This window comes from Centroberyx affinis, unplaced genomic scaffold (genome assembly GCF_046629955.1).
Source record: "Centroberyx affinis isolate AG114_WGS23_722 - 3 ecotype Tasmania unplaced genomic scaffold, CSIRO-AGI_Caff_v1 ptg001233l_1, whole genome shotgun sequence".
In the NCBI taxonomy this organism is placed as follows: Eukaryota; Metazoa; Chordata; class Actinopteri; order Beryciformes; family Berycidae; genus Centroberyx; species Centroberyx affinis.
Genome location: NW_027279746.1, coordinates 397335 through 469423, shown reverse-complemented (window position 1 = coordinate 469423; position 72089 = coordinate 397335). Strand labels below are relative to the sequence as shown.

General features: G+C 42.8%; 2 protein-coding genes across 2 annotated transcripts; both read right to left on the bottom strand.

Annotated features, from left to right (window-relative positions):
- Nucleotides 1–25900: 25900 nt before the first annotated feature.
- arhgef28a (Rho guanine nucleotide exchange factor (GEF) 28a) lies at nucleotides 25901–48179 on the bottom strand. The gene is made up of 26 exons (XM_071524793.1): nucleotides 48069–48179; nucleotides 45186–45310; nucleotides 44751–45052; nucleotides 44457–44640; nucleotides 44247–44358; nucleotides 42590–42632; nucleotides 40360–40483; nucleotides 39462–39597; nucleotides 39252–39307; nucleotides 39068–39128; nucleotides 38800–38938; nucleotides 38577–38689; nucleotides 38251–38391; nucleotides 37899–38149; nucleotides 37684–37809; nucleotides 37474–37591; nucleotides 37054–37308; nucleotides 36863–36939; nucleotides 36530–36708; nucleotides 36060–36151; nucleotides 35745–35930; nucleotides 35093–35328; nucleotides 34248–34295; nucleotides 33006–33524; nucleotides 31114–31396; nucleotides 25901–27961 (listed from the first exon to the last, which is right to left on the bottom strand). The coding sequence occupies exons 2-26, from the start codon at nucleotides 45234–45236 to the stop codon at nucleotides 27786–27788; spliced, it is 4008 nt and encodes a 1335-aa protein (XP_071380894.1). The 5' UTR covers nucleotides 45237–45310; nucleotides 48069–48179; the 3' UTR covers nucleotides 25901–27785.
- Nucleotides 48131–64504, bottom strand: LOC139648637 (rho guanine nucleotide exchange factor 28-like). Its single transcript, XM_071524818.1, has 9 exons — nucleotides 64438–64504; nucleotides 61199–61254; nucleotides 55102–55252; nucleotides 54626–55009; nucleotides 52060–52249; nucleotides 50689–50878; nucleotides 49964–50033; nucleotides 48369–48440; nucleotides 48131–48138 (listed from the first exon to the last, which is right to left on the bottom strand). The coding sequence occupies exons 2-9, from the start codon at nucleotides 61241–61243 to the stop codon at nucleotides 48131–48133; spliced, it is 1110 nt and encodes a 369-aa protein (XP_071380919.1). The 5' UTR covers nucleotides 61244–61254; nucleotides 64438–64504.
- Between the last annotated feature and the right edge of the window lie 7585 nt (nucleotides 64505–72089).

Below are 72089 nucleotides of genomic sequence, written 5' to 3'. Positions count from 1 at the left end.
ACAGGGAAGTACTTTTCAAAGTCAATTTAGCGCAAATTTCCTTAATTGAAAACTTAACATCCTGACGTGGCAAATTCCAACCAAAACGTATTATTATATAGGTAATATTTGACCAATAGGACAGCTCAAAAAACGTTGTCCCTGCTGTTAACTGTCTGTATGTGAAGGAGCTCTTCTGAGGAAGACAGGCTGCCTCAGCTGTCCAAATGGAAAAGGGGTGGGGGGAGCTTGAAGCAGATAGTTTGAAAGTAAGGAAGAGGTGTCAAACCCCAGAGGTCCGAGACATTCCTACGCGTGAGTGCCAATATCTGTGAGTGTAGGCGTGTGTGTAGGCGTGTGTGTGTGTGTGTTTATACTCTTCTTGCGAGTGTCTTTGGCTATATTCATCTGTGTGTCTTTTGTTGTGTTTACCTGGGTCTTGTGGTTGTGTTTGTGTGCTTGTTTGTGTGTGTGTGTTTTACAGCCATAGAGAGAGAAAGAGAGAGAGTGAATGTCTTAGGCTGTGTTTGTGTGTTTTTGTCCCTATGTGTGTGTGTGTGTGTGAGTGTCTTTGGCCTGTGTTTGTATACGTTTGACGGAGGTGTCAAACCACCCAGGGCTGAGACGTTACACAGCTGCGTCAGTCTAGACAAACACCTCTCAGGGTTTCTCGGGATGGATTACGACCGAGGATGGAGGGAGACGTTTGGGTGGGGAGAACAACAGACCGACTCCAAAGCTTCCAAATCATCACTGGAGCAGATGGTCTGGAAGGAGCGAAGACTGGCATGGAGATACTCCTGGCTTCTTTGGCATTTTTGCGAAACCTGCTGGCTTCGTGTTCGCTTCGGCTCGTTCGTGTGTGTGCGAGCGCGTTCCCGTCTGTGTTAGTGTATCGATAAGATGCTCCGGCTCATTATCGTGTGGCTCTAACTCGTTTCAGGATGAAGTTAAGGAATTCAGAGCCTCGGTGTGATATTTCTCCAAGCCGCGTTAGTACCGGCACAAAGCGCTTCCCTTTACAGCCGTTGAGAGGTGGCTGTGTTTTGTGTGCCAATGCGAGGGTGTCTTTGAACTTTGAGCGGAATTTGGTGAAATGGGCATGATGTCAGGAAAAATGCAAATACGTGCTCTGTGCACAAAAAGTGAGAGGAGTATGTTTTCCCACCACAAAAGAGAATATGTGAGGCACGACTAGAAACAGGAGGTAGTCTGACAGTAGAGTGGTGGAAAGTAAGTGTGTTGTGGTTGTGGTGGTGGATGGGTGTGTATATCTGCTGATGACCAGGGTTCAATTCCCAACTCATACCAAGACGTTTTGCACTGCAGTGAAGTGACGTTTACTTAACCATAATCACCTTTACTTGCCCAAACTTGCCGTTAGCTGACCTTTTCATGTGACGAGCGGGTGAAAATGTCGTGTCCGATTTATGCTATTGTCCCATAATCCAATTTGTGGTGGAGGAATGTAATCTTCACATAATTCTCACCCACAGCACGTCGTCTGCATTTCATGCTCATTTCATCAAATTTCATGAGCGTGTGTCGCTTTAAACTTTCATGTTTTCAGTGCCCAAAGCAGGTTATGCTCTGAGAGACAAATTCACAACTTACATCAGGTGTTACAAACCCTCAGTCATACTGAGCCAGCAGATTCCTATCTAAAAACAAAACAAGACAACAGTGTGAAACTGAATGAAACAGTGTGCATTGACATGTGACTGTCTCTACTGTGCATATATGCGTACGTGTGCATGTATGTGTGTGTGTGTGTGTGTGTGTGTGAGTGTGTGTGTGTGTCACCTTTAGTGCCAGTTTAGGGAGGCGATTGCAAATAATCGGATAGCATTCTTTCCCCAACCCGAAATTAACATAAACGCTGCTTGAAGTTTATTATTATTATACCATTACCACATCAAGGGAACATATACCCACAGGTATGCTTGTGGGAGATTAATACTAGATTAGTGTGTGTGTGTGTGTGTGTGTGTGCGGGTATGTATGTGAGTGAGTGAGAGAGAGAGAGAGAGAGAGAGAGCGAGAGAGAGGGAGAGGTGGGGTCCTCAGGGTCTTAAGATGTAATTCCAAAAGTTCTACTGCTTAATAGAGCTGGGGATTGGTTTCGTATAGTGAAACCCACTCCCACTCTCATTTTTCATAATTCATTTAGTTTTCATTTTGTCCAATTAAATAACTGATTGATATAAGAACAATTACCACTGCCCAGGCCGGCTCCCAAACAGCCACTGTGCTGTGGGCTCCGCTAATGAATGTAATTTAAGTGTTATAGAGGATGGGGTTTCATATTGGTGATGGATGGTGGTGTTGGGAGGCCTATTTTGTGTTGTGGTGGAGGTGTATTAATCATTATTAAAGACGGCTTAAATGCTTTCCCTATACGCCAAGGTGATTTAGACTCTTGGGTGGACAGTGTGTATAACACTGTGGGACCTGCCGCTGCTGTTTTCCATAATGAAGCACTTACTCAACGTGCTGCCAAGAGACTGCAGGGTTACGATAAGCTGTTATACTCAGGGTGAAGCAGTTTACTGGCACACTCAAGGGCACACACACACACACACACATAGAGACATTAGAGAACACTGCAATACAGCAATGTATACACAATATTAAATCAGATATTTTAAAATACAGTTCTTGACAGCACCTATAGATTATGCCCGACAGATTGTGGTTGTTTTGACACATTGAGCTTGCTTTTGACATGAAGATTACAGAGAATAAGCATGTAGCCAAGCATGCACTAAAGCCTCCCTGTTCTTCATATAGGTTCTAATATTTGCACACACATACAGTACACACTATCTCTCTCTCATACACAGAGAGAGAGAGAGAGAGAGCAAGTGAGAGAATAGCATCATAATAAGGAGATAGTGGAGTCTTCAAAGTACACATTCATACAGTATGTCAGTTTATTGGCTTCGCTAAAGTCAATGAGACGCAGGATTTTATGCATATACAGACACAAACACACAAGCAAGTGTGAGCTCAAAAACAGCTAGAAACATCATGAAAGTCAGTTTGACTCGAACCCAATCAACAGACGCATCAGTGATTTCCACCGTCTACTTATGCTTTCGCGAGAGGATGGTTTGTTTGTGGAGAAATGTAATTACCTCGACTTGAAAGCCACCATCAATCTGTTCTCTTTACAAGGAAGCCAGCAGCAGGGGTTGGGTTTGAAATGCCAATACCGCTGCAGAGTCTTTCCAAAATATCTTTAATTTTTTACATCACAAAATAAATACATAATAGAAAGAAAGAGGAAAAGACACGGGGGATCTTCTGATCCATAGCTGGGCATCCTATTTACAGCCAGCGGAGCAGTGGCGGTGGGGTAGAGTCAATATTTAATGAGCTTGGAGAAGACTTCCCACCCGAGACAAACGGCTCAACAGTAAACATCCCCGAAGTCCAGTCTGAAGAGGGTCACATGCCAGGGGTTCAGGGGTCAGGGGTCAGGAAACAGTTAGAAAAGGTCCTGCATTGGAGCCTCTATTATAATTGGCAAACAGAAAAATTGCACTAACCGCTAGTGTGATGATAACAAAAATTTTAAATGTCATTGTGTTGACGAGAAAAAGGATTCATAGTAGTAGTCTCAATTTTCTACAAAATTAATTTGAGAATGATATTTTGAGGTTAATATTCCACATGTAGGGGCTTTAAATAAGATAAATGTTTGGTAAAAAATTCAAACTTCACTCATAGAGAACTTATTGGCTTGAGTTGAGAATTTAACCTGGGTAAATGTTTTCGCCCATCCACCACCTGACCACACCTGTACTTTCCACCACTCTGGTTCACTGTCAGATTTCTTCCTGTCTCCTTCATGTAATCCTGTTGTGGTGGGAAAACATATTTCTGTCAATTTTTGTGCACTGAGTACATATTTGCATTTCAACACATTGTGCTCATTTCACAAACTGCCGGGGGATCAGGTTCACACGGTAACAGCATTCAGCCAAGTGAACACAGTGAGTTTAGTCGATGCTTCCCTCTCTTGTAAACATTGTGTAAGGGTGGACCAGCAGAGCTGAACAGCTAATTTCTAGTTTCACACAGTTCTATTGATTTGATGTTCCTCTTGGGCAGCTTCATAAGTTCAATACCAAAGATATGAAATACTCTGTTTTTTCAAAGGTTTATCCTCTCAAAAATAGCATCTTACATACTTACATCTCATGCTTTAAAACTGTAAAAACAGATTATGCTAAAATGATGATGATAATGATGGTGATAGTAATAATTATAATAATATTTTCTCCATTGCTTATTGTACATTGCTTGCTTAACATTGTGAGTGTGTTAGCAGTTAGTTAATTTTAGCATATAGAGCCGGTGGAATATCATAAACAAAAGAAAAAGAGACATTTATTGCATGTGGAGGAGGACTGGGGTTTGTCCAGTGAGGGATAATTATTAGTAACATGTCAGCATGAGACCTATGAGGTTCATCTGTGACATCAAGCCAAAGTTAGCCAGTTGTTTCCTGAATACCCAGGCAGCCGCCCTGTCACCGCCCCCCCTGGCCCTCCATCCATCATGCCCAGTGTGCTCCCTCTCCCTGCCCTCCTCCTCCACACAATGTATCACCTCCTGACGCCTGAAATGATTTACATTTCTTGATAAACAAAGATTCCCAACTCGGAGGGTGGAAACGGTCCATAGCAACCGGGGTGAGAGGGTAGACTGATAAATGGGTGTTGCACGCACCTCCACGTCTCGGTGGCCCCGCAGGTCAGGAGGGTGAGACCCTATAACGCTGACTGTATTTGGAAATGTAACACTCTGGTGTGCCTTCCTCCTCTGCTTAAATGGAAGGAAATGGATGCTGAGAGCTGATGAAAATGGGAATATAAATGAGATACATACAGTAGAGACTAACAGCATTAAGCTCTGTGACTGTGGCTCATGTTAAGTGTTTTTCAGAAACACAACATGAACACCTTTTTATTCATAAAATCTGAATAAGAGCTACATAACATCTGCATGGCAAATTCACAGCTATTTTCCAAACATTGTTTTTGTTATAAACACCACCCTGCTGTGTTAACCACTTTTCCATGTGATCATGAAAGTCATGAGCACACCCCAAGGGATGTCTTTACAGTAAAAATATGGCACAGGCCAGATGGACTTTTATTTTGAAATTTGCAATAAAACCAATAAAATCCTACACTTTTCCACTGCTCAAAGTGATCTAACTAGAAGAACAGCACATAATGAAATTAGACATGGATTGACTTGGTATCCATGAATGTGCCATGTTGCCGTTATGAAGCTTCTTACACTGATCTTTCAAGTTAGAACAGAATTATTTTTTTTTATGTTTCAGTAATAGCATACTGTATAAATACTAGCATTAATATAAGCTATTACTGTGAATCTGTAATCAATTCAGCAAATTGAAATTATTCCAACAGTCATTCCTAGGTTTGTGCAGTGACATATTGTCGTTTGAGAGTAAGAATGGCTCCTGGTCCTCCAAGCCTCTTCTCCACAAACCCTTGGAGTTTGAGTGGAAAGGTTTCCCCAGCGCAGGTGTTTATTAATCTTACCTGTCAAACAGAGAGGGATAGCAAGGTGACCGGGGCTTTTCCTCTAATTGAACCAACCTTGCGTGGTCTAGAAGAATGGGCACTACCTTGAAACCACAGAGAGTAGGAGATAAAGAGAGATAAGTAAAGTACAGCACAGCTAGAAGGTCACTCCAAACCCTGGGTAACTCCTCCACCCCCCTCTGGACATCAGCTCCGGAAAAAAGGTCATCCTCTCACTCTATCAGACCGTCTAAAGCTCTGTTATCTGGGGGTCTCACTCCTACCCCCCCCCCTCTCAGCCCAGAGAGCAGTCTGAATGACAATCCATCATAATCCTCTCTGTGGTCTTATCATAACCAGTTTAACCCTTGACACCTGGATTTTACAAGTTCCCCCGACACCAAAGGCAGCTGCCACTGAGCGGGAAGGTGCTCTCATCCATCAATATTTCATGAAATTTCTGAGAAGTGAAACTATGAGATAACCTCCAAGTATGATTCATTTACCGATGCGAATCAGACTGCAGGACTTCAGTGAGTCACCTCACGAGCGCTGACTCACCGCACAGACTCTCCCAACCAACCAGCCCCTGCTACGATGACATCATGAGCTGACCTGTCATTTCTAACTCTATTTGCTTTGCTCTCTTTTACAAGTGTGGCAGTCTCATTGGTCATGGTTGATGGTGCATTGTTAATAATTCAGCAGAAAATAAAAACCATATTGCAGCAAATTACCTCACTGCAACATCCACCCTTATTTCTGGAATCCTGATAATGATGTCATGGGTTAGATTAGTTTTAAAGGGCATGACTGTAAAAAAAAAACATTACATCATCAATAAAAGTCTTGCGGTTTTGATTATACACGTTTTTCATATAAAGGTTTTCGACTGGCTTCTGGCTTAGAGTAAACACAACACCCCACAACAAACATCTCACATCAAAGTTGAGCTTTTTAATGTGACTGCAAACTGAATATCGAAAAACAACTCGAAGCATGAAGGCTGGGCTTGTGTTTTTTTTCAAATCTCTTAAAGCTATAATGGCAGCGGCTGGCAGAATTTATATTGTTATTACAGTAGAACTTAATTCGGGCTGTTTCATAGTGCTCATTTTGAAATCCATTCCCTGTTGGAATTGCACAAGCTTTTTATGAGCGGCCCACAGTGACAACCATGATAAATAAAAGGAACCACACTGCAGCCCGTTGCATGTGGAGCGGCCGTCAGAACAAGATGAGAGGATCATTTCATGTGCCTTCGAAGACCTCTGGCCAGATGGCAGAATATAGTTGTCAGCAGCTAATACAAAAGTAGAATTAAAGAGATAAATCTCTCATTTCTGCCATTAGAGTCCAAGACGTTCCAAGCTTTATCTTGGAGGTCGATAATAGCTTCGACTACACCTCTATTTGAGAGTAAAGGGCCAGTAGTGTTTGTCCTTTCCCAGAAAGTCACAGCTGTTTTTTGAAGGCGGTCTGCTGCATATGACTGCTGTGATGTTTGTGAGCGCTTCATCTTGTGCATTTAACCTTCTGCTCATTAACAAAACCTCACACATATAAGCTAATTCACATTAGATTCTTGTGGTCTGTTCTCCCTCTTAGAAGCATTTATTACCCAACGATAAAAAATCACAAATACCCAAAACAAACACAAATCCATGTTCTCTCTCTCTCTGCCACTCCCTCTCTCTCTCTCTCCATCTCTCTCTGTCCGTCCTTGTGCTCACACAGACATGTGTGGGTGGTTATTGTTGTTTGATGTAGCTAATTTGAATACGCTGCTGCTGTTTGTGCTTTTGGAATCGTGCTATTTCCCCAAACAATAACAGTGGCATTTGTTTATGTCTGAGCCAGACTGACTTTGAGCAATCATATTGAGAGGCAACTGCTTTTCTTTCACAGCGGATAATGAGCATGCCAAGCCCTGGCTACTGACAATAACAAAACATTTTATACTGAACACTCACTAATTATCTGCTCTACCTTCCTTTTATAAACCCGCGTTTCTTTGGTACGGCAAATTAGAGGTTATAGAATAGTTACACATGAGTCACCCATGTGACATTACATAACAAGAAAGTACTGTATATTAGTAATGAGAAATAATAAACAGACTGCTGCTCTGATGACTTCTAATGGCGGTTATGTAAACGTAACATTTCACCTTGATTTCAACTGTAATTTGATTCTAAAGAATCAAGCTTCTCCATCCCATGCCCAGATGGGTAAACGTGTGTCATGTTACCATTATTGTGCTTTCTCCCCATGAGAAGAGATCAAAGCCATGGACCGTGGATTTGGTCTTACAGTGTTCATGTGCTGCGATATCACTGAAGCATCTGTAAGTAGTTTCAGGCTTTTCTTACCTGTTGGGAGTGACAACACCGCAGTACAAGCCCTATTACACATGAAGAAGATCATAATCTGAGAAGCAAGGCAAGAAATATCAATACAGTCAATCTAACATCAGTTCTGCCCTGAACCTTGTCATAACAGTGTTTTCAATAGTTCTGCGATGTGAGGAAATATGCCGCTTTTGGCAGATGTGTTGGATGTCGTCAATAGATATCAGCGTTAGGCCATTGTATTGGAGGTATTCAGTTACAATTCACTTGGTTAAACATTGGGGCATACACACCTCCGGGCTGCAGTCACGGTCTGTGTGCCAGCCCAGCAGGTTTGACTTTTCTCTCAGCCTTTGTGAACGTGGGAAGCAGTGCGGAGTTTAACTGAGAAACTCAACACACAATCCAGTCTCTAGTAGGACTTCTCCTGAGAGCCATTTGCCTGCTGAAGGCTTATTAAGAAAGTGCTATATATTTTTTTTCAATAGTTTGGTGTATTGTTACAAACTTTAAGAGGGAAAAAGAGCATTATAGTAAACCAATGAGAGCTGTTTTGCCATATGATATAGAGTAAAGCCCTAACATTTACTCTCCTCTTAAGGACTGGGTTTGTATGATCAGTGGGGCTCTGGAGTGCTTAGTGAGCCACAGAGGTGCTGTTATACAGCTTCCTGTGTACTGACTCTTGACCTAAGACTTTTATTAGCGGGACTTTGGGTACAGCCTGTGTATTCTATACTGAGTTTGTGTTTTGATGCTGCCGTTGTTTATGTGCAGCCAGGATCTGTGTTTCCTCAAACACATTTCAGTTTCACAAGAAACAAAGGCTTCCTTTGTAACATAAGACCAACACGCATATATTACCCAATGTTGTTTACAATTGAGTCTGAATGTGTGTGCGTGTGTGTGTGTGTGTGTGTGTGTGTGTGTGTGTGTGTGTGAGTGTGTGAGTGTGTGTGTGTTTGTTTGCCTGTGAGTGTGTGGGTGAGTGTGTGTGTGTTTGTTTGCCTGTGAGTGTGTGGGTGAGTGTGTGCATGAATTTGCATATGTGTGTCAGCAATGTGTGTTCGTCTGAAAGTGAATATGCAGCTGTGCATGATCAGAGTGCATGATCAAGCCATTTCATTGACCTTTGACCTGTAGCACCCAGTGTGTGTTGCTGTTAATTAATGTCAACTTAAATACATGGCTGGGGAAGAGCCTCTCACTGATGAGACAGTCTCTCAATTATTTAAGGTTAGAATGAGCATGAAGGTGTAATTTCATGAAACCAATAAAGCTTCAGATTATTGAATACACTGTTCAAGAATTCAGCGTATAAACATCAGAGACAAAGACACTCAGGCACAAATCCTCATGAACAACCACAACCACACACACACACACACACACACACACACACACACACACATACAGTGAAGGTTAGCCAAGGACTGGAAGCTATCTGATTCTGTGCTGCGATTTCTCTCACCTCCTTGTTGATTTACAGCAGCTGAAGTGGGCACAAACACCGCGGCATGGAGCAGGGTGATAAACTTATGACCATATCTCATCCTAATGCCAGGCTCAGCAAATGAAATGGATTTATCTCTAAATCAGTGACTTATACATCTAACTACAGACACATCATCATATCAAGCTGAGGCAAAGTATCTCCATCTCATCCCTCATACATTTATGCAACCTCTCCAGAAGGGCAACGCTGTGGGAGAAAAGCTACACAGAATGACAACACTGATGCAGGATTAGTCTATTCTTTTTCAACTCTTTGAAAGGGTCTTCAAGGGCTTAATTGACAAAGATAAGGTATAATGAAAAGTATATTTCAAATCATTCATTAGACATTTTCATAAAAACAAAGCAGGACAGTTGGTGGCCAAACTGCCCTTTAACTGAGAAAGTTTAAGACCTCCATCAGTTTGCTCTGCAACACTTTCACCATAAAAAAAAAACAGACAAAATTGAGGAGCAGCATGAACAAAAAACAATAAATTCCAAAATATGAAACCATTTGTCTCTGTCCACAATAATCGGTCCAGAGATTATTTTTTATCTTGCTAAAGCTGTGACAGAAGCCTTTTTCAAACAATAAAACACACAAGAAGCCTCGCTTCTTGTGTGCAACATTTGTGCAGTTTTTATACAACTGCAATCAACACCAAAGTTAAAAATAATAATAAAAAAAAAAAATCCATCAAAAAAACCCTCCTCATTTCAGTATACAGCAGGTTTCTAGCAACTATTGCCGGAGCTGAATTGTCTCCTTGCCCTGATGAAGATAAGACAACAGCAGATGGAAGGAGATGAGGGGGGAGGGGAAGGGGAGGAGAAAAAAAAAGTAAAAAAAAAAGAAGAGAGGTCTTTTCTATGTGAGTGCATGCGTGTGACAGTTCTAACCCCTGGTGCTGAAGGGACAGGTTTGTTTCTGCAGGACTAAATTGGCTGTCACAGCTGCCGCTGACGGCCCCTCACACAGGCAGCCCTATCATATTTCTCCTGTAATACGAACTGGGGGGGGGGGGGATGCAATTACCGCTCCCTTTTCGTATGTCATCTCTGTCATGTATGAAGGTGAAAACACAGAGCGGCTCTTGTTGTAATGACTCCCCCAAAACTCATTTTCCACCTCCACTACAAGAGACATGGGGGTGTGCAGGATCCTATTACCTGAACCGCACAAGATTGTCAAAACTGCTCTACATTACATGCTATTACCCGCTATTCTACCAGTTTTAATAAAAGCTCTTCAATATACTGACGCCCCTGGGTCCATACAGCCTGAATTACAGCACATCCTCATTCCCATAGGTCAATACATTTTTGTTTTTTTTTCTCTCAACACTAACACTAATCTTTTGATCTGCTTTAAAAGGGGCCTATTCAAACACCCACCACCTGACGTCCTCATTTAAATAATTAAGACCAATTTGGATTGACAAAAGCACATTTTATAAACACAAATGGGACATGGCTGGTAGAAAATTACACTTCTTTTCGATGGAAAGCAGCCTTCACCATAATATGAGCTATTACACCATAGCTCCATTTCCCTTACACTGCTCATCATCACCACAATGGCTGAACAGCATATAGTATTGATGTGCTGCAAGGTAATTCACTGGTAATCAGCCCTAATCATATGACTGCATGACATGGTAACTAATCCATCAGCGTGGCGTGCACACCCAGCCGCAGTCACCTTGGTAATAGCCCACAGCTCTTTTTTCCATTTGATGTCTCGTTGCGGAGGTGTATGCTTCGTCTCGTAATGGCATTGTGTGTCTCTGCTTTGATTGACAGCCGCCCAGAGTAAGAGACTGCTGTCTCCGCCCCTTGTCTGCCCAGATTTCCTCATTAAGGCAGCGCTGTGACACGGCAGTGGTGATCGATCGCGCCGGTCTCTCATCCTCATGCGCTCCTGACATGATTTATCATGTTGTGGACCCCCAGCCCCCACCCCCATCTCCCCGTCGCCACACACACCTCTTCCATCTCATCTGTGTGGGAATCTTTTTCTCTCTCTGTATTGTTGCTGTGTAGAAATCAGGTGAGGAGGACTATAAAAAAAAAGCTTGAGGCAAACCTACAGTATCTAAAACTTTTGGGGTCTTTGGAGTATGGATGACAGAGGATATTCCCAGACATGACACCTCCACGGTGAGTCGTCCTCCGGTTGTTCCTGAGCTCCATCTGAGGTTCTGACTCCTCTCTCAGAGAGATGACATGTCCACCAGCTGGACAGATCACACACTCCGCTCTCACCCACAAATTAAATAGGAGTGTCTTTCTTCTTCTATTCCTCTTTCTCCCCCCACACAAGAGGAGGGGATTCAGGAACTCAAGGGACGTGAGGTTGGGGGCTGGGGGTTGGATGATGACATGTATGACGCATGAACTTCTCATACTCGCATTACCCATGATCTATCATCAGCACCCGGCCGGCCTCTTCTCCTGGGCCGCCCTGTCGTCCCTTGGCTGATGAGTGACCGTCTGATGAATCACAATTAAACACCTCTCCCCTCTCCGGTGTCCCTCGCGCAGCAGCTAAGCCATATCACTCTGAGGTTATCAGTGCGAGACGGCCCGGCGTGTAAATTAAATGGAGTTAGAGACGGGCGCTGTCAGTCACCCTGTCCAGACCGAGTGTGTCCATCTGTGTGTTATTCCGACATCCAGCCGTGGAGACACCATGCAGGAACAGCCGCCATTCAACACCACCTCTTTCTTTCTCAACAGTTTGATTATGATGTTCCTCACGAATGCATCTGCTTATCAGTGCGCCAGGTTGCAGCGTACTGCTGGGTAAAAAAAAAAAAAAAAAAAGCAAGTTAATAGGGACACAGGAATGCAGGACACACATCGAGAACATGTGCTTTTCCACACTGGCAAAACAACAGTCTGTTTGCTTTTTTCCTTAACAAGCACAAACAGCAGTAACATGTACACTGTGCCAGGTGTTTACGTGCATGTACACACACAAGCACACACACACACACACACACCCTCTCAAGCACAGACAAAGACCCACTGCTATTGGATTACCATACCTCTTTTTTTTTCATAATGAAGGGCAGATGCTCTTTTGTGCTCCAGACAACACACCTCATCCCTGCTTTCTCAGCTTCCCCAGCTTCCCAATCACAGGATAACCGTGTAGCTACAGTGGGGCCGATGCATAACAATCTGCTGTGTGGAAATTTGAGAAGAGCTTGTTATTTGAAAGATTTTATCAACATTGACAGTCAGCACAAAATAGAAGTAAGCCTCTACTTGTGCCTGGTGAAATTCGTGATTCTGTAACACACATTTATTCATCTTAGCATATTCTTTTGCATTTAAAAGGAAGCCTAAACAGCCACACCACAAAACAAATGGAGCAAGTCACCCATGACCAAGTGGGAGTCCGTTGGTTATTAAATGGGAATCCTCATATAGCTAAGGAAACTTTTAACAGCCTGCAACCCGTACATCAAAGTTTCTTTTATGGTATTTTAAGGGGATCCAGTGAGTGTTAAATGGTTTTCCCTCATTAAATGTAACTAAGTTGTATACATGAGTCATGCTGGGTAGATTTCCACTGTGTGGGAGCTAAAGCATTTTAGGCCTTTTCATGGTAAACATGTATTTAGAGTCTTAGCTCACCGCCTTTAAAATTCATCACGATTTCTAACTCCTGGTGAAAACTATCTGGATATAGATTTTCAAACAAAGAAATTATCCAAAGTGAGTCAATTACAAGTCCTGTCAACTTTGTCATACGCCTCTTGTTAGCAAAAAACGTCCTTTAACAAGACTCTTACACAGCGCTTCCCTCAGCTAATTAGGCCCCTGCGACTGGGTCGTCGCTAGCCCGGTAATTGCTGCATTGTCTCTGAATTTGCACTTCACTGCTTCACCCTGTCTGTAATTAAAATTCATAAGGGGCTCAGGGGGTAGTGGTGTGTCATGTGTCAAAGTGTGTGTGTGTTTGCAGGGTGGGGTGGGCAGGTGGGTGGTGGGGCAGATAGTAGCTTGTGGCTTTCTCTCACTGTCCCCTTTTACACTTGTATGTGGTGGCAGCAGAGCATTCATGCTCCTTCTGAGATAATGACATTCTGGTGTATGCTCACAGGAAGTGACGAATCAAAACTTAAGAGTGAAATACAAAACTGTCTAATACAAAATACAAAGCGCTCCAAAATACAAACTATTTCTTCCGAAAAACAAGAAACACAAAGCGCTCCGACAGAGAAAGATGGATTCACCAACGTTAGATCTTTTGCCTATCAGGCAAGGGATGATCCTTTGATATAATTTGGTATGAAGTGATCGCAGACTGGCCGGGCTGCTAAACATTTTTGGCTGGACCGCAACAGCGGGGCCAGCCCTACAAAAGTGAATGTCTGTACTGACTGACTGACTGACTGACTGACTGACTGAGAGATCAAGTTACACCATTGGTTGGCCGTGGCACGTGGCACATCATAGGATCACAGAGCACAGAGCCAGAAATTTAAGTTTCGTTTTCTCCGCCAACTTGTATCTCCGCTGCCTGAGATCAGGAGCCTGTTTCTCCCACACAGTAAGCAGGCTGACCAATATCATGCATGTAAGCTGAAGCTAAAGTAGAATCTATACAATTATATCATATCACCGTTTATTTCGATGAGTATGCGCGAGCTCAGTCCACTTGAAGCCCTCTGTTCTGTCGGGGGAGAGAGAGACACAGACAAGCATGGAGGTTTCATCACGCCGAGGGCTTATTTCCGACCTTCCCGAAGTTTCCAAGGGCCACGGTTCCGGCTAGAGCCGATAGATGGGCGCCAATTTGTTCCCGGTGATCTGGCCGAGATTTCAGCGGGGGTCCCGACGACGATGCGTCACCGGGTGTCCGGCGAACGGCGTTTTCGGCACCAATGGGTACGAGAGCGCCTGGCGCTTGGATCGGAAGAATCAATGCGGGCCGTGGGCGCGGTGGAGACGGGATGCGCTGGAACGATCAGTATGGATGTATGGACTATTATTCTGTATTAGCAGTCTACAGCGGAGTTAGTTACACCATTGGTCGGCCATGGCACGTGGCACACTCATACACGGTCCAGCCATATACTAGGTTTTGACCTAGTCTTGTTTAAAATAATTTTGCCTGTGAATTTTGCCACATGAAAGTAAAGATAGACAGGAATGATGGGGGAGATGATGGGGAGAGAAGGGGATGACAAAGTTTGTGGGGCGGATTCGAACAGAACATCACATTCACACATCCAGGACATCCGTGAGAGGATGCGCTTCATGAGTTGGCCTCTAGAGGGCATCTTTGACTGCAAGATGCAGTGTTTCCCATACAGAGGCACAAAATCAAAAGTTGGTCAATGTATAGAAATTGATCTAATGCTCCTGATGTGCGCATCACGTCAGGTTTGTAATTTGGAGATGCACAGACCAGCAGCATTGTACGCAATCCAACAGTCTGTGAAAACAAAAGTGAAACTTAACATTCCACACTCCAAACTAACCTGTGTTAGTAACCGAATTTGTAAACAGCAACACGTCTTCTGCTGCCCTACAAACTTTAACGGTAGGTAACGTTATTACCTTGTGGTATTTAAGTAATGTTAGTGGAATGTGGTAATTTAACCGATAACCGTGTCACAGTGCATCACTGCATAGAATTGAATTGAATTGAACACACCGCGCCGTGGGTCTGTACAGGATCTGTGCTTATCTTTTAAAGAGAAAAAATTACCACTTCATGGAGGTGATTATGGATGATGGTGTAGAGGAGTGAAAATAACACAATTATCTCACAATGAAATAGCAATATTGAAATCAATATCTTGAGTACTATACCACCCCACAATGTTCCTCATTTACCTCACCCATATTTTGGAATTGATTTTGAATTAATTCAAAAACACAGCAAGTAAACACTGTTAAAATATCGAACCTGCAGAAGCTTAGCTGTCCCGACAGGCTCAGGCTGCTCTGACAAGGAGACCTTTTTGTTCCAAATGACTTCACATTGATTCAACATTGTCAACTTGCTGGCAGGTAGTGGTTACTCTCTCTCTTTTAGGTTTTGTTGACACTGCTGACAACCAACCACTGGCTAATTTCCCTGAGAGACACTTACATCAGCAAGGAGCCTGGGAAGGATTCTCACAGTTCTCGAGTCACTGAGGTATCCCTCAGATCCTGTTAGCCTTTCATCCCCTTCTGTAGCCAAACACTTTGGCCAACTGTTTATTCTGGCATCCCACTTGTTGGGAAACAAAGCAAGGCATTGTAATTTTCACTTTGTCCCTCATTCACTTTCTTTCTTCTCTTGTCTCTCTTTGTCCTTTTCACCCTCTTTTGCAGGAGAGTATTTGCTCTTCCAGTGTCTGATTCGCAGCACTATAACAAAACATTTTGTTTTGATTAAAGAGTAGGATTTCGATCAAATTGCTGTGTAGGTGTGTGCAAAATTGGTCTTGTACACGGGAATGGAAATGGAGCATTGTCTGCTTCTGTGTCTTTCAAACGGGTACAAAGCCAAATTCACCAAATTAAAAGGCAAATTTTGTGGAATAACAAATGAAATCAGATTGCACTGGAAGAAGTAGTGAGAAATTATTTTACTCCAGGTAAATATGCAGTTTGGAAAGGATTGTGTAAATATTATTCCCTAGCTAACACAATGTGTGTTCACCCCGAAGTCATTTGAAAAAAATCATGCAGTACCCCCCCACCCCTCTCTCTCTCTCTCTCTCTCTCTCTCTCTCTCTCTCTCTCTCTCTCTCTCTCTCTCTCTTTCTCTCTCTCTCACTGTCTGTAACATCTGCATTGATCTCCATGGTTGACTAACACTAATACAGCCATGATTCTGTCTACCCCTGAAAATAAATTAAAATAATATTTATTACATTGATTTTCCAGAAAAATGCAGTAACACAGTACAACTGTAGTTTATTTGTTTTGCAGAGCATGTCTAAAACATCTGGAAATCATGTTATTATTATATATACTTATCATTGCGTAATAACCTAGTGTTCAGAATCAGAACATGTCAATGAATTAAAATCCATACAGATACACTCATGTGTGTAAGAACACATGGGAGAATGTATTTCTAATCACTGATTTGCTTTGCAGTGCTTTTCTTTTTATAAGGTTAATCATAATTTATAAGTTTAATCATTATTGTTAAGTGCATCTGAACAACCAGACCTTTGGCTAAATTAAATGTGATTGCATACATTTGTTTTTCTATTGCTGAGAGTTTTCACCTTGTGGAATTGTGAAACAACATATTAGAAAAAGACATGGAAAGAGGGTCAATTGGGGTTCATTTGCACAAATGTGAAGCAGAAAAAAGGTTGACCTGTTACAGTGTTAAGGAAGCCCTGAAAGTTGTTTATTCATGAGACAACACCTATTGAGAGTTAACATTTGATTAGTGCCTCACAGGGCACACCAACATCAATCATAAGTAACAGTGTGAAGAACAAACAACCGGCAGTTACAGTTCAATCAAGGGGAAGGCAAGACTAATACAGAACGAGGCTGTGATGTTAAAGCAATTGTTCTGTGATTGAAGCGCTCCTCTCCCTCCCCCGAGGCAATCAAATAAAATCTCTGTATCCTTCTCAAATCTTTTAATGAGGCCAAATCCTTTTAACTCATGCCGTAACTGCTGGAGTTATGAATATAACCGTGTATGTGTGTGTTTGTCGGTGTGTGTGTGTGTGTGTGTGTGTGTGTGTGTGTGTGTGTGTGTGTGTGAGTGTCTACAGGGCAAAGCTCAGAGGGGTTCGCCTCTTGTGTTGAGGTGGGAAGGGAAGCTGAGAGCAGCAGTTTCCTCTGGAGGAGAAATCACATCAAAGACATCAAAAGACAGAAAACGTGGGGCATCAATATCAGCGTGTATGAATATAATTTCACAAGGAGACCCACCAAAGCCTGTGGAACATAACTAGCATAATCAAAAACTCACAGATGATCCTGAAGCTGAACTGTAGCTGAACTGTAACTGATAAATTGTGCTTGACAAACTATGAAGATACTCTGCTACAGTCTGACAAGCTCTATTGTACAACTATGACCACACTATGACCAGGACACACACATCTTTTAAATTAGATATGATGGAACAACATCACTGTATTTCAATCACTCTAATTCCAGGCCAGCAAGCTTCATTAAAGCCAGGCAAATGCGTTTCACTCCAATGCTAAATTAAGTTCCAACGAGTAAAAACCATTTATAGAGTCCTTAGAGGAGATGCCCGAAATTATTTAATAGGCATCGGTCAGCTTTAACATTCACACACACACACACACACTCACACACACACGCACACACACACACACACACACACACACACACACATAGGAAGAGAATCAGGTTGAGAATACTGGCGCACTAGTGGAAGTCTGTTTTCATGCAAGTTAATACGGGAGAGATGAAGCTGTGAAATCTGTTTTACTTACATTGAGAGTTATTGAAGTTGTTCTTACTGCCAATATCAGTCTTAAGTGTCCTTTGTTCCCTTCTTATATCCATCGGGGTCGACTTTGACAGTGATAACATTCATCATTCACAGGCAAAGCCAATGCAAACACACATGCCGAGGAACAACACTGTACAGTAGTATCAGTCCCAGGGAATCTTTCCAAACAGGACTTTCTGGTAATTAATATAGTACAGTGTTGTCTTTCCCACGGTGCAAGACATCAGGAGCCAAATTCAGGTCAGTCAGTCAGTCATCACACACTTTATCCCTATATACCAGTGCATTGTCAAATTAATTTGCAATATTAAATAGCTGTATATATTTTGTTTTTCTTTGGTTTATTGAGTAGTATGTAAAATAAAAAGTAAGAGTTCATGTGATGAGTCATCAATCTTTAACCAGTTTAATAGTGTGATCGGCCAATTACAATCTGATCACCAATTGAAGTGATGCATGTTAAGGGTTACAGTACCTCCTCACTGCTATTTGGTGGCATTTGACAGTAAGCAGTTGTCTAGTTGTCCATCTATAGTTTGTTCCAAAGTAACGCCAAACTGCGCTCTCCCACCTTTTATTGAATAATGCTCGCTCGCTCACTCGGTGTTACGCCTACTACACTGCATGCATAACATTTGCATATATGAAGGTCCACTCTTGTTCCATCTGCAGTCTGCTGGTTGTGTTTCGCTTATCTATATTTTACCTATGGGATAAGTGAACACAATTATCTAGTTTTCCTTATTTTTCCAAAAGCAAGTCAAGTTGTACCATAAAGAACATTAAGTTTGCGCAATCTAACAAAACATTTTGGCTACTATGATACCGGGTAGTTGTATAGCAGAGTGGATCTATTCTCTTTGACAATGATGTGGTTATCCTGGTTATCCTAACTCTTCACTGTGTTCTAGGCGATATGATTGGCTGTGAGATACATATGATACATACAGTACAGTGACATTTAAGATATACATATGTCATCCACATACATTTACATTTACATACTCTCAGCAGCGTCAAGCCGAAGACCTTTCTTCTGCCTCTGACAAGTGGGTCAATGGATATGCACAATGACCCACTTAAACCACGGGTTTCTAACCTGTTTAATCTGCCATGGTCTAAATAGCTGGTGTACAGAGCATCACTAACCCCGGCCTTCTCCATTGATCACAAGGCAGAGGCTGGGCCACTGCGCCGTGACTAACAGCAAATGACCCCTGAAAGCTGTAATTGTCAGTTCCTTTTTGTGCACAGGCGGATGGAGGTGTGGTCTGACCTTGTTTTCACCTATTTTAATGGCTGCGTATTCATCTAGGCGGGCCGGCATGTTATCTGTTAACTGTTGCCATCTGTGATGTTGGGAAGGACAGTATCAAAGGAAAAGCATAGTGCAGGATTGGGCTCCAGTGGAAGGGAGAGGAGACTCTGTTAGACGCAGGTAAAACTGTATGTACGCTTATGCACTCACAAGAGCCAAACTAACATATACCTGGACAAGTAGCGGTTCTAGCCATACTTCAAATATAGCTAGAACCCACACACATGTTATTTAATCTGACCAAAAGCATGTAGATACAAGCACACACTAACAAGAACACCCTAACTATCTTATTTCCCAACACCCAATACGCTGCTGCCTCTCTTTCACACACAAACACATGCACACATCGCAGCGCTCTATAATTTAGAAGGACAAAGACACAAAATGAGGGTCCTACTGAAACGCAGGTGGGTGGGTTGAACTAATGAGTGAGTCTATTGTTGTGGATTACCCCTCTGTCACGGTGCGGGATCACAGTGAACAGCACATCCCCACACCCCTCTCTCACGAACGCTGTCACATGCATGTCACACAGCCCTCATGTGCTGACAGGTACGCTTTTAGCATCTATCAATATGCCTGGAAGGCCTCTCACCTCCCCCTATGCAAAGCCACCAAGAGAGCAGTTAGAAAAGGCTTTCAGAAAAAGGCCCTTCTGTGCCAATTCTCTATTAGGTACACATCCTCTCTCTCTGTCTCTCTCTCTCTCTTTCTCTCTCTCTCTCTCTCTCTGATATCTCGCTCTCTCAGATCCTGTTCTCCCTTTGTGAGTTATTTGAAAGCACTGTGAGCTGGAGACAGCTGATGCTCTAATGTTAATGTGCCATCATGACCAAACCACACATGATCAAATACTTTTTCCCTGTGCACACACACACACACACACACATACACACACACACAGACATACTGCTCCTGTGATGTTGTTGGAACACACAGCGTTGATGACAGAAACAATGGGACACTGCTGACAAGACGGCAGGCGGTGAACACACTTCACGACAAAAGATACTCCATTCATGGGAAGCAAAACACCCTGTAACAGGTGGCATGAAACAGATGCTGTACGCATGAATATTCTGTGTCAGTTACTCAAACTAATTTCCTCTGTCCCCTGGTACACAGGAATTGAAACACAACCTCAAAATGTAACACCGACTTTTTGGCCCATTGGTCACCTTGCCCAATATCTGATGAGAGGATTGGCACCAAAATCATCTCTGTGTCTCGTTAGCATACAGTATGTTATAGACCTAGTGCAATGATTTCAACTCAGTCAGGAAAAGTTTGATGTTGATTGATAATTTTTTTCAGATTTGATGGTCAGATGGTACAGTTTCTAGGACTGAATGAGAGCCGAACCTTCTTTATGATTGTTTCATCCACTGCAGGCCAATATTTCTATCTCTTCCTAGTTCTATCTCTTTGGGGAATAAATATCCACTGCTGGAACTTCAGCACCCAGCAATAGTGCTTACTGTCAACCAATCAGAGCATTCATTAAAGCCTTGGTGTAAGCGACATCATTCACACCAGGAAGTAGATTGGAATTCTAAATCTGTTTGATTCTGTTGGGTTCACTAACGGCATGAGTCAAATTTCCACAGTGCTGACAGTTACAATTTGGGTAACTTTACATAGATAGGTCCTTTGTTAAATCATACCATGGGATTGAGAAATGCAATTCTCATTGCACTGGACTTTTAATAAAGATAAGTTTATTTTAGTACACTGTTAATATACTTATTTAAAACAAAACAAAAAAGCGAGATTATACTTTTATTTTACTTTTATTGTACTTGCAAAAGGTACACTTGAGAATAGTATACTTTACAGTAGGCTTGTAGTAGTAAATGAATAGTTTACCAAAGTTAGTACCCTTTAAGTATAGTTTAAAAAATACACTTCAAGTTTACTACTTTTGTAAAGGATCGTAGGCAATTATCATTATCCAAAGTATGAAGATAAACCTTTAATAATCCAAAATTGGTATTGGTTTTTATTTTATGACCTGTAGATTCCTAACTTCTGAAAACAAAACCTCAATTTTCATCATTGGAGAAGTCCATTACAAATCAACAGTGCAAAAACTGGCTAACTTTGCTCACTGCAAATGTAAACAAAAGTTATGCTCAAAGCCTGGAGATCTTGTGGTACTGAAAGTAGTTCCAAATAATGCATTGTTTTTTGTCTATTTTACTAATCCCATAAACAAGCCTGACAGGTTTAGACACATTAAAGTTAACTAATCACCCAGGCGACCAATGGGCCAAACTCCCAAAAGGTCGGTGTAGTCCTTCAACATTTATACCACCCAAGGAATCAATTTGGCTTTTGTTTTTGAGCCCTTGCCTGTATACAGCTAACCCTCCTAAATCTTTGTCAGCCATCCATACAAATTACCTGGAGCTGTTGCTGGACCTGAGGCGGCCTACAGCCTTACTGAGGGCCATGATGAGGCCGTGGAGGATCAGAGAGAGGGAGGGTCTGGAAACCTCAGAGCATCGAGTGCAGAGGAGTAAAGAGAGAGGAAGATGGATGTACAGTAAGGAACATGAGGTGGAGAATTGAGGCGGGAGAAGGTAATGGAGGGAAGACAGAAATAAGGCTTTCACATGGATGTATCACTTTTGTATTGATTCATGCTCACCCTCCGGTGGTCTTAGGTGTTTAAAAGCTATTTGAAGTCCAAGGATTATCGGTGGTTTTCAATCCTTTTTGGCATCCTAACCAATAAGATGAATTAAAAACATTTCTTCCATTCACCTGGGGCAAAAAGGAGAATTATTTTGCTCATTATCGTGTTTTGAAGGTTAATCTCTCACAGTGAGGGAGAATATGTGTTTGTGCTTGTGTTTTGGGCCACTGCATGTGCATCTTAGCACATGACATACAGGCATGTCTCAGGTCTTTCACATCACACAGGTATGAAGTCAAGCCATGTGCCATATCAGGTTACCTTCTTTCAACTTAGCTGTGGTGACAGCTCCCACATCAATCACCCTGTCTACCATGTCGACTTTAATGTCACACTGAGGGGAAACTGGGCGTCGTCCCTCGGGTTAGAGTTGGACGGGTCATCTTACCTGAAAAGGATAATTAAAGATGCAAGAGAAAGAAGAAGGGTGATCTTATTGCCATGTTGTGCTCCTACATATCTCGAATTTTCAAGATACTGCTCGTCCTGCAAACATCACCCTAACTAAACTGCCCCCTAGATGCCAGACCAAAACACTGATGAGATATACAAGGTGTGGACAGCTTTGAATACAGTCAGTGGGACCGAAATAAGATAATAATGAGTGAGTCCCTGTTCGATGTGCCTTCTGGGGATTCTAATATCTCTACTACTAAATTTATCCAAGTGCAAAACCAGAATGTATCTTCAAATGTCACAATGAGCGACTACATTCGTCAAGGTGTTATCCTAAGAGGTCTCTGGTGGCAAAAAGAACCTTCTTTGGGTCAACATGCAGATGAATTCTGAGCACTAGATGACATTGCTGGTTGAACAGTTAAGCAAAGACATGACAGTGAAGAGGCACTAACTGAAAAACACAGAGCCCTCCAGAAAGCAATGAATGATACAAGTAAATTCAATGCACTTTTGAAAGCCAACCAAACACACACAGCTCTGACTACACAGCAGAATGCTACAGACAACTTTTTGATTCTACCTTCTATGAGAAGCTTCCTGGTGACCCAACTATTGAGTTTAAAACGACTATTGCCAAATGTTTCAGTATGTTCTTAGATACTGGAGATATTAGCAAGAAGGAATATGATTTTTTTGGTTAACCAGGACCCTAAAATCCCTGTGTTTTTATACTCCAGCCAAAATACACAAGAACCCCACCAAACCTCCAGGTCATTCGTTCTAGAATGTGTAAAAAACCTGTTGATTTCAATTATAACTTGATGGAAATGCAAACTAAATCTGAGTTGTTTCAGAGCCAATAAAGAATAAACAACACTCTGTTACATTCACCACTCGATATTCAAAACGTGCTGAACAGTTTAAGAATGCTATTAACACACACTCCCAAGGCAGACTGGCGCCACTTGCTGATGGTAATTATAAATGTAATGTTTGTGCACAATGCAACAGCTCCTATAAATGCCATCACTTTAAACACCCTAAACACACTTTAGATACCCATTAAAGGAATCATTTCATGTTCCACTAAGGGTGTCATCTGTTTGATTACATGTCCCTGTGGCAAAGCTTGTGTATAGCTGAACATCGCAGCACTTAACAGATGGAAGAATATAGCCTATACTGTTGCTGCTCACTTAACTGAAGCCAATCATCCTGTTTCTTCTCTGCCTCTCTATTGTTTTTATTGTGGTTACTTTGGATGGTATCTGTGTGTTCTATTTCTATCTGTCTAGTACTCTAGTTAAGTCTAGTGTAGTACTCTACTAATTAGACTATGAGTACTAGCACTTGTGTTCTAATGAGTATTGATGCCTGTCTTGTATTTAAAGGAGTCGACAGTGACATTTTGCTTCATACCCTGATGAAGACAGTGTTGCTGTCGAAATGTTGTTTTTTTTTAGACAGTAAATAATTCTGCATCGGAGCTATGGGAGTGTGGCTACAATCTTTTACTTTGTGCTCCTACATATAACATTGTGGTACATGCCACTGCTTTGGGGCTTTTGCGCTTTGTGACATCTAAGCGGTCTAATGTGTGTATAATTAGCCTTTATTTTGGGGTAAATAGCTTTGCTCTTGGCCTTGACACAGCTGCAGGAGATGGTCTGCTTTTAAAGGGACATGATGAGTGAGACCACTTAAAGCCAGGGTCAAAAGTAAAGATCAGAGGATGTGTCACTTCAAATGTCACTTCAGAAATAATATTACACTCTTTGCAATGAGTGCAAACTCTACGCATTCAGAACCCTACAGATACTAGAAGGTATATTTATCATGAGGATCGTTCGGTTCTCTACTGAAATATTTAGTTCCCAAACAGAGAAAAAATAAGGAGTCTAAAGGTTATATGGGCCTCTGGATTAACTACTGCATACACTGGAGCAGAGATGCATCTATTGGCCTTTCGATTTCCTGACCTTTATATACCAGTCAGAAATGTTCTCATTCCACCAAAGAAGACGCAAAGAAGAAGACTAACACCACAGAAAGAAAAAAAAACGAATGCAAAAACCTTGAAAGTAGCAAAAACAAACAGCAAAAGTTGTTGAGGTGATCATAGATTTCCCCCTCTAGTTGCAGTCGTGCCAAACAGTCCGTAGATATACTGAGTCTAGCCTGTCATTATATTTCAGCCTAAGAGAAATCCAATAACTTGTATATATGCTGTATATTGTTCAGGTTTCTCATAAACCTCACTGGGATGTGCTTTAATGGCTGTTATTTATATTTGGGCTGGGCAGGTTTATTCTGTACGCCCCCAGAAATCATTACAGTTCCCCTTGGGAAGGGCTGCAGCAACGTTCATGTTCCTCCCTGGCAGATGACTCAGCGATAATATTTTCTCCCTTTATCAGTTTTTCCTTCGCTGTATTGGTAACCTTCCACAGGGGTCATTAAAAACAACTAGGGGAGACAGAGAGAGGCCACATACCTGGGTGTCTTTACCGCTTAATGAGGGAGGAACAACGTCTTCATTATGGAGTCCATGGAGAGAGCAAAGCAGAGGAGTTGAAGCACTAAAGAGCTATTAAGTATTTAAATATTATACCAGTTGGAATATATGGGGCGTATGGTATACTGGACCTCATACTGAAGATGAAGCCATGTAACTTGTGCAATCAGTGAAACAAACAAGACACAGTTGAAATGTCTTTAAAAACACTAGGGGGTACACACCTGTCGAATCGCATTAAAACCACAGATTTATACAGTATGCAATCAATGAACCACAGCTGTTTTGGATATTTTATAGACTGTCATGATGCATGACTGCAAAGAGGTAAAATAATGTTGGCACACTGTCAAACACACAGCACACATGTATACACAGACACATCTTCATGACATAAATACAAACATCTTTTCCACTCTCTGTCACGATCTTTCTCTCTCCCTCTCTCTCACACACGCACACACACTCTCTCTCTCTCTCTCTCTCTCTCTCTCTCACACACACACACACACACACACACACACACAAACATTCCCTCCTCAAACAGCTGTTCAGTGTCTTTGGCAGACCCCGGCAGGTTTCCTTAGAAACAAGAAGCCGTCTTCGAATGCAGAGGAGTCACACAGAAATACAGGAACATTTTTGATTATATGCAACAATGTTTCTGTTCTGTACAACACAGAAACAGCACAGAAACATGGCAAAGGCCGCTGCAGACGGAATGTATACGCAGCGTTTCAAATCCAATTAGGCAGGGTTTGCCACCAGAGGCTCAAAAGCACTGATGGAGCAGAGGGCGATCTCGACTTTAACAGCAAGGGCTAATTTGGGGAAATAAGAATAATGGAAACCTTAAAGGGCTAACAGAAGTACAAAGAGGATCAAACAGAGGTCTCTCCCGCCCAATCAAGGTCTGACTACAGGCCTTCTCTACTTATATTGGATAGTGGTGATTCTGAGGTTTATCTCCATATTATATTCATAAAACTACAGGCACAAAATATTTTTTCAAATATTGGATGGTCCATCAATCTGGCAATAAGGCTGTTTATTGCCCTTCAAAACTTGAGGACTTTCATCCGATAGCGTTGTGGTTGTGTGAGTGCAATTCAGAGCTGCATCGTGCCACAGCTTTAGTCAGATAGGAAATCATTGACTTTCATGCACCTGGTCCACCACCTGTCACTCCTGGCAACTGAACGGCAGCTCATTCAGACATCTGCTTCCACTGTCCCAGATGCATAGTCATTACATTTTAGACCAGCACTTTGAAACTGAAGTTATATCCGTGCTCAAGTCGAACACTGCATGACTGTTTCAGCCGATTTGTAGCTTTATTGTATCACACGCCCTTCTAGCGCCCTCACCCTGTTTTATAGCCACAAGAAAGGCGGAGCAATATTCCAAGCTCAATCAAAGTCATTTCATCGTTACGCACAAAACACATGAGCACACAAGAAAATACAGTTGTTTGTCTATTTATACAGATACTACTTACAATACAACCCATCACAAAGCACTGTAAAACATTAAAACTGGTTTGTAATAAATAAAGGCACGGAAATATACACATGGTTCTACAATCACATATTGACACCAAAATCCTGACGCTGCTTTGATGTTGCAGAAAACAATGTTCCTCTAACAATGTTCACTATGATTCAGCGTTTATGGTGTCTGTAAAAAAAGCAACTAGAGACAACTAAAGCATTGGCATAAGGACCTCTTTACAAAAACAATGCCCATGAGAGACGATACGTAAATGTACTACATGAATATTCAAGTGTAATATTTTAGCGTTAAGCACAACAGTATCAACCAGGCCACTTTGTTCTGAGTGCTTGCAAGGATAATTACAGCTTTAGTTATTGTGAAAGACCTAGTATGACTGGGCACAAACAAAAGAAATAAACAAAATGTCCTCTGAAATATGTGCTGGGAATAATTGTAAAGACAAAGCTAATCGAACAGCAAGCTGGTTGTATTTGGTTTGATCCACAATTACTTCCTAATAATAAGCTTCCTATACCACAGAATTTTCCATTACAGGCTGGAGGATAGTTGTGGTTGAAGGATGTTTTGGTCTGACCACTGGAACCTATGTGGTTCAATCTACATGCTTTGATAAAACCATACAGCCGCAACATCAACAACGTCTCCACTTTCCTCTCTAAACAACAAAAAAAAGTCCTTCAACAACAAAAAAAAAACAAATGAAAGTTACAGGCAGATAGTCTGAAAAACCTCGGACCGAATCCCTTCTGATCACGGTGTCTCACCTCATCCTTCAATTCTAATGTGCTTTGCTTCACGTCACGCTCGCCTTGTAAACAAACAGAGCTTGTCTGATGAATGAAGGAGGACCAGTTTGTTCCCTGGCCAGACAATCGCCCGCCGGAGAGAGGCAGCCTGATGTTTCAGTGATATGGGGTCCGTTCTCCCTCTGTGGTCATTTTAATAAATACGGAGCTCGACTGACAAGAAATGTGGAACGGGACAAAGAGAGAGGCGGGCAGTGACGGACACAAAGAGGCAGATTGACGGAGAGGGGGAAAGGTGTGGCAGCAACCGGGCACCTGATATACTCTACACACACACACACACACACACACACACACACACACACACGCACACACAACAAATGAAAAGAGACATTGGACACCCTGTGTTGCCTCAAGCTAAGGTGCATGACAAATAGTACTTGTGACACTGTAACCTGTGACCTGTGTCGCATGTCTGTCATTCTCTCTCTCTCTCTCTCTCCCTCCAGTAAATCTCCACTTTATGTTGTCCAACAAAGAAGAAATGCCGTGAAAAGAATCTTTCAAATACAAAAAAATTACAAGGCAAAAGACTGTAAAAGCGCACTGTTTAAACGGAGAAATGCTTCCTCAAGCCGCCCTGGGTTCACCCTGGTCCTGATCCTTCATGAACCTCTCCCCTCTCCAAGTGCCGGGTTGGGGTTCAGAGTCTGAAGTCTTTCCACTTTCAGAGGTACACAATGTTCTCCTCCCTGCCCTCCTCGCCCCCACTGTCTGTTTCCAAGGAAACCAGCACATTGAGGTCAAGTTGAGGGTCACCGGGATGGGGGAGCACCGGATACTGGTCTGCTCCCGTTGCTGTTGACGACCAGGCCTCCCTGATGTAGCTGTTGCTGTTTAGATCTGAGTGGACACACAATAGCAGAAACATATTGTTTTAACACTGTAAACACAGAGAATACAGCAAGTGCTGTTGCTACAGACATTGATAAATTAATATATTATCACCTAATTAATTGTAATGAGAAAAATAAAAAAAACGAGTGAAGATTAATGGAATGGGAGGCAGTTAAATGGTACAGTAGAGTGTGCATTCAGGCAGAAAAAAACCCCTCAACAGATTATAACTGAAGAGACAACATCATTTGGTAACCACTGATAAATAATCACCAGGATGGGATGTCTAGCCACTTGTTTAATGAGCTCAGTCTAATTGTTTAGCCCATTCATCTAATCACTAACTGCGTATAGATCAACTGCAGCAGCTGCAGGCACAGTCTGCTCCTGTATCTGAGTTAATACTCCGATACAGAGTGAGAATGAAAAAAAAACCAAATGCATTCTCTAGTCGTCCATCATTTCCCCTCCACTTAGATGAGTCACTCTTATCATTATCATTGTCAACGTCATCATCATCATTAGGATTCGATGACACCTGCCTCCCCAGACTTGACGAGGGGGGGGGGGGGTTTGAGTTCCCAACGAGGATCAAGTATAACATTACATAAGAGGAGATCTGTTTTTTTTTTAATTTGGGGTGTTTATAGTATGTTGTGCATGGGAATGTGTATGTGTGTGTTTTTGCATTCTTACATCTGTGTGCATGTGCCCATGGTGGGTGTCTAGCTTTAGGGCAGGTGTGCTGTCGTGGTTTGCGGTAACAGATGGCGTGAACTATAAATTGCCTCTTTGTGTCCCTGTAGGAATGTGTCTCTCTGTGATTAATTACAGAAGTCCTTGTTGGAGTAGCACTGTTAGCCATGATATAGGCGCTGGCTCGGCCTCTGATAGATGAGACAGTAGTGTAGGGCCAGACGAAAAAGACTCACTCACTCTACAGCTCTCTCTCTCGCACTTTGGGCAGGTGTTCGGTCACTTTTGGCCATGAAGTAATAGATAACATTTCAGAGGCATAAATGTTTTATGTGGTAATACAAATAAGAGGTGGTGTGCTATTCAAAGAAAGTAAAAAAAAAAAACGGAATAGTGCTTCATTAAAAAGCCAGTGAGCATCTTTAGTTTCTACAATATAGTGCTTTGTGCTGCTGTACATCACACAAGGTGCAAATTAATCTACATAGAGCATACTAGTTTGATCTCTCTTTTCTTCCTCAGCCTACTCACAATGCTCTCACCCTTTGTGTAAAGAGGCGAGCAACAAAAACCTGATTCATCAGATCAAAAGTAATTTCAGAAATTCCATCCAACTGGTTTTCCAAGATTACACTGTGCAGAAACACATTATGGAGATCCACTAAATGAAAAAAGGGTGTGTGTGTGAATATGCATGTGTGTGTGAGAGACATTCCTCACATGCTCAGGTGAGGATGAGAAGCAAAATCATATTTGATCCATGTGACTGGAGCACAATGGAGAATTTGCATTTGAAAGAGATTCCTTTCCGTTTCGCGAAGATATACTCCTCCACGAATCTGTCGGCGCTTGATCCAGCGGCGGCTACATAGGAGCTTTTAAACCGAGAACGTACATGAAATGAGCAAATGATTCCCTACAGTTGTTGGAATCTAATGGGGAATGAGTGGAAGATTGGGGAGTTGCATTCAGGGTGAATGATATCGGCGTAATAGAAAGTTAACCCCATAAGGGAAACAACTGTGAATGCTGCAGCACACACGTCAGATGAAATATATCTCAGACTGGACAAGAGAATTGCATTGTGGGCCCTCATGAGGCCCAAGAGGAAAGGCTTTGTGGGTGGATGTCAGGTGGAATGAGCCCTCCGTTGTAGATGGCGGCTAAGTATGCACCCCCCGTCTTGTTAACAAGTGACTCAGGTTTCACTGGGGCTCGAGTGTGGTCAATAACTAGGAAAGGTTAATAAGCTGATCAATGAGGAAGAGATTGTGCTGCCTGCTATAGTGGGTAAACAATACCAGCAACCCTGTATCACTTGCAGTTAACAGTGACCCCATTTTTACAAGGATGGGGAATAAGTCACATGTAACCCGTCATCTTCTTTTGCCTCACATGAATATTAGGAGGAGTGGAGACATGAATGGATCAGGAATGAGGGCTGAAAAAGTGCGAGATGCTTGAATGTAGCTGACACCTTGCGAGTGAAATACAGATTAATACGTGTCTGCATCTCTCATTCCGCGTCCCCTCCTCTCACCTCCCCCTTTTCCTGATGTGATGACAAGTCATGCTGTAATGAGTTTTGTAAAGATTTTTTAGATCGATGTTCCAATCAGTCAGCCATCGCCTGTGAACTGTGATTCACACGCTGTTGTCTGCCCTGCCAGTCGATAGATAGAGAAGCCATTGATTTTCCTTTCCTTGGCAAGCAGGGCCCCGGCTAGCTGCTGGTGGAGGTGGGGGGTTGTTTCTTTGTCAGGAGACACTGATTAACTGAGAGGAAGGACAGGCAAGGCCTCACTGGGGAAACAGCCATAGCCTTGAGTCACAGTGTGCACATGGGAAACAGCAGTGTACAGGGGGTTTGTTTACATTCTCACAGGTAGCAGATCTCTCTTTGTGTTGTATTTTTAGAGCTGGAGAGACATTATAATAACATGACTGGGACTATTGCACTAATGTCTAATGTCCAATATATGAGGCACTTGAGCTGTCTAATGTCCCACCATAAGCACCACGATATATTGAACATAGCCAGCTATGCTAATGAGGTCATAAATTAAGCTCATTAATGCATTAATTACCAAATATTTCTGTCAACATACTTGTCTTCACATAAGACATTGGTGGTATTAATATGAACTCTTGAAGCACTAAATCAGTTTTTTTTGCAGCATGTGCTCCAGAATCTAATCAGATCATCTCCTCTATAGGGGGAACCTGTGGTGTTAGGGTTAGTATGATGTTGCTATCATGTATTGTTCTTGAGTTATTGTGTTTATAAGAATGTTGTCTAAACACAAACAGGCAGACACAGGCGTTGCCATGACAACATAATGTCCTGCATGCCATGTGCCATGGTGGTGGGACATAATAAAAAGCTGTGAAAATATGAATCCTCAACCTAAATTCCACCTCTACAGCAGATGATACAACATTTGTTTGGTTGGTGTTCTCACCGTTGGGTGTGTGCTCCAGCCCCAGCCTTCCTGTGGGGGTGAAGAGGCACCCCGTCCCCCCTCCCCACCCCTGGGAGTCTGAGTGTGGGTGGGGAGTCTTAGGGATGGGCGACTGTCTGTGGCTGGATCTAGCCAGCAGGGTGTTGAGACAATTGTGGGCGCTGGGGTCGTTTCCCTTGTGGTGGACGTGGCGGTTGTTGACAGTGCCGCTGGTGAACGCGGCCTCGTTCACAAACACTGAGCCGTTATCCGCAAGATCCCTGGACCGACCTGGAACCGAGTCCTGCGGGAGCAAACAAATGGCAAGGTCACATTCAGCAATAGTGTAGAGCGATGAAGATCAACACAATAAGAGCATAAACATAGAGGAAGGCTATGTTCTTGCCAGGATGAGAGCTTATGAAGAGAGTGTGTGCATAATGGACGGTTTATACACAAATGAATCCACTCAACAATGCGACTGGGATATGCATTTATGTACTTGCTGAAGGATCAGGAAGTAATTTTCATAACCTAGAGGACAAAATCTATGAAGGACATTGTTTACTGATCCCTTTTCTCTTCAAATTTAAAATAACAAGAATTTACTGTTATGTGTTGACAGCTGTTGTTGAGCATTGACGAGCGGGTTCAGCTCTGCTTCTTTACCCTAAATGAACTTCAAGTGTAATGTGTCATTGTTGCACCTTGGCCAGCGTTCCTCCTATTCTCTCTCCATATCCACCTCCTCCTGGTGTATTTTTCCACCTCCCCCTCCTCCTTTTCAAACTCCTATCCCCTCTTCACATCCACATGCCCCTTCCTCTCCTGAGCTGAGGTAGCGCAGCTAATTAGAGAGGACCTGAGAGAGTGTCTGCGTACGTCATTCGATCCGTCTCTGACCCTCTGACCTGGTGCCTCTGGCTAAACATTAGCAGGGAACACTAGGACTCTCATTGCCTTTCCGCTCTGCCTTTGTCAGACCGCTGCTAATTCAGCCTCCACAGTGACTAAAATAGATGAATGGAAATAAATAAACCTGCAATAAAGGCAGCAGAGCTTCACCATGTCTAGCCTGGAAAAGCCCAGGGACAAATGTAAATGAACGAGTGGGAGAGAGAATATTGTAATGTGAGTCTGCTCGTTTGTCTGTCCAGTCCTCTGCCCGGTCTTTTGAACAGCCACACCTGCTGAACTGAACGGCACAAAGCCACACCCTATGGAGGCCGACAAGGATAGATGCACTATATTAATTTCACCAGTGATGCCTTTACCCTAGCCTTTCCATGTGAGGTTCATTGAGATTTAAAGGGCAAGGAGAACAGTGTTCTCTTTATCCTCTCCCTCCATGCCTTCCAGCTGCGGGGGATATTTCACTGTGCCGCTTTTCAAACAAAGTGTCGATATGAATAATTTAAGTCCTTTTGGACACGATTGATTAGTTTCTGGGGCTGCATGCCTCTGGTTTTAATTATTTTGTCGGAGCTTTTATTTGCAGCGGTTTAATTATCATCAATCATTAAGTTGTTTATTGGTGAGTGGAGCTGCACAGCACTAAGACGAATGATGCTGAAATTGCTCTCATTATCGCAGGTCGTATATCAAGAGGGGATTGAGCTGTTCTGCGTAAATGAGTGGGCCAACGTAACTCAGGCTGCTAGCTGTCCGAGAAAGGCTTCTCATTAATGACTTTAGCCGTGGTATAGTGTGCCCATGGTCCACATACACAGTATATCTCACTGATTGCGCTCTTATTCATGTAAGGGTCGACAGCTTGATGTAGGAGCCTTGCATTGAACCTCAGGTGTCATTTCATATATAGAAGAAACAGGTCACACAAACTTCAAGCTATACAAACTCAGACCTCAGCCAACCAGACAATGAAGACACCTCCAGCTCCTTGACAAACACACCTGCTGCCCGTCCAGAGGGATGACCATGGGAGGAATCACAGTGGTCAGGCTCCTCTGCCGGCTGTGCCTCCAGCTCTGGAGCAGCTTCTGCTGGGTATCCAGCCTCTCGCGCTCCCTCTCCACACTCCTCTGGCCCTCCCGAAGCCGCTCCAGGCTCTGCTGGTACTCCTCCAGCTGTTCCTCCAGCTCTTCCCTGTCTCGCCTCAGTCTCTCGGCCTCCAGGTGGCACTGCCTCTCCCTCTCCTCCAGCCTGCTCTCCTGCTCCCCCTGCTGGTTCTCCCTGGCCTGGCACTCCTTCTCCCAGCGCTGCCTCTCCTGGCGCAGTCGTCCCTGGAGTCGCTGGGCCGCCGCCACCTCCTCCCTCCGCTTCTCCAGGTTACGTTGCTTCTCCTGTTCCTGCAGGGTGTTGCCCCGGACGCTGGGAGGGTGCGGTCGCTGGACGCGTGGGGAGGGGCGCGCACTGTTGCAGAGGAGGAGCCTCTGGACCTCATAGCAGCTGTCCTGTATGGTCACTGCGGCCTTGGACAGAGAAGAAAGGACAGAGAGACTGGGGTTCATGCAAATGTACTGAGGCTCAACTGTCGCATTGGCCGCAGGTAGGAGAAGTAGGAGAAAGTGATTTGAATAGCAAAATGTGAAAGAGATTATGATCAATCTCTGGCTTTTTATGTATTGGGATCAAATTATCCAGTCACCATTGCGAAAACTGTGGTTTTAAGGTTCACGTTATAGAAAGAATATAGGATTTTGAATATGAAAATGGGTTACGATCACAATTGCAAATCGTGTGCGAACACACACACACACGCACACGCACACACACACACATACACTTTAATTTTGCATTCTATCTGAAACAACAGCGTATGCAAATCACAAAGAAGGGCCTCCTGGGTCTCTTGCTAAAAACAAGATAAGCAGGTCCTGTCTCCCGCAGCTTGCTACCTATGGCTTCAGACAACAGAGCTGATTGTTGGATCTCTGTTTACTGAAGCTGTGCAGGCACAATAAGCCTTCATCCTGAGCAGCCTGAGTATGACACTAACACAGGATGTATTTGTTATGAATGAGAACAGAGAAAGTCTGTTTGTTAGGGATTTCACTGATTCGCTGAGTGGATGTCAATGGAGATAAGGTGTGTACGGGGAGTGGAGGGGGTGGAGGGGGGTGGGGGTGAGCAGGGCAGAACAGCCGGTGTTTAATTGTGTTGTGTGGGAATTCACCAGACTATAATGCGCTCACCTGCAAACTGTAGAGTAACTGGGTCAAGCTTTGGACACTTTGAGCAACCTATTAACAAAAAAAATCACATGAGAAATGCAGATTAGCCGGGGCGGTCAAGTTTTTCATGCATGGTTTCCAAGATTTCATGTAGATTTCACATATTTTTCAGTTAAATAATGGACAATACACTTCACGGTCCACTCATGGGGATTTGAAAACGTTTTCTTCTCCTGGCAGGATAAAGCAGAGCCCAAATTTGGAGTCTTTGTGATCATGCAACATTTGTGCCACCTTGAGGTCGGATAGAGCCTAACCACGCCGTTGACTGAATTATCACACAGCAGCCGATAAGAAAATTATTCTGTCTTATCAGAGTCATTTACCTCACAGGTCACAAAAAGCTGCAAACGGCTGCACAAATGTGGCATGGAAATTGGAATAAGTCGCCGTATCTATTTTTAATGGCACAATACCCTTGAGGACTAAATGGACTTCTTCCTTTATTATGAGCTTATCAATAATTCATCACATTAAGACTGAAATGTAATTCTAATAGACTGTACTAAATTATTCAAACAACTGTTGGCAATCTTGAACCACACATCTGAAAAAATGGAAAGAGGTGACAGTTGGAGTGCAGGCTGTAAGAGGCTATAATGACCGGGCAACACCAGTGCTAACAACTGTACCTCCAACACAGCTACAGTGGACATAGGAAAAATTACAACAACTATTTACTATTATTTCCTATTACTGCATTACTACTACTACACATATTACCAATGTATTCCACTATTTCAATTTATATAAGTTCAAACAACAACCACTAATGTTCTTTTTCTGCAGCATGTACTGCAGTATACCTTGAGGTTGACGTCATTTGGGTTTCTGTTTTGCAAGTGAGGGAGCGACTGAAGCACAAGGGCCTCGGTCCAGCCCCCCTCGCCGGCCTCGGGGTCCCCGGGCGAAGCCTCAGAGTCCGAGGGGGGCTCCAGAAGTGCGAGGGGGCTGGCAGGAAACACGGAGTCCGTCTCAGAGACACTGCTGTGGCTGGACGGTGAAGCGGCCCCGGTCGACAGCGTGGCTCTCAGGTTCTCAGCTGGGGAAGAGACAAGTGGTCAAGTCAGGTCAAGTTTATTGAAGGAGAGTGTTTGCGTGTGTATTTGTTTATCTGCACGTAAGACTCTGCATGTGAGTTTGAATGTCTGTGTTAAGGCTGCACAATTCGTCAATAAATAATAAGTCACAAGAGAAAAAGATGTTTCAAATTACCTCCTAATCAATGTTTTTTGTTGTTGTGATAGAAAAAAATCCTTCATAACATTCAAATCTAAGTATCATCAACTCATTTTGATGCTGATGAAAAAAATCATGTAAAAGTATAAAATTACATTACAAAAGAACACAATGTAACACAAAGAACAGTGTAACATAATTACGTTTCAGCTCCACTGTGTGTGTGTGTGTGTGTTTGCTACTTTCTAAAGGACTAAAATGCGTATGTAAATGTCTCACCCTCTTGCAGAGCTGCAGCCAGCAGCACGGCGGCCTGTGGCGTCTCCTCCGAGTGCGGCTGCACCAGTAGTCGTGGTTCAAGTTGAGAGGCCTCCATCCTCCCACTCAGAGCGGAGAGAGCTGCGTAGATCTGCAGCTTCTCCTCCAGGCTGGAGCAGATCTGCTGGTCCTGACTCATCAGACTCTCTGGTGCACATCACCCAAGGATTACGGTCAAGCGTTACGGTTTGGTATTCGTTACCTGAGATTTTACGTTAATATGTTCAACAACTGTGAAGAAAAACGTATAACTAGATGATCTTAAATTCCCGTTACCTTGCAGTTTGTGGATCTTCTGAACGCGAGCTTCAGCAGCTCGCCGCTCCTCTTCGGATTCGCTTGTGTATTCCTCCTCTTCCTCTGGACAGCTGAACAGAGACAGAGAGACAAAAGCAATGGCTCACGACGATTAGAGAGAAACTGTTCTTCACAGACAGGACAGTTCAGTGGATTGAGTTATCTCGTCCTCCTCCCTCTCCTCGATTCTCTCACACACACACACACATACATACATACACTAGGGTTGCAAATAATGATTACTGTCATTATCGATTAATATTGAAAGTATTCATTTTATAATGATATAAAACAGAGAAAAGCAAGCAAACCTTAGCATTTGTGAAGCTGTAACCCGCAAATGTTTGGTATTTTTAGTTGATAAATTACAGAAAAAAATTATAGATCATTTTCTGTCGATCGACTAATCGTTTAATCGGCTATCATCATTTCAGCACTGCTATACACACCTCTCTACAGCCTCTCTAATGAGCCTCATCCAGGTGTTTCGCTCATCTTTGGAGGCGGTGTGAACCTCATACATCTCCGGCCCAGCGGCTGAGGCGCTGATCAGAAACATCCCTCTCTCCTCGTTGGCCACTTCCCGCACTATTAACTTCTGCAGTGCAATGACTGGAGGCTTCTGGTCCTGCAGCACAGGCAGGGAAGGGAAAAAATATTATTACAACACAAATGAATTCACTCTAAGGTAATAGGATACAACATTATAACAGAGACTTTGTCAATTACTCTTGTAGTATTTCCCTCTTTGAGATCAACCTCATGATAAAGGCTGCACATACCACAGTAGCAAATGTATATTTCTGGTCTTTTTCCTGGAGGAAGATGAGGGTGTCTGTGAGAAGGAGTGCCAGGACATCTGCAGAGGGGAGGGAAAGCAAGAAAACATTACCTAGACACCAACTATCAGAGTCAACATTTGCATCACCTGATCCTTCACATCATATAAATGATGTACGAGCGTCTGTCTGACCTTTAAGCCGTCCGGTGGCGGTCTTCCACAGGAGCAGGCCCTGGTGCTTGAGCGTTTGTCCCGCCCCCATCATGTCCTGCTTGCGGAAGGTGTGCCCGTTCTTCAGCTTGGCCGAGCTGCGGTTCTCCATGCGGTTCCACACTTCCTGCAGCCTCTGCCGCCGCTCGTACTCGCTGACCCTCAGGTCCACCGCCGCTATCACCTCCCGGATCTGAACCAGCGCTCTCAGAAGGTCTGCGTGCTCCTCCGTGTCCTCTGAGGGACGGAGAGAGGGACAGAGAGAAAGGCTGAGATTGAGAGAGAAATGTTATGGTTGTATACTTACTATTGAAGCATGCTGTATCGTTGTAGCAGCAGCAGTTCGTTTTAGAGACCTTATGAAATGCCTGTCTAACCAGCAGGGGGCAGCAGATGCCTGACCTTGGGTGTACTGTAGGATCCTCTCCAGCAGCACTGGGTACTTGGTAATCCTTTGGGTGACCAGCAGGATGCACTCAGGGATCTCTCTCCGTCGCACCAAAGAGTTGTTACTTTGTTGCTTCAAAAACGTAAAATCAAGAGTCATGTTATATCTCCCTGATGATAGGTGTGCTTTCATTTTTGAATTTCATTTTCTGGGGACTTTACTACCTTGATGAAGTTCTGAAATCTCTTGTTATGCTGCTGGAGCTCTTTGAAGAAGCTGACTGCTTCATTGTGGTGACTGCAGAATTCGCCATAAACCTGTTTCATTTTCTCTGCGTTCTCGTCCGAAAACTGCAGAGAAACACACATATCCAGTCCATACAGTCCAATTTTCATCTATCTACACATCAGAAGAAATGAGTCCCAGAGATCCGGCTCACCTGTTGCAGCAAGATGTCCCCTATTTGCCGGATGAGGTAGTTCCCGTGTCCCAGGGGCTGGGCTGAGCTGTGCCGCCGCTCCCTCATGGCGGCGAAGAAGGCATGGTGGAAGAAGAGCAGCTGGTCCAGACAGGGGAAGACCCGCTCCACTGCCTCCGCATCCAGCTGCACCTCCTCCCTCATGCCTCGTCGGAAGACCTCCGCCATGATGTGCAGAGTCTGTAGGTGGTGTATCTCCGTCTGCATCAGCTCTGAGGTTCAACACATAGACGTATAATACATATATGACTGGGAAAGGCCGTGTCTACCACTCTTATCACAGCCTTCTTTCACAATTCTGCTGTAATCTCACCATAGATGACGTCCTGCCGTTTGACGACTCGTTTGTCCTGCTTCTTGCAGAACTTGTGCTCTACTGTCAGACTCCATGACTCAGCCTCGTAATCCACAGCATCAGCTGTAAGGTCGCTATGGAGATACGTGTCCACACAGTCTATGCAAAGACAAGAGGAAAAAAATGACTTTTCAGGGAAGTCATTTACAGCTGCCAGGTTTCAGTTTAACCCCCGTAATCATTAATCATTGGTTATAATCATTTGCTGAACATACTGTAAGTAGACCTTCCTTCATAAGAATGCTTCACTTTAACTCTTCTCAGTTCACTGTTTCATCCCGTACCTTCTCCCAGGGAGGAGTCAGTGGACGTGGAGGACGCCGCCGTCTGCTGGAGCTCCTCTGATTGGCCGGCGACCCTCCAGCTGTCGGACTCTGTCTCTGAACTCTCACTGAGCCTATCGAGACACGGGGAAGAAAATTATTATTAGTATCCCCAATAATCAGTATTATCAAATCCTATCAAATCCTATTATACGATCCATACAGTGTGAGAGAGTTTTACAACCTGTCAGTGGCATTGGGGAGACTCCCAGAGAGGGGGCAGGAGAGGGGCGCAGGGTCCTTCCTCTCCTTAGGGGTCATGACAGGTAGAGAGGTAGAGGTGGGGATGACACACTGAGGGGGGCTGTCTCTCACTGTGAAATCTGGGACAGGAGGACAGGGGTAAAGAAAAGTTAACATTCACATTAATCATGCACAGTGCAACCACAATGCAATGTTACCTCTTGGAAATTTCATGCACAATGGGTTTGACCTCTGTGTTGTAAACTCACTCTGTGGGAGGGATGCTGTCCTGCTCTTCACCATGGTAACTGCATACTTATCCTGAAGTTTCTAAGTAATGCAAATGAGAGACGCAAAACATTCAACCCAAGAACAGGCTGCGGTGGAGATGAGTAGACACACCACACTTCAGCACACACTATTTCTATTCCAGTGGGTCTGGGCAGGACTCACCTTCAAACATGGGGGGGCAGATTCCTTGCAACCCTTATGGACAATGACAGTGCAGCCTAGGAGAGAAGAATAGGATTCATATTATGTTGATTTGTTGCCAAAAAGCTATTGTCACTGATATAGATGTCAGCTCCTCCACTTGGACTATTTATACAAATTGTGGTATATTGAAGGCGAGAGTGTCAGTCGATCATTCAGTGTATAACTTACTGGAGCAATGCAGAAGGTCCTTTCCAGATGCTGGTTTGTCACAAACCAGACACATGGTGGAACCAACACAGGCGCCCGTGGCAAAGCGATGTCCATTCAGCTGCCTGTCCTTGGCCTCTCGGTCCTTCCCTTTCCCCTTGGAAAACCATGTCAGAGACATAGGAGTAAACAAAGACGCCATATACTGTAGACCAAGATAAAATGTCGAAAGCCAATGCGCTATAACTACATCTAAGAACTTTCAGCAAAGCGTCTTGTTTTTATGAACCCAGGTTGCGATCTTTTCTCTAGTTTCGATTTGCCGACTAAACTCTCTCGGATTGAAGTAGATATGTAAATGGAGAAGGAATCCCCACCTTTTCCCCCAGACCGTATGAAAGTCCACTGACAAGGAAATGGAGCATAGCATAAACAACAGATGCAGGGGGAGGGAGGGTTTCCACTTTGTGTGCTGACTCACCAACAAGGGATTAATCATTAAAAGGAAAGGGGCTGCTCAAGGGTTTAAATGTCATGTTTGGTCTGTCACTTGACCTTGAGTTTCCTACAGCATTTCCTGTTGTTTCTCCCAGAGAGTAGAAAGACAGGGAGTCAAATGAAGACCAAAGGCAAACAAATACAGACATAGGAGTCCAGATCTGGCAGATGGGACTGTTTGAATATTCAAGCACTTTGATTACTGTTCAATATGCAATGTAGTGCAACTGAGTAATTTATCAGCCTATATGTACAAATACCAATACAGAGGACTTGATGTAACTATCCCTTGTGTTATTAAACTAGCCTGACAGCCTACATATGAAGCTGGCTTGGATGTAAGGGGGAGGAGAAATGTGTGGTGGGTGTAACAGTGGAGGTACAGACGCCCAAATATAGCGACAGTATGTCTTTGGTTTACCTTGTTCTTGTTGCGTGTGCTGGACATCCTGCTCTTCAGGAAACTGAAAGTGCGAATAACTTTGTACTTCTCCGACTCCACCTTGGATGGGATGTTGTACTTATCCAACTCCTCCTCTTCAATTCTGCAGGAGGAAAACAATGTCATCGCAACCGATTATTTACCTTGCATCAGGTATCGTGTCCCATAACTTAAACATATAGCACATACAGCAAGTTGCAAGATACAAGTTTTTCATGGTTGACATTCGTTAGTCACTGAAGTCACACCACTGTCTTTTTCTTGCTGATTGAGTCCACAAGCAGACTATTACAACACATGCAGAACAAGGGAGGCTAAAGTAGGTGTAGGTGGCATGTCCAGTAGAGTGTGATATACAAGCATATAATAGGTTGATGACTTAGAGTGGTTAGTCGCCAATGACTGCCATGAAAACACAAACAGCTTGTGCAACACAAAGCTTGTAGTAATGTTTAGGAGAGGCAAATAAAAAGTCATTCTGATCACACAAAATCCGGATGGTTAGTCACTGACAATGTGACAGATGCATCCAGAGGAGGAAATTTCTTCAGTCCAGGGAAAAATAGATCAGGCTCATTCTCTGAAACCCTGTGCTGTTGCTGTAAATTGTAGTTAGTTGGAATGTTAGAGGCTGGACACATGCAAAATGAAATTCGCGGAGTTACCGTACACGTTGTTAAACGACGATGACAGAGAGGAGAGGAGAGGAGAGGAGAGGAGAGGAGAGGAGAGGAGAGGAGAGGAGCTGAGGTTATAATGCGTTGTGGTTTATTGTAGTTAGTTAGCGACCCTACAACTTAAGGCACTTAAGTTGTACGGTTTTTTTAGGGATTGTTTGTACTGGATAGTTAAGGAGGCTGGGACTGGCGAATGGAGGCCGACCCCCACATACTCTTTAAGGAACTCTGACAGGGTGAGATGTTGGAGGGACTCTGCCAGCTCCATATTGCCCTCGTCATCAGCAGACTGGGCACGCTTACGGAACCTGATCTCCCTGTAGAGAACCACGCACACACACACACACATGAATATAAAAATGCAGATCTGGTTGTTCACTTCACACACAAAGGTACAAGATAGTAAAAGTAATGTATTGAATAGGCAGAAAATGTCCAAAATCCAAGCACTCCTTCAATCTATGAAACCAAAAGATGTTCAGACCAAAAGATTCTCACATCTCTCACAGTTTCTCAATCTTGGTCCTCATCACCCAGAATACTGCTGATTTTCTGATCCTATCAGCTAGTTAATTACATTCACCTGGTGTCCGAAGTCTAAATCAGACCCTTATTATATGGCTAGAATGAAACCAGCAGGCTCTGGGTCCCACAGACTGGAATTGAAAACCACTGTCCCACACAAGCTTTCATTCCTCAGCTAAACTGGTGTTTTCCACCAGGGGGAGCTACTGTGTTGTGGCAGTGTTTAACAAGGGCATCTATAGACGAAGCAGGCAGAGGACAATACAGTTGGCGCGGTTCCTAAAGGCATCCCACAGAAAATAGGCTGAGTGGAACAGTGAGTGAAAAGGAGGTCTTTATATTATCAGTACCTCTTCTCTTAGAGCAAGGCAGACGGCGTATCATTGCTCGTAATTTCATTGTGCATTGTTGCATACATGGATTATGCACCATGACATGTAAATTTCACATTTATTGGATGTATATTTGCCACTTATTCCCATGCTAACCGTCATTCTCTGATATCTGGAAAATAAGCCACACAAGAGCAAGATGACACTGTCAGCCAGAAAAGAAAATTAGAGCAAAAGGATTAGAAATAAGGGATGAGAATGGCTCAGGGTCACACTGATATCTGTGCGTCACTACCTTTGTCACTGGAAAAAAACAGAGGATCAAAACACCGGTGTCTGACCTAAAACCGGCTTTGCTTCACAAGAACAAAAGAGCTTCATAAAAGACAACCGCAAATTTCACACAGAGCCTGCTGTCACCAAGCAACCTGTAGCCATGGTTACCTATATGTTGCTCTTTGCTTTGAAGATTAAGAAGAGATTAAGATTTGAAGAAAAAGTCTATCTCAATTAAACCAATGACAAATCAAATGACAAGCTGATTCATGTGTTGTTAGGACAGAGTACAGTTTACAAGAAAGTCAACTCTGCTGAACCTAAAAAGTTAGAAAAAGCTTTATGAATATAATGCAATCCAAGTGAGACATTAGTCAACAAAATGTAAAACGTAAATACCTTTTTTCATGTGTCTGTTCTGTTAGACTGGAGGCTCTCTGCTCTGTGAACATGAAGAATAGGGATAAGTTGATAAACAGCGATTCAATAGAGCGCCAACAACCCAATAAAAACTGATAGGCAATGTACTGTACATGTTGCACCCAATATCAAAAAGGCATGGGAATCAAAAGAATATCCCCTCTTGGATTAAGTCAGGCAGGAGAAAAAATATGAATTAGTGAGATTGGAAGATTCAGTAGGAATATATAGCGCAATAAGGATGTTTTAGTCTTAAATTTCATTCAGTTATCTGAATGTAATAAATGAGTCTAATGAGACAGCTTGCCAGGTTTCATTTACATGCCAGAGGAGCTGTTCCCTGCATGAATAGGTTCATATGAAAGGGGATGACTACAACCACAATTGATATGCAAAGCGAGAAAGATGATATGCAGGTGCGTAACCAGGACAAACTGACAGATATGACAGTCTTTACACAGGCACAAAGTGCAGACCCTGGAGGACTCCTGTCTCCCACCAGGCTGCAAAGCAATCACACAGGCATCCTGTGATTTCATCACTGCATGTTTGATTTCTTCCTCCACTCCCATTGCCCTTCTGATTACGATAAGGCTGTGCAATGATTAGGCAAGACAGACACAGACGTGCGCCTACACACACAGACACACACCAAGGTTATTACAGCGTCACGTTTTTACTGTCGTTTTCATTTCTATTAGGGTTTCAATTCCCCTTTCTAATTCAAATTAGTTTTAGTTTTCAGTGTGTGTTACTTTTAGTTTAGTTTTGAATTTTCAAAGTAGTCTGGTTTTAGATTAGGTTTAGTTTTTCCACATAAACAGTTTGAATTTGGATCAGGCAAAAAAGTTTGTTTAGATGTACTTTTTTTTTTTTTTAAACTTCATTTTGGTTTACTTTTTGTATCAGTTTACAAAAATAGTTTGTCACGTTTCATTTTTCTTTCAGTTTCAGTAGTTGAATCAGCTTATAATAATAACCTTGACACACACACACACACACACACACACACACACACACAAGCACTGACACTGACAGTAATGTGCAGGCTATTCTGGGCCTTTGCGCAGTGTGACGGTTGGGGGTGCACAGTACTTACTACCAGGGTGGAGCAGAGACAGAGATTTAGACAGAGAGAGGGCCTGAAGGAGAGATCGGCTGTAGCTGACGCTGTGGAGCACGCCATCTACAGGGCACAGTGGACAGAGGGCTGCTCACACATATCAACTACAGTACAGAAGGTGCAAACTGTTACCATGTACAGTCAACTCCTGATGAAACGCCACTTCATGCAATGGTTCGGTTTTATTGTGAATGTATGAAAAAAGCAAGATTATAATCCTTCTCAATTCAAGCAAAATTGTGAAAGCAGCATACATTTATTGGGAGTTGACTGTACTGCACATTAGTAGTAAGGTTGGCTATCTATTGTCGAAAGCTAGTTTTAAAAAAAGGGTTAGAGAAAATCAGGCCCCGCACCAGCCACACGTGTGAGGCTTCCCCATTAGTGACAGACAGGCTAGTTGAAGAGAACAAATGAACAAATAAAAACGACTCCAAGTTAGTTCATGGAAGCACTGTTAGTTATGAGTTGAATTAAATTCCTTATTATGTGAACAGTCCCGGAGTTACTGACCGGGGCTGAGATCAGGAGGCGGGGTGTCCCGGGCAAAACGAGAAGGACGCAAACTGATTTTGGGAGAAGAGTAGGAATAGGAGCGTAGGCGTATCCCCTGGTCACCCGTATCCTAGAAAAAAAAAATTTTGAAAAGCTCAAATACAAGGCTACAATAAATGATTGGATAAGCTTGTATTTGAGCGTGTGAGAGTTGCGATGGTACTGTACTTTTGGGGCGGGGTCACACGCTGAGGAGGCGGACTGAGTGCGAGTGCAAGTGAGGTCAGGAGAGGGATGAACGGTTTCCCTTTTGTCTTCACTTTTCCCAGTGTCTGATGAGAGGTGGGGAAGAACTGACTTGGGTTCAGCGCTGTCCTCTTCACTGTCCACTTCCAGAGCCACTAGACTGGGACTGGAGGTAGAGAAAAAGAGACGAACCCATACAACCAGTTACATACAGAGACACACCAAGAACGCCAAATATTTGCCATTGTGACCTGGTAAAACCTTCTACGATAATACCTGAGGTCGCAGGTTTCCAAGGGCGGGCTCTCTCTCCGATCGGTCGGGTCGCAGAAGGCGGGACGGCCGAGCCTGGCGAGGACTCGGTCGGCGGGTGAGAGAGAGGGAGAGGAAGGGATGGAGAGGGGCAGAGGGGGAGGGTGGCGGTCTTCTGAGAGGAAGGGAGGCCCGGGCGGAGGGGTGTCTGTGGCCAGCAGGAGGTCCTCGGAGTCCGCTGCGTCCCACAGCCTGCTGTCCGTCCCCGTGCTGCCACTCGTCACCCCGCCGACTCTGTACTTGGCATCGGCGTCATCCTCCTGAGGCTGAGGAAAAGAGGACAGAAGAAAGAAGCAATAAAATGAGGAAAAATAAACCACACCGCCGCAGTCTGATCCTTATAAAAATTGCAAAACCATCTGTGAAATGATCTTTCATCATTACAGGATGATGCACTACCTGTGTCCGCTGTGTGACACCGGCACTGGCCTGATCCCTGCTGTGGATCATGGAGACCAGAGGGACGGCAGCGCAGTCGGCGGATTGGCTCTGGACTCCACTGGACTCAATGGGATGCCCGTTTACTGTGGAACACATACACACTCAGAATTGCTACCGTACCGTCTGTAATAATCCAAACTGACGCCTTGTCATTGTCTCCCCTCCCTCCTCCCAGTCAATATCCACCAAGAGACGCAGACTAGAGCATATAAATATGAAAGACATCTACTAGGAATTTGTTTTCAGCCTGCTGAATGATTTACTGTCAAAGCACATGGGAAGAAGCCACTTTTGATTACCATAATTCATCCCAACATTGGCCAGATACTAAAAAGTCTAACTGGCTGAATAGAGACAGCAGTTCCCAGAGTAGCATGAGAGGAGTTCTAACCAGATATCTTAACTAGACGTCAGACTGCATCAGGCATCGGATAACAACAACATATCAATTCACGTCCAATCAAACAATCAAAACTACAGCGTATAAACTGGAAAGGAGAAAACTGATTACTAAGCATGATATTATTTAGGACTATATAGAATAATTTGAAAGATCATCCACTTTCATTCCAATAATCTTTCTGTTTTGCTTCATTCTGGGAATTTGGGATCCTTTGGCCACGATTCATTGATCTTTTATTGTTTAAATGCCAAGGCTTTAGGGCTGAACAAAGAAAAATGCAACAAGACACTGCATTCCTACTCCCTTCTGACCTTTAAAGGTTAGTTTTCATAGAAAACTCCACAAATAATCCTTAACCCTTACCCAATATGCTCCAACTGGTCTCCTGCTAGCAGGCTATCTATGTTATGGAGGAATAAGCTGATTAATTCACCAAGTGATACCCTTTCATGTACTATGTTAACATCATTGTGCTGCCACTTTTCTGAAGATCAAGCAAAGCAAAATTATATTAACGCAAATATGACACAGCATGGAAAGAGGGAGATCCAAGGCACTCCAAAAACAATTCATTATATTTTCTGTCCAAAAGATAAAAAAAAATAACCATGCTTTTAACTCAAGAGATTTTTTTTTTTACTTTTTAACATGAAAAGTAGCATTCCAGCCTCCTGCACTGACACAATAATATGGATTGCTATGCACATATCTACAGTATTCTGGGAACATTACTTTCAGTATAATGATGTGGAAAACGGCCATTCTTGATAACATGCCGTTTTCATAACACTCTGCACTTTCCACCCAGACTTTGATGTCTGGACTAGCCGTGCCCAAGCTAATGTAAGGGAAATCCTGGGCATCACAGAGGCATTTCCTCTCCCTGCTGCTCTCACACAGCGAGGACATCAGGCGGGGAGCTCTAACTTACAGGCTCAACTTCTCATAGTTTTCTGTCTGTCTGTATGGTCTCACCTTCTTTATTCTCATCTCAAAACTTTACACACAAATATCCAATGAACGCACTTAGAAGAGAGTTACAGACAGAGGGAAGCAGCACCAATCTCTGCTGCTAGACTGATTGCTGCACCGGCTAGCTCCAACAACAACAGACAATGCTGAGTTAAGTCAATGAAACCAGACAGACTTCTACGACTATTTCAACAGATCTGGAAAAAACGATAACTCTGGATGACAACTTCATACCACAGGGGCCTTGGAGCGCTGTCATCACAACAAAACTATTCAGCTGAACCGTGTGATCAAGGTCTTGAGCAACACAGAGGACGTCTACAATCCACTTCAGCGAAAAAAGGTGGGATGAACGCTCTTGTGTTGTCAACCATCGCCACTCCACAAAGACTCAGGGGTCCACGTGTTCATTAACACACACACACACACACACACACACACGCACACACACACACACACACACACCAGAGTGACAGGCGGGGTGGTACTGGCAGTCACTCTTCATTCTCTCACAACAACACACAGGAAATTAGCATTCACAGTAACCATGGCAACCCCCTAAACCCTTCACCATCCTCCTCACTATACTTTTTACTAGTAGGTGAGTAGTTGTGCTTGCTAAGCGTATACAAACTTGTGTGCATGTGTGTATGTGTGTGTGTGTGTGTGTGTGTGTGTGTGTGTGTGAGGGGAACGTCGGCTGCTGTAAGCCTATGACATTTGAGCTTGTTAACATTCCTCCTCTCACTTCAATTACAGAGATCCACTGTCCAACCCAGTGGGGCTGGGGGAGGGGACGGCAGGGCGCGGGGGCAAAGGGGGGCATCTGCTGGCTCAGACAGGGTTTGAGTGGGACCAGCCTGCCCCCATTCCTGTCTTTGTCTCAGTGACAGGGCAGATTCCTGGACTCTCAGACTGAGTCATTGTGGAAGCCAGCGGGGTAAAGACACAACCCCCGCCCCGCTGAACACTCTGGGAGGATAACACATCTGAACCTCAGACAGCATCTCTGTCTGTCGCTGTCTGTTAAGCAGTAAATGTATTGATTTCCTATGATATGATTCAGAGCAGAGGTCTGTGTCAGCTCTACAAAGAAAGGATTCCAGTCTCGACCAGTTTATTTTGCATTGTTCCCACACCCTGCTGTTAAACAGAGCCGCAAATATGTTTTTATGGACTATCCATTCATCATTTAAGCCAGATGCCAGCACATTATTGGCATAATATTATAATGGAAAAAGGATTTGGTCTGGACAAATTGTTATTGTGTTTACTGAGGCTGGATCTTGAGCAAATAAATCCTTAACGTTTGTCAGCTATGTAGGCTTCAACTATGGAAACCTATCCAGACAGACAGACAGACAGACAGGAGAGGAGAGGAGAGGAGAGGAGAGGAGAGGAGAGGAGAGGAGAGGAGAGGAGAGGAGAGGAGAGGAGAGGAGAGGAGAGGAGAGGAGGACAATTACCAAGTAGTGAGGATGGGTATTCTTCTTCTTCATCATCATCCAAAGAGAGAACAAGCTGTTCTTCAAAAACCTATAAACGCAGAAAACGCAGAAAAAAAACAAGGACAAATCAAGTAGTATCTAATTTAATTTCTAATTTCTAATTGTATTTAAAACAGCACAGATGCACACATACATACACACACACACACACACACACACACACACACGGTCGCATGCAAGGAGCAGAAAAGAAGAGCATAAGCAAAGAGGCAAACCGATAAACATTTACAAAACACAACACACTCTGTAAAGACCCACACTCCGTCTGCATCTGTGTACTCACACTGTCCACCAGCACGTGCTCCTCCACATGGAGCTCCTTGCTGACGTCTGTGGAAAAGAAAAATATTTAGCCGGGAGTGGATGTATGGTGATGCTAACAACCTCCTCCCAGAGAGAGAGAACAGAATCAGGACTTCTGCATGCTGGATTTAAGAACGACTTGTATTCTAGGAACGGAAGAACTGGCCAATGAGACGCCGCGCTCGCTCAGACCAGCGGCTCCACAGGAAGAGCACATACTCCCCAGTGTGAGGCTGTTATTTAGAGAAGAGAGCGGATGGCTGCTCAAGTCATGATGGGGTTAAGGTCAATACCGAGGTACACTTCCTGCCTCCCTCCATGTGTCGATATCAGCCTGCCATCGCTATGGTTACCATAAACAGTGATCACAGGTTAAGTGAGAGAGGCGGTGTGTGTGTGTGTGTGTGTGTGTGTGTCTGTGGGTGGGTGTGTGTGTGTGTGTGTGTGTGTGTGAGAGAGAGAGAGAGAGAGAGAGAAAGTTCTGCTGATGTTCTAACAAGGATCTTTCTGTGTGTCTGTGTGTGTGTGTGTACGTGTGTGTGTGCGTGTGAGAGACAGAGGGAGAGAGAAAGAGAGAGAGAGAGAAAGGGAGAGAGAAAAAGAGAGAGAGAAAAGAGATGGAGAGAAAGAGAGAGAGCACTGAAGCACAAAAAGTTCTGCTGATGTTCTAACAAGGATCTTTCTGTGTGTCTGTGTGTGCCTGTGTGTGCGTGTGAGTGTGTGTATGTGTGTGTGTGTGTGTGTGAGAGAGAGAGAGAGAGAAAGAGAGAGAAAGAGAGAGAGCACGGAAGCACAAAAAGTTCTGCTGATGTTCTAGCAAGGATCTTTCTGTGTGTGTGTGTGTGTCTGATTGCATGTGTGTTCTCAGAGGGAGAAGAACCATATGTGCAAAGCCGGAGAGTATGCCATTTATGGTACGTCTGTTGGAGGTGTTTCCTTGCTTTACCGCGGTGGGAAGTGATGGATGTCTGACCATACAAATGTTTGTTCAAGTGAATTGGGGAAAATTTCTCCCTGCGGCGCTTCGCTTCCCACTACTCCTTTGTACCGTCTCTCCACACACATAGCAACACACACAGACAGACAGCAAATACACACTGTTTGTACATGGAAAGGCCATCGTGTTGACACTGCTACATCTGTGCGTCTAACGTGCTTGTGTAAGTGTGTGTGTGTGTGTGTGTGTGTGTAAGTTCATGTTGCACGCACAACAAGCTGGCACATCCGTAGGCTAGGCAATGAGTGGCGCGTGAGCAACACAAAACAGCAGGCAACGCATGTGTTTGGAATAAGCTCATCTCCCTCTCATGCAGGTGTATCATGGGTAAACAGCATCTTGTAATGAATCTCTGAGTCAGCGGTAACCAAACCGCTCTGTGGTAAATATTAACCTATTTTGTAGGTTAAGTTCCACTGTTCACCGGCTCCAAATCAGAGCTGGGACTGAGTTTGAAATCATTAGGCCACTGCAAGTAAGTGTGAAGGTAAGGAATGGGCACAGGTAATTAATGCTAAAATATCATCACCAATCATTTAATAATTCAGCTCACCTCCGTCGCTAGCATGGCCATCCTCTTTGTCACTGTTGTCTACCTTAGTATCTCCTCTGAGCTCTGTGATCTGGAACGAAGACAGCTTTTTAGGTAAGTCATACTGTAAATTATACACACACACACAACCAAAAAATAACTCCAAACAACATCTTAAAAGAGAAAATTATGATATTATATGTTTTTTTTGTGGTCATATTACCGTAAGCATCTACTAAAATGACCAACAAAATGATAAATGCTCCTCCACAGCTACTGAGACTGTAAAAGCAGAAGCCTGCAGTGTGAACATTGTCACCAAACACTTCAACGGTGTTGCTGCAACAAATATTGTGTGATTTGATATTGCACATGGTCATATCACTGTAGTCTGACCTGTCTGTCCTGTAGATATTCCCCCCGAATGCCCTCTGATTTACTAGCTGCAATAAATCCCAGTGCTTTGTTTACTATTATTTGCTCCACCCTTCGAAATGTTAGATTGCAGGTTAAAGGGTGTGAGAGTTAAGGGTTTACTGTTTACAGAAGCGTGAGTAAAACCTGTTCAAATAGTTGGATCTTGATAGCAGTGACACATTGCATTATACAAAGGGATGTATGGGAATATCTGTTAGCCATTTCCGTCCGGTGTGCAGCTGTAGAGATAGCTATAATCAACAGTATCAACGGTTACAGGTGTATGATTTTCCCGGGCACTAGCCACTGATCTCCCCTCCTGTTCTCACCAGTTTGAGGACGCTGTGGTCTCCCAGTCTGTCTCTGAGGACCACGATGCTGTCCCGAGGGCAGCGGCCCGGGGCTCGCTGGACAGTGAGGGTCAGGGAGTCCGTCCCAGGACAAAACCTCAGCATGCTGGTGCTGTCCGACCACACACACCACACACCCACAACAGGGCCGACGGCTGGAACTGGGGGCCTGATGGGGAAAAAGAACAAGAGAAGCAAGATTAAAGGCAAGCGTGATGAGAATAAAGCTTATGGGATCAGGTTAGTGCCGCCACAGAGTGAACTTGGTGAAGTCAGAAATCAGCCTATTTCAGCCTATCCCTTCTGAATCGGCCTTATCACCATTATTGTCATCATCAGTCATCATGTGCTCTCTTTGTTAAATCATTTGTAAGCGTTGGTCTGCCGTTCTCTCTTGCGCTATCTGACAAGCTCTCAAGCTCTGTCTCTGTTCTTTCTCTCTAGCTGTCTGTTCTTCTAACAACTTATTGCAGATGGAGAAGTTGAGGCAGACTTGCCACGTTCGTCAGCATGTGTTAGGTGTAGAAGCCTGCATTTTGTATACATTTTGAGTTCTAATTCAACTTTTCTACATGCTGCTCAGCCGGTCTGAAGAAGTAGGATGGCTGGTCTCATCAAGCCAATTACAAGGTAAGGGCTGTAGCTTGAAGGTCACTGTCAACATCAGACCATAATAAAACCTTTGATCATTGCAACCACTGTTGCTCTTTGCTGATGCAGTTTGTCTGTGTTTGGAAAATGTAGTCATGATTTTTGGGTCTTACTACTGTCTTATTACTGTACCCTGACATGTGCACCCTCTGTACTTTCACATATAGTAATTAATTGTAATCATGTGCAACAAACAGTTACCCGGTTTCTAGCAGCTAATAAATATCTTTAATAATATGCATTTCTATTCTTTTTGAATATGCTTTCTGTTCTGCTGATTGGGCCTTAATGGAACCAGAAATCTTCCTTTTATTATAGCCAATTGTTTCTTTTATTTTACAGGACTTATTTGTTTATTTTATTTTTACAGGAGAAACGCGTTATAACGTTATTAAAGAGTCTCTATGATAGCATTGATGATTATACCAGAGTTTCACACCATGAACTTCACTTGTGACAAAAGGTATGAGGCACCAGGAGATTGTCAATAACCAGAATCCAGGACCTTTTAAACTCCTAAAGGGTTTTCAAAAGGGTTTCTGGGAGCAACTGAGGGTATTTTGTGAGTGTTGTATTCTGAGGAACCCCTAAAAGAGAACCTCAAGAGCCTTTTTTTTATTTTGAAGTGTATTATAATGACATTCTCACAAATAATTGATTGTTTCACTTTGGGATCGTACGACAAAGACATTGACTTACGTGGCAAGCACCCTAAACAAGGCATGTTCTCCACCCTTCTGTGCCAGCTGGAGGGGTGTATCTCCCTCCTGATTGGGTAAGGTCAATGCCCTTTGACCTCTCGGTTGGTGAATTAGGAAACGGGAGAGATGGAGCAAATCCAAACGCACCGCAAGGTGGAGGAGGGTTTCTTTGGGCTGAAGCTCTACAACTAAAGAGAGAGAGAGAGCGAAAGAAAGAGAAAGAGGCAGAAAGAGATTCAGGCAGAGGCAAAAAAGTATTACCTAAAATGAATAGAATAATCACATTAAAATGAAATTCACATTACATTTTAGTAATTTAGCTGGAGCTCTTATAACGTATAATGAGGGAGCTTACAGGGGTTCAGTGTCTTGCTCAAGGACACTTCAGTAGGACATATGGCTGTTGATGACACATGTTGACATTTAGACACATCGGCTGCTGTGGGAATTGAACCGAACCACTAGGCCATCTTGCAGACCATCTGCCACCCTGTTGCCATATGTGGAAAATCCCAGAGCAAACTGGTCTATAGGTCGTTAAAACCACCATCACCCATTATCTCTCAGGTTACTCATTTAAAATCTATATCTACCCCTCTCTCTCTAGTCATAAACACTCTTCAAATTAGTCATGATACAGTATGGTATTCTGAACATGCCGCATCTATGCAAATGCACATCTATGCAAATGCACAGACGCACCAAAGTACACAGTGCAGATGAAGGAATGATAGAAAGGGAATCAGGGTTATGCAAGTATATTAGATGAGCATGTCACCTATCTGACTGAGCTAACACCTGCCATCAGAGCATGTGCTGCCTCATGCCTCGTGTCCATGGGAGTTTAAGGGAATAGAGACAATCCCTTTCTGGCATAAACTACTCTCTGTAATTCTGAATGATGCTTCACCGTAATTAGGAAGGAGACAGTCATGAGGCTCAGGCTCCAGCCCATTTTCCCACCCCGGACATTAATATGATACAGCAGCACAGGGAGGACAAACTGGCCGCAACATAAACCAAGCATCGGCTGGGCGTTTCTGCTAATACTGACCATAGTATATGTTAGCAGGTGGCTCCTGGGCGGAAATCCTACATACTCCCTTGTTGTTTTGTAAACACAGAAGAAAGACTGGCAATAGTCTCCAATCTTTGGGCCAACCTCGAAAGTATGGGTGAGAGTTGAAGGTTGCCACGGTGCTATCTTTCCAGTCAAAACCAATGTGCTGAATTCAGCTGTTACTTTCCGTCTTCTCTGAAAGGAGTTGAACCGCCCTGTCACCTCTACAATGCCGCCGTTAATTTTGACCCAGTTACGAAAGACTGAGAGTGAATACAGGAAATATTCTCCTGTCAAAGTTCAGCAAACAAGAATGTCATTGTCAAATTGCTCATTAAATACTGCACTGAAAGACACGGGCCGATAGCTACTTTGCATTCGTGCCTCACCCCTGTTTTGCATGATCATTTTTTAAGCCATGTACAAATACACTGTTGTCTGAAAAGAGCTGGCACCCAGGCTCACAGACGGCATGTGGCCTTCAGGACAGGACGGACCAAAATTAAATCATATGGTTTACCAAAAACAGTCAGTGTCGCTTAAGTAAGAACTTAACCCTCCCTTTATTCTCTTCTTGTCTCAGTAAATACTGTAATGTTCATACAGTATTTTGAAATAAAGTCTAAATGTAATCAATTTGCTGTTATTTGGCTTTTTTTCAGAGCCTAGTCCTGGAAAAAGGTTCAGTGTGCATGTGTTATGGGTTGCAGGCTGTCTCTGGTTTTGCCACCTTACAATGCTGAACACAAACCTCAGCTCGGATTTATGAAGGTGGACATCAACTATATCCCCAACTATATGAGCTCACTGAAAACCTCCCCGAAACTCAGATTGCACAAATAGAGTATTTGTAATACTTTGGCATACTCCATTTCACCAGCATGGCTTGATAGTGTGGAAAGATTACACTGCTTTGAACTAATAAAACGTCACAAAAATTACAAAATCTGAGTCCAAACGCCCAAAGCAACTCTAAAAGAGCTGTGATGGGAAGGAGTAGGAGTGCGGTGCACAAGAGGATTGTGGGAGTTGATCTGATAGAGACAGATTGGTTTAGAGCAAACAACTCAGAGGTCTGCAAGACCCGCCTAATCTGACTGTAGAAGACTAATGGCAGTAATTGGCCCTTCTTTGAAACACACCAGCCTCTGCCCGTCTGGCTGGTCCTACACGTCATGTGATGAAAGAGTTGTGCTATAGAGCCAGATCTCATGTCCCTGTTTGGAACCTGCTGACTGAAGGACATTACAACATCTTTGTAAGTTAGGAACGTCTCCTCAATGTTGTGTAGGGTTTGAAAGACACTCTAATGAATATCTACAGTATGCACACTATAATGATCTGCATCATATGGTAGAATATGCAGGGGAATCATCTATCTGTGCTTTTGAAGTTTCAGGAAGCAGCAAAGAGAGCCAAGTGTCCCTGGAGTAGCTCCAAAATGAGGCAAGCAAGGTCAGAATGCATTGCCTTTGTCAAAAAAAACAAAAAAACAAAAAGCTACCTTCTCTTGGCTGTCTGTCTGGGTTTCTCCACTGCTGAGGGTAATCCATGTTAGCCAAGGCCAGCGTAATCTTCTCATCCAGCTCCCTGAGACCCGCTTGGTCCTCTGCACCCGGTCCGATCGGCACGTCCTCATCATCACAGTCTGACAGTCCAGGAGAGAGCTCATCATCGCGGCCACTGCCCCCCACCCGTGTGGAAAACCTGCTCAGGACCTCCAGGTAGCTCCGGGGGCTAAGCCGGTCCCTGTTGGCACTCAGGTACTCCGCTACTCCCTGGGCCGCGTCGGCGATGTATTCTAGAGACGCTTCGCCCCCACATGGCTCGACTCTGTCCTCTGCATGGACGTAGGCTGCGACAGAGACGACTTCAGCGAGGTCATGGCCTGCGGGAGAGGACGAGAATCACATTAAGTTCAGCATCGACTGAGTTTGTGGGATCTAATGTTTAAGTGCACTGAGTAAAGACCGGACATACCGGGGACCGTGAAGCAAAGGGACGGCCCGTCGCCTCTTCTCTTCGCCACAGTCACATGTGTAAGCCTAGAACCTCGCAGAACCACATAAATCTCGGCCTCTTCGGGAGCTACGACTGGCTCTTGCAGCGTAACGTCGGCCTCCACCTGCCCCTAGCATGAGAAAAGGAAAATTCAAATATTTAAATCACTCTCACAACACATAAATCATACAAAATCTGGGCCTCTTCCTCAATAACAATATAATTGCCATATCTTCATGCACGGAACACATTCCACATACATCAACACATTCCAGTGACTCCTCTTTAAGGCAGCAATTGAGAACAGGCCCCCACTAAAAAAAACTTGCAGTCGCAACGTTGAGCTTGACACTGGTACTTCATGAATTGGACAGAAGGACTAAAAATTGAGTGTGTGTGTGTGTGTGTGTGTGTGTGTGTGTGTGTGTGGGAGTAAGCTGCACCCTACTTAGCCCCTATATTTCACAATCTGTCCCTACTTTCACAATGATACTCGTTACACCATTTATCTTGTTTTTTTAATCTAATCACTCCCTCCCTCACTCTTTCACTCTCTGTGTTTATTCCTCCATGTTTAATGTTTGTCTCTATCACTCACATTATTACCAGAGCACTCACTGTATCTGACATGTTCCTGTTGTACATAGCAGGCTAGTTACTACAGTAAACTGTCATAGGACGACAGAGACATGTCACAGAAATTTAGGAAAGTGGTTTCCAGCGGTTACGAGGGACAGACCACCATGTTGGAAGAGTGACAACAAACGACTGTAAGATTATGCCTCTTAATCACTGACAAAACAAAGTCAATGCCTTTTTTCCGTCATTATTATTTTATAGGTTACCAAGCATAGTAAGTCACCAGGTTTATGTATTTATCAGTATACCAAGAAGTTGAAGTTGATACTCATCATAGTTGATACTTGGCTTTGTGGACAATGGTTTTCTTTGAGACATTGACCTTTAAAAGTAGGAGAGCTCAGAGTGCATCTTTCAAGTTTGAGAGGGATTGCATACTTGGAGTTGCATGATTGTGAAATATCCTTATCATCTGTTTTCTTGTACTCAGCTGGGGTTTATTTTTCAGTGTGATTTATAGAACCAACCTTAATTTATCCTTGCTGTTGTTGCTACTATAGGAGATACTTATTATAGATACTTTTGGTGCCTAAACTGATTTATGTTTACATTTGCAAGGAGGTAATGATAGCTTTTCTGCCCAAGCCACCAGGTAGTTTTGGGGCTTGTCCGTGAATTACTGTCATACCAACTCATCCCAATTTCAGCAAGGTCAGGAGCAAACTACAGAGGATTGACGCATACAGAGTTGAGAAATATATTTTGGATTGTGCATGGATTATATACCATACACCGGATTGTCTTTACAAAGAGAGTTTGATAAAGGTCAAGCTTGGATTTAGACTTTGCTGCATGTTATTACAGTAGGTTGATTCCACTCAGCTGTGCTGCAAGTCTACTGATAGCAAGCTGCCTTCAAATGACACGAACAAGGGTTGGATGATGTTTGTTACCTCCGCCAAAGAGGTTACGTTTTCGGTGCCGTTTGTTTGTTTGTCTGTTTGTTTGTCTGTTAGCAGGATTACGGAAAAACTACTGACCTGATTTTCATGAAACTTGGTGGAAGGGTGTAGCATGGGCCAAGGAAGAACCCATTAAATTTTGGAGCGGATCTCGGATCCGACTCACGAACAAGCAATAATAGCACAAACCTTGGCGGAGGTCTGCGCTCTCCGAGTGCCCTTCTAGTTTCAAAATGTATCTTGTTAATGCCTTTGAGGACAGGTAAAAGGTTTGTCTACACAACATGCCCCTGTCCCCATAATGTAAGGTCATCCTGCCCCTGACTAACCAATCAATAAGAGGTTGTAGACTGTACTGTGTACAGTACATCCGTCCAAAGTGCTGTTCTATTCACTTCACACCTACATTGTTTATGCTATCTAGAGCTGCTGGGTATATCTGAGTACAACACATACTGGTACCCAGGCTAGTCAGTACAGTAATGTTACTCCTTAACTGAATGGACCTGTTGAGGAGGCCGTTGGTTTGGACTGCTGACTGGTGATGGAGGTCTGGCTCAGGCTTCAGTTGGTCAGCTTGCACTAAGTGGTTAGCTGCCATCAATGTTATCAAACTGGCTCGGCTGATTCTTCTTCCACACATCAAAAAGATAACCTCTATATGTTGGAGCCATGATCTGTATTCACTCCCCTGCTTTGATAGTTACCAAAGCTAGCTAAACAATTGTTGTTTAGAAAAGTAGCCCTAACCCTTTCATAAACTTTTACTATTGATTGTTTTTGTTCGAGTGCCACTTGAAATGTGGGTAAATGTGTTTAGGAGCAGCATGTCTTTTGAAAGCAATAACATATTGATTGTTATCAATGTCCTGCGTGGCAGGGATTCTTCTATACTATGTTCTCCAAAAACATTTGCATAACATTTGGACATAGATTCTCACAATAAATTTAGTGTCCTCCTATTCATTTTTGCTAGAAAAGTTACCAACCAATGTATCCTTGATTTAATTGACTTGTCAAGTTCACATCCAGCAACATTATCTGTTCTCTGTCCTTTGTGTTCTTAAGTTTTGGAATTGTCCTTGAGCCATTAGATATTAATGTCTAGCGAGGACACAAGAACAGACATGAACACATATTGATAATACTTTCTGATTTTGTTTTGACTCCACCAAGGTGGCTGTGTGTCCATTCTAACCGCTGCCATTCTCCAAACAATCTGGGCTTTACACAGGTACAATTTGATCAGATATAATTCATTGATCCTAACTGTGTCTCTGATGCCTTGGGGAAAAGGAAGGAGGATGGCTGGGTGGCGATAGACGTCAGGCTGATGTGATCTATGGCCTTTTCTCCAGGGCTTTCTCATGACTCTGTGACACTGACACAACCTGATCTGGTGATGATGAAAAATTCAACACCTTGTGGTTTCATCTCATGCCTCCCATATGGAAGGTGCTTACGTCAGGCATAATGTGTTAATTATGGAACATAAACATGGTGAGCTTTAGTTAATATTGAATTATAGCTTCATACAAATCTAAATGGCAATTTAATTTCACCTATTATATACTCTTTGTAGGATTACAATAAAATAGCATAATTATTGGTGGGTATTAATAATCGGCTCATCAAAAGGCCAAAAGCAACCCAGTGACAATAAACATGATCTTAGAGGCTCCATGTGCCATTACCCATTCAGTGGGGAAAAACAACAACAGATATGTGGTCTGTGGTCTCCAGGAAACCAGCAGTCATCAGCACTAGAGCTCTTGGCCCTGATCTCCTGAGTGCTCCACACAGGTGACGTCAGGGGAGCGAGCTCCCGGTGCTGCGACAACAACAACAGCTCCAATAACAGACCGTTCTGCTCAATGAGGAGGAGAGACAGCCTCACAGCAGTGATGCAAAAGCAGGAGCAGCATTAGCATTATAGTATTATACCCCAGGTATGAAATAGACAGAAATAGTGCTCTATCAGTGACATTCTGTCCTTTGCGCCTGGTCAAAATGTTCTACTTTTGTTCACACTGCAGTGTACTGGAGATATAAAGGGTAGAGTCAGGGGACAACTAATCCTCTTAAGAAATTAAAAAAAAAAAAAAAACAGACTTCTATTGCTGTCTCTTAAAAAGCGTTATGACCTAATGCTTTGGCTTTGATCAAAAAACATCTGAGGATGGAGGAAAGACACAGGCTTGGCCAATTCTACCGACTGCTTCTTCTTCATGCTTGTTGTTCTATTTCATAACTTTTCAATCATACTAATTCATCAAGAAACACCTTTAACTCTGAATATATAAGAATGCTTCCATGTGAAAATATTTTAAATATTTCTAAGTCACAGCATACCAAAGTGACGAGAGAGCTATGCACATCTAAGCTAAATGAAGCTCAGTGGAGCAGAATCTCAGCAGTCTTGAGGGTGCCAGTTAGTTCTGTACTGTAGGCCTTTCTCATACTCAGCTGAGGCACATACCTCCGATTAAATCTGCTGTACTAATGAGATACTAATAGCTGGCCTACATGTCAAAAAGACCTTCAGTAAAACTTGTGTGGGACCACGATGCATTTCATTTCAAAGAATCAGGATGCTGAGCGTAAATTCCTTGTTGCATAATATGAAGTAAGTAAAGAAGTAAGTAAGAAGTAACTTGGATTTCATGTAAACCTCTCACTGATATTGATGCACTTTGTAAGCGTGACTCAGGTTTCACGTTGATTTTACTATTGCATTGTCTGAGTAAGCCTTTGTAAAGGCATATGTCTGTTTGCTGATGTGAGTTTTTTTTTTTTTCTTTTTGTGCTTGAGTTGCTTATCCAACAACAATAAAAGACTGGCAGGGTGAGGTTTTCCTTTTGGTGTGACAGGTGAAAAGCACGGCAAACACAATCACCACGGCACTTTAGAGAGAGAAAAAAACTCATAAACCGCACCACAGATACCCAGTACCTCAAAGAGCACTTTGATAGTTATCAAAGCATACTGGCAGTTGAGCAAACACAAATAGCACAATGAGGATAAGTATTGCTAATCTATCTCCGTTTGTGAATATGGAATTGTACTGGAAGTATCAATATGATAGATGCTACAAAGAGAAATACCGAAAAGATTTTTCGCTGCCAGCCAACAATAGCACATGGTCAGGGAGATCAGTTTTACTCACGCATACACACCTGGATGAACAAAGACACACACACACACACACACACACACACACACACACACACACAGAGCACAGAAGCCATTCAGACATTCACATCCTTCACAGGAACTCAATAAAACCTCCTCAGACACACAGGCAATCCCACACTTGCTTGATTCAATGCAACCATTTATCCATTGATCTGACCTAGCCGTTTCAGGTATGGGCCCGACTCTGTGTTGTATGTGTAGAGCTCCACCATAAAACGTTACTAGGCGTGTTACAATAACACCCTTTACATCACAGCAGTATGCCCCTGCTTGCCTACACAAAGCCGGGCATTGAAATCTGGATCCCATTCAGGGGTGAGAGTTGCTGCTGTTGAGCTGTGACCTTAGGGTGGAGATTGCACTTCCCCTCAATAGAGAGGCGTATGCGTAAGTGGTCGGGTCTATAATGCCTTACATGCCTGGGCTTCAGACCAGTCCTCAATCAACCTCTAGCGAGTTGAGGGAGAGTTTTCAGAGGGAGCCCCCCTCTGAAAACTGGTGACACAGCAAAACAAATAGACACTCTCTGCTCACCAGAAATCTGGCAACGCTTCACTGACTGGCCCACCCAGGCTTTGAGAATAGGGAGGAGAGAGGGAGAGAGAGAGGGAGAGGGAGAGGGAGAGAGAGAGAGGGAGAGGAAGAGAGAGAGAGAGAGAGAGAGAGAAATTAAGAAAGTAAAGAGAAGGAGAGGGGCTAGAGACAGAAAGGGACTAAGAAGGAGGAAGAGTATAAGTGAAAAAAAAACATTAGAAACAATAATAATTCAAGCGTACCTACCTGCACGCCCTGCACTCAAATATACCTCCAACAGAAAATGTGTATTTAATTAATTCGTAAACAGGGCGTCTGTAGTGTGCGCCTGTCTTTACAAAGCCAATAAACAGAAAGTGGATATATTCTCTCATTCCGGCTCCCATGTTCCCTGGTGCTGGAAAAGCCACTTTGGACGGCGTGCTTTCAAGGGCCCCGTCATTTGGTGAGCAGGCTGTGTAAGGCCTGAACTCCCCGGGGACTGAAACCCTCCTGGCTTGGGTTTCACCTGCTATACTGACACAAGGCTTGCCAGTCAACCGCTGGACAGAGGGAGAGTCAGGGCCGAGAGAGGAAAGGGATTTTGCGGGGAGGGGGCTGTGAGGGGGGGGGGGGGGAGTAGAGTACTCTAATTTAGGTGAGAAGAAACAGAAGAGGGTCTAAACGTGGGAGACTGCACTAGAGGAGCACTCAGGGGTCACATACACACCCGACCACACCCCAAAAAAATACCCAAACAGCCCCTTTACTAGACCACCAGCACTTCAGATGCATGCAGGTTGGAGCTAAAAGTGTAGGCACTTACATATAGAGGTGCCTCTCTTCTGCTCAGCTCCATTGTATTACCCATCCAATGGATACCTGGGAAGAAATATATTCATGTTACTAAAACTTTCACAATAATACAAAGTGTTCACTGTACACAACCGTAACAGGAGATCACAAAACTTCTTGACCTTTATCCATCACAATCCAGCTCTGCTTGGATAGAAATACAGTATTAAGGGGGGTATCAATGTCATTGATTTCAGTAGTGAAATTTATTTTTCAGATGATCTAGGATGGTTTGGTCTAAGATAGTGAACATTCACAGAAACAAGAGAGATAAGTATGTTGCACCCACCAAACTGTGATGGTATATTAATAATACATTGGAAAAGGTAAATACAGCAACACCTGAGGTGATTTTCTGATGATTTTTAAGTGCACTTAGTGGGCTGGAAGTTATAGAAATTAATTTGTAAAACTTCAGACAAAAGGAGAAGATCCAGACTGTTCATTAATAGGATATCACAGATTAGGGTCTCAGTTTTCTGTTTTTTGGTTGGGCAAAGAGTTGCTCAGGTTTACTAATGCTTAATTACTCTAATTATTCTGAAATAGTCAAGACATAGGAATGAAATCTGTGAATTCCTAAATGCAGTATAATTAATTCCCCTATAAATCCTTGACAGTAGCCATGCTTCACTATAGATTTATCTATGTGTCTGACTGTTAAGGCGGGATGCAGTGGTGGACTGGGAAACTTTAGCCTCCTGCACACACCTGATCCGCTGTGACTTCACTCTCAGCTGTGAATACTGCATGACTTCAAAGCTACACAGTGTGTCTGCTCAGCAGGCCAGGCCTTGTGTAGACACCGATCAGTATGAGCTGCTGCCGCTCAGATAGGCCACAGCAGTCTGATTCTGTGGCTCAGTACAAGGGTTTTATATTGAGTATACTGTCTAGATTCTAGAAAATAATTTAATTTCAGCTCTAAGATCCCAAAATCCAGGTCCATTTGTGTTGTTTTCAGCCAATACAAACAAAAACAAACATTTAAAATACTTTTAAAGTATGTAATTTTATCAAGTCAATCAATTTAAAATTACCATAGAGAGTCAAAGAGTGACAGGTGCCACTATCCGCTGAATCTTTAAGATTCTTCTAGATCTTCAAGATTATTTTACATTAATAAAAAAAAAAAACAATTATTTTATTTCCTGTGAAACTACACAGCAGAGCCACAACCAGAATGTGGTTCAGTGTCTTGCAGCAGGTCCAGTCACTTTTAATAACTGTGATGAGTGATGTCCTAAGGGCTTGTCTAACAATAATATCACTATCATATCTGCCTACTGTAAGTATTGTATCCAAAGGACAGCTTATCACCAGAACAGTGCAAAGCCACAGGCTTGGGCGTCTATCTCCGCTTCTATTATCCTCACAGCCATGGGGACTACACTATTGTAATCTGGATGTAGAGAGAAGGTTTATGTGTCATACTGCAGAATAAACAGTGTCTTGGTGCAGCAGGTTGTGCCCAAAACATCCAGACACATCGGTATGCTTATTTTCATGCATGGCTCACATACATAATATTAATTCAGACCTGGAAAATCGTCCAGATTTGGGCTTTAACACAGTGTTCAAAAACATCTTCAAGTTCTTCATGAGTAAAATGTAACCAGCTGACCCAAAATAAGACACAGTGGTCATAAGGATGATAAAGATAGTCTATTTCTCAGCATGGTTCAGAGCCACTTCCTGTAGCTGGCCTAACTGGGGTCAACTCTGCTGCTAAACATCATACTAGTTAGAGTCACTGCCCACCTCCTACAGCTTGGTTACATAATCTCCAGTTTGCAGTTTATACATTTTGAGACCATTTCTTCTAGTCATAGTGAGCTGGTGCTCAGCCTGACTTGGCCTCTGACCTTTCCGAGGTCTGTGTGTGTGTAGGAAACCTGACCTGGTTCTTGTGGCCACGCACTCAAGAACAGAGTGTGAGAAAAGAGATTACACATTCTCAGAGAACGCACAATGTCAAAACCATTTGGGAAACTCATTTTGACATCTGTGCATGTGACCAAAATATTTTCAGATGTGAGCAAGTTGATCCTGTCCTCTGTAGAATTTTGAGGTCATGCATGATTGAATAATCTCATTCCTCTCACATGACAAGCTCCTATCAGTTATATATGAACAGGGCCACTTTCCTTTTGGTAATTGCACTTCTTTTGTATGCTACACTCATTCTCGTTTGGTACATCTCTGAGGCATAACTCAAATATACTCAGAAGGGCCTGTTAATACTCAGTTATGCAACAGTGTTATTCATCACTCCTAAGAATAAGATGCTAAATGTAATGAGGAAAACCCACACCAGCTGCCAAGGCAACCACAGTGTCACTGCTCACTCTGACAATGCCATTCTGTTTTCATTAAGTTTATGTGATGCAAAGTTGTGAAAATTGGAAAAATCTTGATTTATGGTGCTATAGTAAAATTAAAATGAAGATGGATGGTTCTTTATGAGGCTATGGGAAAATACCTTGGAAACTGGGGCACGTTTGTCACTCTTTGGTACACTGGCCAAAGCACAACACAGATTGAATCCACCCTACTTTTCACATGAGACTTCATGGGAAATAACCTTGTTGCCAAGCCACCGACTGGGTATAAACTCTCACACAAGGAAGTGAAAACTGGTTTCAGATAATTAACATGCACATTAGCTGTTATCAGCACTCAAACATAGTTTCTTATCCAGATCTAACCGAACAAATAACCTCTGCTGCTTTCATTAGGAACTGAAACCCTTGCAAAGCCTATTAAGGACAGTCAGTACCAAATGCATAAGAAAAATGACATTTGCTTAGGAGGATGGCGTCTACAAGATCATGTGGAGAACTTAAGAGAGTATGAAAGAGTTTATCACAGCATATGACTAGAGACATTAAAATCCATACAGTTCAAGCTGTTACTGTGTATGTGTGTGTGTGTGTGTGTGTGTGTGTGTGTGTGTGTGTGTGTGTGTCCACTCTATATCACCTAGCTGTGTAAGTTCTACTTGTGAGGTTCTACCTACCATTTTTTTTTAATCATTTATAGCCGAAATGAATTAACCGGCAGATGCCCAATAGCCCAGTCGAATTTAACGTCATCACGACAGACTCCCGAATCATTTCTTTCTTTCTTTCTTTTTTACTTTTATCAAATGCGAAAGTAGGCTACAAGTTTTACTGATGAGAATCTGTTTATAATTCTGCTTGCCATTACCTGTCGTCTCGTCTCTCTCTGTCTCTCCGTCCGATCTGTCGTGAACTCGCAGAAACAAAAAAAAAAAGAAAAAAAAAAAAAAAGAAAGTTTCTCTCGTGTACGCTTCTCCACTAAATTACTAATAAACCTTCATACGGTCGTCGATTACTCTTTACTTCTGTTTAATCAGTCTGTCGGCTGTGAACGATAGGCGGTTTGTGAGTTTCTTTACAGGTAAAGCCAGAGTGAGTCGCGTCCTGGTCACCCATTTCTCCTCTGCAGCAGACTCGACTGGTCCAGCCCCTTCCAGGGCCGAGGCTGCAGCCTCACAGGAGGCGAGATGACAAGTTTGTCTGAACCTGATGCTGCTTAGGTACAGGCAGTGATGGGAAAAGTACTCAGATCCTTCACTCAAGTAAAAGTAGCAACACCATAATGGAAAAATACTCCACTAAAAGTAAAAGTCCTGCATTCAAAAGTTTACTTACTTAGTTTACGTAAAAGTATAGAAGTATTAGCAGTAAGTATCAAAAGTAAAAGTACTCTTTCTGAAGACTGGTCCCTTTCAGAGTTTTAAATGCATTAACCTGTAAGAAGTATTTTAATGTAGGCTAGTAGGTATAACTGCTCCATATACTGTTGTCTAGTGCAACATATTTTATGAGCTTATTGTATGTTTTGAAACCTAGTGTGAAGCAAAAAGTACAATATTTCCCTCTGAAATGTAGTGGAGTTAAAGTATGACAAAATGGAAATAGCCTACTACTCAAAATTGTACTTAAGTAGACCCAAGTGGACTTATTTCTGAATCAAAACTATAGTGTGATTACAATGTAATTTTTTTTAATTTAAATGTACAATCAGAGTTAAGTGAAAACATAAAAATAAAAATATAAATAATTGCCTAGTGATATAAGATAAAAAGAAAAAAAGATGGAATTGCCAGGCAAAAGGGACACAGGGTTTTATTTGAATGTGATCACTTTACATAGGCTACTTTTGCAATTAAGTTATGTTTTTCTGCTGAGTAAAAGTCTCTCTAACCATTAGATAGTAATTATACACCCAGACTCCCATTGGCTGATGATGAGCAAACTAGATAGTAAATGTCTTAACTGAGGTAACAACTGACTAAAAACAGTACAGTACTCTCTTAATGCACTTGGCAGAGTTGATGGTACAATTTGCCCCAGAAATTGTTATCTTGCTTAATGGGGAGATGAGAGGATTAGTAGGGGAGGGGAACCAGACCAGCTTGCATTTATGATTATGAACTGAGTCTCTGGCGCCATCTGTAGGCAAGAGTAAAAAGTGAAGCAGAAGTATATGAATCCAGTGGTTGTCAACTGGGTGCCACCGAGGCCCATGAGTCTGCAGGTTTTCATTTTCAGTCCCTTTCAATCTTCCTCCTTTTTTCAATCCTTTTTTCCCTCATCTTCCTCTGCCCTCCTCACACTTCCTTTTCAAGCCTTCTTCTCCTCTTCAATCCTCCCTCTCTCTATCCTCCTCACTCTTACTTTCCTGCTCTTCCAGAAGAGTGAGAAGGACGACGAGGAGGGAAGACTTGAGGAAGAGGAGGAGGAGCAGGATGAAGATGGAGGAGGGAGAGTGAGGAGAAAGAGGAGGCAGCTTGCCTGTCCATTGTCCTGTTAGACCGTGATGATGATATAAATTGAAACGCGTCTCTCTATCCACATTCTCTGACACTGGGCTGCACTTCTGTTTGTGGCACATTTTCACATCACAAATCTCAGTCTTTTTTCCAGTTTGCATTCAGTGCCAGAATAATTATTAGATTTGGGTTGTCGTGATGTGGAGATGGTTTGGTCTACAGCTTTATGCCCTGGGCTTGCTCTCTGGGGAAGTAGGTAAGGAAAATAAATCTAAATCAACACTGTTATTCTTTTGATTATATTCACTCTTTGTACTAGTGTCACCAGGTGAGGTTGAAGTGTTTGGACAGTAACACACTGTTTGATGGCTCCAAATAGCCCAATGAGGTTAATCTGCAGACTGCCTGCTTTAACATGAAGGTGTCTGCAGCCATATCATTTAAAGAGAAACCAGCCTTTTGGTACACGGTCCCTCCAGTTCAGGCTGTGAAATCTACATGGACGGATTGAGATATTATTGGATGTTTGTTCAGTCCCACAGCTCATACAGGAAGTCCAGTTCCACCTTAACTCCTTCGTTGAGTAGGTTCTTCAGAGCGCTCATGGTCTGACTTGCAACCTGGCAACATTTCACTCCTTCAGTGTAGCTGTTCAGTTTGTGGTGCTGCTGAGTATTAAAATGCATGTGGGTTAACTTTACCTTGGCACAGCTGAAGCTGCATGAACATTATACTCACACGTGTTGTCTTCAGGAGTTTCCCTGAAACCAGAACAGAAGGATACAGTGACAAACCCTCAGATTGTTTTTCCAAAATACAGAGCGAAACATTATATTTTTAGTGTTCCAAACATTTCAGTCTCCTGAGCAATCTCCATGCAGCAGGGGTTTGGATGAATGAGGTTACAGTGTCATAGTGAACTTTATCTCATCTTGATTTTGCTGCTACATGGCCATGTGACCAGAGCACAATTTGAGAACTGCTGGCCTACAGACGCTTTTAACACTGTTGGTGTTTTAGGGAGGGATTTCCTCTTAAGCAATGATCAGTTGACTGAGCACTTAAAGGACAAATCCACCCTCAGATACTCTTACACTGTTAGATGTGATCAATCTGTGCTGTTCAATGGATTCTAGGAGTTATTTTGTGATGAAGTGTTGTCATTTTCTGTTTTGATATACAAGTGATGTACAAGTGGCAATATCTCTCTCTATACTGCCATCATGTGGCAGCAGAAATGTCTGCTCTCATAGCCTATTTGCACCACATGTACCTATAGTCCTATAAAATATTATCATTTGTGTGACAGTATGTGTGAAGTTTATAATACATTACAGATATCATGAGGTTAATTGTTCATCCACTTGATTTGACCTTTGTGTTCCTTTTATGTGACGATGAGCTGGACCTGATCTGTGATCTGTGTACAGCAGAGCAAGGCTACAGACTTGAACCCTATTATTTACATCTTACATATTTCTAGTATTGTGCAGTTTATAGTATCTACATTTTTCCCTATGAGTAGGTTACAAAATGCACCTAAAAGCAAATTGTCCATGCAAAGATGAAGCCTGCTGTTTCTCACTCATCACATTTCCAGCACATTTGATTAATGTGTCCTGTAGATGGCGAGAGCAGTATGACTTAACGCCGTGGTATTCATCACGCAGCCGAGCCTCGCATGCTATCGAAACGAGGCAACTGAGACCCGGGTTGCGTGTGATATTGACAGAGACAGAGCGAGGCAATTTACTCAATGCAACTGACCTGGAAGCTTTTTATTCTCAAGACCCCCTAGTGTCATCACTGCGGCAGGGACGGGCCACAACCCTTGACCTCCTCATTAGAGACTCAAAAAAACAAACAACTAAACAGCAATAACAAAGAAGCTTCCGGACAAAAAGCCCACTCTGTCTCTGCAGTGCCTGGTTGTGTGCGATCACGTCATGGACCATGGTTCCCCTGCACCGAACAGCAGGAGACAAAACGGCAAATATGGGAGATACAAAGGAGGCAGCATGCATGGCCCTGCTGGCTGCTCCTCTGGCACTCAGACAGGTTTGTTCATGAGGATTTACTGACTGCAGGAACCAGTCGTACCCCCAAAACCCACCACCCCACTCTGCACACACACACACACACACGAACACACATGCAAGCATCACCTAAACATTTGACCATCCTTTTCCCCTTTCCAGACTATACACAGTAACTTGTTACCTTGTTTCCCCTCTAAGCCGCCCCCTGACCTTGGCGATCCTCAGCTTTATTCCAGTCCTTATTTGTGAAAAGACATTCCGTAAGCGTTCCAAGAACAACAGCTTATGAATCTGCAGCGTGGTGATTTTTACTTGAACAAACTCAGCTTCCAAAGCTCGTCTTGACCTCTCAAACACACTTAGCTAATCGTAAAAAAACAGTCATTAAGTTGAGTTTGAGGGATGTGAATTTAACAACAACACAGTTTTAAATTCTCTCTCTGTTCTTTGTGGAGGGAGCTTTATTTTATGTCCAGTGTCAGTATTTTGTCCCCTCATTGTCTTCTCCAGGCTTACAGCCCTGAAAAATGGGCAACATCTTGGCAAAGTTGATCATACACTATATGTAAGCTATGGAAAAGCAGAAAAACTTCATGGCTGATAGGTTAGTGACTGTGAAGATCACATGATTTATGAGCCTCTTGAACATATTTCTATTAATTTGAGACAGCATTTAAGACAATACTGGATTGTGTAAAGTCTATCAGCATACTGTACACATTACTTAAGCAAAACATCACAAAGGCACAATGACATCAATATTTCAGATTTTTATGTAGGCATAAAGACAGATTAAAGCAGTTTCCTTGTGCCAATATAAGAGCTTAAAGGACTATTGAAAGGGATAAATACTCAGGGGGCTTGAATACTGTTCATCCTGCAAAGCCTAATCACGCCATTAGGAAATCACCACTTTGCAGCTTTGCAGCATTATGTCGATTAGTCTTAGACAGTCACATCAAAATAAACAAAGAAAGCCAAAGAACCTAAGAAACTGAAACTGACCGAAGTTGAAACAAGTACACAATATTCAAGAAACAGGTGGAAGAGAATTTAGAATAGTCTCTCCAGAGAAAAGATATGCACAAGAAGCTCTATACTGTTTCAGTGCAGTTATGAAACTGCAGTTAATATGTTCACATGAATTTAAAATTCACATATATTGAAGTTTTGTACTCTGAAAGCGATGATGTCAAATAATAATGAGGAACCAAGCTATAGCGGCAGCATAGAGAAATCAAGAGAAATCTTGGTAGCTTTTTTCACATTTCATAACTGAAAATGATGATTAGAAAACAAACAACGCAAAACATAAATCAAAGACAAATGGCATGTTTATGCCTTTCTATGGAGGGATTTGACAGATTCCTAGGAAATATTTGCTGTAACCCCTAAATCAGATTAATATGTTGCAACTTTGGCCAGTGAAGAGGAAAACCACTGCTAGAACAAATTTGTAATTCCAAATAATTAATGTGGTAAACTGATCTAAAAGAACTCCTTTATAGCCTATAAATAAGCTCAAAATCTGTCAGCTTCTGTTTGACTCACGATTAATAGGTTTGTTTTTTTTTATGTGTCACAATATTATCCTTTTTAGACCCACACTTAAGCAGAAATAGGTTTGATTATTTTGTAGATTTGTTTGAGAAATGTATGTAAGAATTTTTCTTAGATGTATTTTGCACATCAAATGTCATTATCTATCTATCTATCTATCTATCTATTTATCTATCTATCTATCTGTCTATCTCTCTATCTATTTACAAAATCCACAAGAAACAAAACATTTATTAAATTTAAAACAGTTATAACATCTGACCAGTGACCTCAAGATTCAGGTAGACTGTAGGCACAAGAATAGTAATCCTGTTTACCCGGCCTTAACTTGGTATTAGAGATATTAAACAGCATTGGGACATATTACAACTTTGGCTTGCAGGATTAGACTTTTGAAGCCATTGAAAATGTTGGATCAGAGCCTTATGTGAAGTCACACATATAAAATGCCTTTACACAATGCATTTCCTAAAATTGCCAAATTAGTTCTGTTTACAATTTTAAATTGTGTCTTTTTTGGGACATGTGTAAATAAACTTTTCAGGTAGGTTCAGGAGTCTGATATCACAATTCACTGTAGCAGGAGCTGTGAGATGCTTGGTGGTCACTGCACTTCACAGACTTCAATTGTATTTTCAGCTAAATTAGTTGATTTTGTTAGTTTTAATACTGTTAATTAATAAATTATATGAGAACTTCCATTCATTTGCTTTTTTAATATGAATAAGAATAAGAATAAATGCATTTACATATACATAGTAGTACTTAACTGAAAGCAGAGTTTACAAAGTGCTTTACAGGGAGGCATAAAAACAAGAATAGTACAACAAATAAGGAGGAGATAAAATGGGAAACACATCAAGAGAAAATAGGTTATAGAAAAAAATAAAAAAAATAATGCAGAACGACCTGGCTGAGGATCTCAGGCTTTGGGTCATCTAGGAAGTCTGCAATATTATGCAGGAGCCAGACGGGTGCTGCCCTAGCCCATAGTCGTCAGTGCTGCCAAAGTCCCATCTCTGATGCTGTTTATCTAGAAGTGAATTGCAAGAGCTGCCCTTGTTTCTGTGGATTTTAGCCCATATTAGCGCTGATCATGGCCCCATCTCGCTGCTGCATTTTGCCTCTCTCTGCCTCATCTGATCCCTCTTTGACTTGGCCTGTCCATAACTAGCTGGTAACCAGCTGAGAGATGCTAAAATTGGTGATATATGATCTCTTTGTTTGGTGCCAGTTAAGTCCTTACTGTGGCATTCTGAAAAAGCTGGAGACATGACAGGGATTTGACCAATGTGTCCAAAGAGCACATGTGCTTTAAATTTGCATGTTGGTTTTCATATGTGACTTTTTTTGTAATTGCTTCTCAATTGAAGGAAACAAGACCACACTACTCTCTTGACCTGTTCTTCAAAGGCCATGTCTGTTTTTGTTCAGTACCAAGACACTTTAGAACATTTCTGGAGACTAGCTGATGCAGTTCTTAAGAGTGTTTATGAAGTTTGGGTCACTAGGTTTCATGGGAAGTATAGCTGAGTATCATCTGCGCAGCAATGGAAAGATACGTTATGTTTAAGTATTATTTTGCCAATAGAGAAAAGCATGGGGCCAAAAATTGACCCCTGAGGGCCCCCCACTTGTGATGTCTGCTGAGGTAGATCAAGAATTGCCTCTTTGTTGGTTATATTTGCGAGGCAGGATTTGAGCCAACTCAACGCTAAGCTAGAGATATCCAACCAATGCTTAAAGGATAAGGCTGGTGTTTTTTAATGCATTGCTTACTGTCAACAAATCCTATAAAAATAACAAAATCAACAATGCATTTGCTCTACTCCTGTTACTTTCTGACTTCCCACGTACCGTTTTTAGCCGTCAACCCGGACGTAATTGGCTCCAATTGTAAGCTAGAAACCTTGAAATACAGCTCACAAAGACATAGTTTCAATTTAAAAAATCGCTAACTGTTACCATGAAAAGTCAGACTGTTGTAGTTATTACCAAATCAAATTAAAATGGGAACAAATTCTTCATTACGCCGGGGACTATTTTCGGTGCTACGGAACTACTTTCCTGAGATCGCAAAGTGTTTACAGCCGGCTTATTATGTTGTTTGAGGAAAAAGTCGGCCGGCTCGGTGCATCGTGATGATGAAATATGCTGCCCAGAGCAACGGCATGGCTCTCTGACGTCTTTTTAACCATTTTTTTTTAATACAATGGAGTTCTGTGGCTGCTGGAAATCAACTGTGTCAAATGCCACACTAAGATCTAAAAGGATTAGGACCAAGCAATCTCCTGCATCTGCTGTTTACAGGAGGTCAACGGCAGAGTCAAGGGCAGTTTAAAGAGTGGACTATAGTTGTTAAGGGTTGAGGGATCTAGACTAGGTTTGTGTAGGAGGGATTGAACTATTGCATCCTTAAAACTAGAGGGGAATATACTGTACCAGTAGCCAGACAGATTCT

Coding starts and splice junctions, on each gene's coding strand:
- arhgef28a (XM_071524793.1), bottom strand. CDS start 45,236: ATGATCCACAGCAGGGATCAGGCCAGTGCCGGTGTCACACAGCGGACA. Junction 44,641..44,750: donor TTGGAAACCTGCGACCTCAG/GTATTATCGTAG, acceptor CTCTACCTCCAG/TCCCAGTCTAGTGGCTCTGG. Junction 39,598..40,359: donor GCACACGCAACAAGAACAAG/GTAAACCAAAGA, acceptor TGGTTTTCCAAG/GGGAAAGGGAAGGACCGAGA.
- LOC139648637 (XM_071524818.1), bottom strand. CDS start 61,243: ATGGGTAATACAATGGAGCTGAGCAGAAGAGAGGCACCTCTATAT. Junction 52,250..54,625: donor AGACAGACAGCCAAGAGAAG/GTAGCTTTTTGT, acceptor CTCTCTCTTTAG/TTGTAGAGCTTCAGCCCAAA. Junction 48,441..49,963: donor TGGCCATGCTAGCGACGGAG/GTGAGCTGAATT, acceptor TCTTTTCCACAG/ACGTCAGCAAGGAGCTCCAT.